At 45.0% G+C, this 72,089-nt stretch overlaps 2 protein-coding genes and 1 pseudogene across 8 annotated transcripts; 1 reads left to right on the top strand and 2 right to left on the bottom strand.

Annotated features, from left to right (window-relative positions):
- The first annotated feature begins 34,095 nt into the window (after positions 1 to 34,095).
- Positions 34,096 to 36,616, top strand: LOC136552966 (ABSCISIC ACID-INSENSITIVE 5-like protein 3). Of its 4 annotated transcripts, none has more exons than XM_066544544.1 (4): positions 34,096 to 35,279; positions 35,379 to 35,450; positions 36,030 to 36,114; positions 36,368 to 36,616. In XM_066544544.1, the coding sequence occupies exons 1-4, from the start codon at positions 34,623 to 34,625 to the stop codon at positions 36,550 to 36,552; spliced, it is 999 nt and encodes a 332-aa protein (XP_066400641.1). In that variant the 5' UTR covers positions 34,096 to 34,622; the 3' UTR covers positions 36,553 to 36,616. The 4 variants fall into 4 exon arrangements, with proteins under 4 accessions (XP_066400641.1, XP_066400643.1, XP_066400642.1 ...); XM_066544545.1 differs by having other exon boundaries at positions 34,098 to 35,219; XM_066544546.1 differs by lacking the exon at positions 36,030 to 36,114 and having other exon boundaries at positions 34,097 to 35,279.
- Positions 36,617 to 38,416: 1,800 nt separating this feature from the next.
- Positions 38,417 to 42,919, bottom strand: LOC136549257 (protection of telomeres protein 1a-like; annotated as a pseudogene).
- A 6,671-nt stretch (positions 42,920 to 49,590) lies between these two features.
- LOC136552965 (RING-H2 finger protein ATL72-like) lies at positions 49,591 to 51,583 on the bottom strand. Of its 4 annotated transcripts, none has more exons than XM_066544541.1 (3): positions 50,650 to 51,583; positions 50,454 to 50,561; positions 49,591 to 50,345 (listed from the first exon to the last, which is right to left on the bottom strand). In XM_066544541.1, exon 1 carries the CDS (start codon positions 51,534 to 51,536, stop codon positions 50,955 to 50,957), a length of 582 nt encoding a protein of 193 aa, XP_066400638.1. In that variant the 5' UTR covers positions 51,537 to 51,583; the 3' UTR covers positions 49,591 to 50,345; positions 50,454 to 50,561; positions 50,650 to 50,954. The 4 variants fall into 4 exon arrangements, with proteins under 4 accessions (XP_066400638.1, XP_066400639.1, XP_066400640.1 ...); XM_066544542.1 differs by having other exon boundaries at positions 50,454 to 50,558; XM_066544543.1 differs by having other exon boundaries at positions 50,889 to 51,583.
- Positions 51,584 to 72,089: the final 20,506 nt, after the last annotated feature.

Here is a 72,089-nt window from a genome sequence, read left to right as displayed (position 1 = left end):
ACAACAGCGATGTTCTGGCTCACCCAGGTGAAGTGTGGGAGGGCCTCATCATCCTCGATGATCCTCCAGTTCACATCACGGGCCATGACGCACATGCGCCCACCGTCCCTGTGGCGCTTGATCTCTCGCTCGAGCTCCACGCATTCCTGCTCAAGCTAGAGTCATGTTTTTTCAAGCTCTTGGTACCAGTCCTTCAGTTGCTCCACCCACAGACGAGGTGGGGCCCCTGCACCCCCTTGACCTCATTGTTGAGGTCATTTGTTGGGGTAGCCTCTCCCTCGTGGATGCTTTCGACATGTCTCTTAGGAGTACCTGCCATGAAACACTCATGAGAGGGGCGATGGCTCCCCCTCCTAGAGTTAGAGGCGGAGGGCAACTCTGTTTCTCCCTCGAGGAGGTCATGGAAAGACTCCACGATATATTCGGTCATCCCCATGAACTCGTTGTTTGTGGGGGACCAAGGAGTGCGTTGTGCCATAAGGTGGCCAACGGTTTCTGTGGTGTTGCGCAGACCGCACGGAAGCGCCGTTGGGGCACTCCGGATGAGGTATTCTGGAGAGAGCGGCTCTCCTCTGACAAGCTAGGCCATTACGTTAGCGAACGAGAAGGTGAGGTGGCGCAGTTTCTTCTGGGATGGTTGGGGTCCTAGAAAGGAGTCGAACTAGCAGCCTAACCTCCCATAGTCGAAGCCAAGGAGCTGGTCGCTCCTAGGGGCACAGGCATCCAGTGCGTGTAGCTATAGCTCCTCAAGCACCTCGATGATCATGTTAAGGCTAGAGGAGTGGAGAGGTTGGACGGTGGCTAGAGCCTGCGCCAACTCTCCCTCTATCATGACGATGAAGTCCAGGTCCCTAAGGCACACGTGTGTGCTCGGAACCCAGCTGACGTTGCGGCTAGCCATCCGAGGCCTGAAGTGGACATCGAGACGTGCAAAAGGCCCCAACCTGGCGTGCCAACTATCGGTGTTTCAAGTTACCACCAACAAGCAAATTTCTAATATTGCACGTCTGGCTCGGATAGTGTGCTAAGAGGACACGAGGTTTATACTGATTCGGGCAGAATGTCCCTACATCCAGTTTGTTGCTGCTGCTCATGTTACTAACACTGAAAGTTCATAGTAGGTGTTACAAACAAGCAAGAGAGGGATGGGTCCTAAGTCTCTGGTGGAAAGAATGAACGGGTGCCAAGAGCTTGGTCACTGCTCGGCTATGTGCTTGTGTGTTCTAATTGGTTCGAGATTTGATGGGTTCATGATGGTTCGATCGGGTCTAGCCTGAATCGATTGGATTCGAGTCTCCTTCATGGGATGCCCTATTTTTTCTTTTATAGGCCAAGGGAAATCATGGGTTACAGCCAAGAAAAAAGAAAGAACGAGAGGGAGAATAAGTCCTTCAGGATTGTTGGGTCCTTCTTCTCCTTCATGCAGGTGTGGGTCTCACTAACCCTATAGATGTCAACAGGGATAGCTCCACATCGTGGCCCTGAAAGCATCTAGGCCCCTAGTTGGGTTTCGGCGATTAATGACAATACATGATTACTATGACTAACGTGTGTTTTGCTGAGGCAATTAAGTTAAGTCATGGTAATGGAGATCGATTGGGCTATCATGGTGGTCATGCCCCTACGATGGAAATCATTTCAATTTTTAAAGGATGGACGACAAGGTTAAGGATGGACTAGTTCTAAGTGTCGTTTGGTGTTGAAGAGACACTTAGAGTAGTTTAGGACTTTGTTTTTCCTTTGGCCATACTATTAAAGGGGGTATGGATAGGTAGCTTGACCTAGGTGAGTCTAGTGGGTTAGGTGTGGTGCACACTTAACCTAGCACTAGGTAGCTCCTAAAAAGCCCTTAGATCCATTGGAGCAAACTTCATTCATGTACGTTCGAAAGTTGGAAGTGAATGGAGGGTCAAATGCTGACCGGACGCTGGCTTTGATGTGACTGGACACTGGCACAGAGTTCGATCAGTTCATTTGATCAAGGTGAAGTCATTTAGAAGTGATCAAACGCTGAGAGGTGAAGTGATCAGACGCTGAGGGCCAGCATCTGGTCGACTCCAATAAGGTTCCAGAGATGGAAAATCACGACCAGACGCGTCCGGTCAGTGCTGACCGGATGCTAGCCAGCGTTCGGTCACTCTTTAAACACTAGAGTTCGAGGTGAACTGACCAGCGCGTTCGGTCAACATGATCAGAGCATTCGGTCACCCCGCAGAGGCACATAACGGTTCATTTTTCAGCCCATGTTATAAATACTTCCTCCATTTGTGTGTGGGGGTACTTTTTCTCATTTCAATAGCTGAGAAACACCTTTGAGAGTGCTAAGAAGAGTAAGGTCCTAGTGAGGTGATTGAGATTTGAGAATCCCAAAGAGAGCCCTCATTAGTGAGATCAAGAGTAGCAAAGTGTGCATCCACCCTTCTCATTAGGCTTGTCATGGTCAAGTGAGAGTTTGTGCTTGTTACTCTTGGTGATCGCCATCACCTAGACGGCTTGGTGGTGATTGGGAATTTGGTGATCATTCGACGGAGCTTGTGGATGACCCAACTCAAGTTGTGAGCGGTTGTGGGTGATTCACCTCGATGGAGTTTTGAAGAATCAACCCGTAGAGAGCACTTGATCCTTGCGTGGATCAAGGGGGAGCTACAACCCTTGTGGAGGTGCTCCAATGAGGACTAGTGAGGAGTGGTGACTCTCCAATACCTTGGCAAAACATCGCTGCGTTCCTCCTTCTCTCTTTACTTTGAGGATTTACTTTGAGCAATTCAATACTTGTCTTTACATTCATAGAATTGCCATGCTAGAATAGGATTGGAACTTAGGTTGCAAGACTTTTTGTGCGGTGGAACATTAGAAACACTTTCTAGGCACAAGGGGTTAATTGAGCTAACAATAGGATTTAATTATTGCAAAGAAATTTAGAATTAGCCTAATTCACCCCCTCTTGGGCATCTTGATTCTTTCAATTGGTATCGGAGCCTTGTGCTCATGTATTTTGGCTTAACCGCCTAGAGAAAGATGTCTCACGGGGATGGACCTCCTATCTTTGAGGGGGATGATTTTCTATATTGGAAAATTCACATGGAGGCATACTTAGAAGCTCTAGATGTTGGAATACTTAGAGCCGCCTCACAAGGCTTCCTAAAACCTCGGGATGCTACTAACCTACAAGGCGATAAGGTGAATTATGAGAAATGGAATGCAAAGACTCGAAAGACCATCTTTAGAGGCCTTTACAAAGATGTGTTCAATCGGGTGAGGAACCACAAAGACGCCCATGCACTATGGTTGGACGTTTATGCGCTCCATGAGGGAACAAAGAGTGAGCATGAGGAACACTATCATCTTGTCATGAAAAAGCTTAACTCTTTTGAGATGCTTCCTAAAGAATGTGCTAATGAGATGTACTCATGTTTGAATGTTCTTGTAGAGGAAGTCAATGGGCTTGGACTCACTCAAATGCAACCATCTGACATTGTAAGAAAGATTTTGAGTGTCCTCCCTATTGACAAATATGGGCATATTGTGATCATGTTCATCAAGGTGATCTTTCCACCACTACACCGACACAAATGTTGGGAAAGATCAATGCTCATGAGATGTATATGCACATCACGCCACAAGATGGCCCATCCTCTACAAATAAGAAAAAAAAGATTTAGCATTCAAAGCTAGTCAAGAGAAGGGCAAAGCAAGGCTTGAGTATGAGAGCTCAAGTGATGATGAAAGCCTTGCTCTCATGGTGAAAAGAACCACCAAGATGTTAAAGAAGCTCAACAAGAGTGGCATCAAGTTCGATGGCAAGAAGAAGTTCTTCATAAGCTCTAGAAGGAAGCCAATCTCAGAGATGGATTACTACAATTGTGGAGAACTTGGTCATCTAGCACACCAATGCATAAAGCCCAAGAAAGACAAGTACAAGAACATATACAAGGGCAAGAAAGATGACTCAAGCAATGAAGAAAAAGATGAGAAGAAAAGGAACAAGTCATACAAGAAGAGAGATGGCAAGAAGAAGGACTTCCACAAGAAGAAGAAGAGTGGAAAGGCATACACCGTCGGTGATTGGCTCACGGACATCGATTCATCAAGTTGCTCATCCGATGATGATAGTGACAATGAGAAGATGGCCACCATTGTCATTAACTCTTCATCATCTTCACCGCCACCACCACCATCATCCCCTACACACCTATGCATTATGGCCAAGGGTGATCGCAAGGTATCAAATGATGATAGTAGTGGTGATGAACATGCTAGCAATGATGATAGCGATAGTGATGATGATAAATATAAGTCACCTTCCTATGATGATCTTGTTAAATTGCTAAATCAATACACTAAGATCAGTAGAAAGAGTAGAGCTAAGAATAAAAAATTAGAGGCTAAGAATGATTCACTTTTAGCAAAATGTGATATAGCCAAGAAGACTAGTGTTGAGCTTAGAGAAGAAAATGATGCTATATCATCCAAACTCAAGGAGCTCAAATCTTCTAAGAAAGAGCTTAAAGATAAACATGATAAACTTGAGGGGATACACAAAGAGCTCATCACTAGCCACAACAAGCTAAAAGAAGAATACACTACTCTTAAGATTAATCATGATAATCTTGTCATTGCTCAAGAATTTCTATCCCATGAGCCACATGATGCTACTAACAATGTTGTTAAGATTGATATAGCTACATCATGTGATGATTTGATCATTGAGAGCATTGAGCAAAGTTCTAGTAGCAAGAGCAAGCAAGTGGTTGAGGCCGATGATTATGATATATTGCTTCATTGAGCTTCAACTTGCTATTCATTGGGCAATTGTGTGATCTTGGCTTCCAATGCTTATTCATCTAGAAGGAAGTTGTTGTATCTAAGAAGGATGATGATCAAGTGATATTCAAAGGATTTAGATACAACAACCTATATCTAGTGGATTTCGCCTCCGAAGATGCAAATTTGAAGACTTGCCTATTCACCAAAACAACACTTGGGTGGCTATGGCATAGATGACTTGCTTATGTTGGGATGAGCTCAATCAAGAAGCTAATGAAGAATAATTTGGTAAAAGGGTTGAAGGATGTGAAGTTTGAGAAGGACAAGCTTTGTAGTGCATGTCAAGTCGGCAAGCAAGTTGCAAATACTCATCCAACTAAAGCTTTCATGTCAACCACAAGAGTGCTAGAACTCCTTCACATGGATTTATTTGGATCAACAACATACAAGAGTTTAGGAGGAAATCTTTATTGTCTTGTGATTGTTGATGACTATTCAAGATATACATGGGTATTCTTCTTTTATGATAAATCCAAAGTTGCATCTTGCTTCAAGAAGTTTGCCAAGAGAGCACAAAATAAATTTGAAGTGAAGCTCAAGAAGATTAGAAGTGACAATGGAAAGGAATTTGACAACACAAACATAGAAGCCTATTGTGATGAAGTTGGGATCAAGCATGAGGTCTCCGCAATATATACTCCTCAACAAAATGGTGTAGTTGAGAGAAAGAACCGGACATTGATCACTCTTGCAAGAACAATGTTAGATGAGTACAACACCCCCAAAGCTCTATGGGCAGAAGCTATCAACACCGCATGCTATGCATCCAACCGCCTATTCCTTTAAAAGTTCCTTGGCAAGACACCTTATAAGTTGCTCAATGGGAAGAAGCAAGACATCTCCTTTTTAGGGTGTTTGGTTGCAAATGCTATATCTACAAGAAGCGACAACACCTAGGGAAGTTTCAAAGATATTGTGATATTAGTTTTCTTGTTGGTTACTCATCAAAGTCCAAAGCATATAGAGTATTTAATCATACCACCGACTTGGTTGAAGAAACATATGATGTGAAATTTGATGAATCTAACGGCTCCCAAGGAGCTCATGAGAATCTTGATGATGTAGGTGATGAACCATTGAGGGAGGCTATGAAGAACATTCCAGTTGGAGACATCAAGCCTAAAGATGATGAAGATGATGTACAAGTGATTGATCCACCTTCTTTATCAAGTGTGCCACAAGATGATGATAAAGATGGAAGAGTAGAAAATGAAGATACTTATGTCTCCCATGATCAAAAGGTGGTACAAGCATAAGATGTTGATGCTCCACAACCTCCTCCTCAAGTGGTCAATAAAAGAAATACACCTCTACTACAAGATCATCCACAAGATCTCATCATAGAGAGTCCATCAAAGGGTGTAATGACTCGCTCATAAAAACTTGCTTCATTTATTGCTCATCACTCTTTTGTCTCTTGCTATAAGCCTACCAAGGTAGAAGAAGCTCTTCAAGATCTGGATTGGATAAATGCCATGCATGAAGAGTTGAACAACTTCACCCGTAATAAAGTTTGGACTCTTGAAGAGCGGCCAAAAGGTGCAAGAGTCATTGGAACAAAGTGGGTGTTCCGCAACAAGCAAGATGATTAAGGTGTAGTTGTAAGGAACAAGGCAAGACTAGTTGCGAAGGGGTTCTTCCAAGTTGAAGGATTAGATTTTGGAGAGACCTTTGCACCGGTTGCAAGACTAGAAGCCATTCATATCCTCCTTGCATATGCATCACATCATAAAATGAAATTATATCAAATGGGTGTGAAAAGTGCTTTTTTAAATGGCTTTATTAATGAACTAGTCTATGTTGATCAACCTCCTGGGTTTGAAGACCCTAGATATCCTAATCATGTTTATAGGTTGTCCAAGGCATTATATAGGCTTAAGCAAGCCCCAAGAGCTTGGTATGAGCGCCTTTGGGACTTCCTCATTGAGAAGGGCTTCACCATCGAGAAGGTCGACACCACACTATTCACCAAGAAGCTTGATAGGCACATCTTCATTTGTCAAGTGTATGTTGATGATATCATCTTTGGATCATCAAATGAAGATTCTTGTAAAGAGTTCAATGAATTGATGTTAAAGAAGTTTGAGATGTCAATGACTGGAGAGCTTACATTCTTTCTTGGTTTTCAAGTCAAGCAATTGAGAGAAGGGATTTTTATCTCTCAAGAGAAATATACAAATGATCTTCCTAAGAGATTCAAGATGGATGAATGTAAGCCAATCAAGACATCAATGCCAACTAATGGACATCTCGACCTAGATGAGGGAGGTAACACGGTTGATCAAACTATATAGCGCTCTATGATTGGTAGCTTATTATATTTAACCGCATCTAGACCCGACATCATGTTTAGTGTGTGTATGTGTGCTAGATTTTAAGCTAATCCTTAGGAAACTCATTTGATTGCCGTTAAAAGAATCCTTAGGTATCTTAAGCACACACCAAACATTGGCCTTTGGTATCCCAAAGGAGCTATATTTGAATTAGTTGGCTATTCCTATTCGGATTATGCCGGTTGCAAAGTTGATAGAAAAAGCACATCCGGAGGGTGGTATTTGCTTGGTAGATCACTTGTGTCTTGGTCCTCTAAGAAACAAAATAGTGTGGCCTTGTCTACCGCCGAAGCAGAATAGTGTGGCCTTATCCTCTAAGAAACAAAATGGTGTTTATTTAAATCTTATTCGAGTTGGAACTTGATTGGGAACAGGCAGCACGAAGGACTTTGAAGATTTGCTGGAAAAAGGGTGATCGAACACTGCACCAGACTCTGATGTCCAGCGTCCGGTCAATTCATAGGAGGTGAACTACAGCTGAGGAGTGATCGGACGTTGAAACAGTGTTCTTCCAGCGTCCGGTCAGAAGGCGACCTAGCGTCCGATCAACCGAAGACGATGAAGATAGGTTCGACCGGACTCTGGCTGTGTCCGGTTAGTTGGGATTGAACGTGTCCAATCATGATTCTAGAAGATTTGGACCCCTCTAAAATCGACCAGACACTGGGTGGCAGCGTCCAATCGCTGCCACCGGAGCATCTGGTCAGTAGAAAATGTGTGGGATTCAATCTCTTATCTTGTTTCCTTTTCTATCACGGTCGGAGGACCCCTTATAACCGTACAGCGCGCCGTGTGACCTAACTCGACCGCATCTGCACCGACATCACCACCTTTCTAAGCCACAGAGCCGTGACCTTGCCCTAGAACCACCGCCTCTCTGCTGCGCCACCACCGTCGCCGCCACCCACGCTGCGCCCTGCCCGTGCCGCCGCTCATGCCTCTGCACCACGTGGCACCGCCACTTGTGCTGCCACTCATGCCTGTGCCCCTCCTACGTATGAATCTCATGATGGGCCCGATGGTCTTTGGGCGTCGTAGGCCCCGAAAGACCCTAGAGCAAGGCCACCATAGCAACGATGTTCTGGCTCGCTCAGGTAAAGTGTGGGAGGGCCTCATCGTCCTTGATGAACCTCCAGTTCATGTCGTGGGCCATGGCGCACGTGTGCCCACCGTCCCTATGGCGCTCGATCTCTCGCTCGAGCTCCATGTGTTCCTGCTCGAGCTAGAGTTGTGCTTTTTCAAGCTCTTGGTACCGGGCCTTTAGCTACTCCACCCACAGAGGAGGTGGGGGCCCTGCACCACCCTCGACCTCATTGTTGAGGTTGTTTGTTGCCATGAAACACTCACGAGAGGGCTGATGGCTCCCCCTACTAGAGTCAGAGGTGGAGGGCAACTCCATTTCTCCCACGAGGAGGTCGTGGAAAGACTCCACGACATATTCAGTCATCCCCATGAACTCATCATTCATGGGGGACCGAGGAGTGCGTTGCGCCATAAGGTGGCCAATGGTTTCTGCGGTGTTGCGCAGACCGAGCGGAAGCACCGTTGGGGCACTCCGTATGAGGTATTCTAGAGAGAGCAGCTCTCCTCTAACAAGCTATGCCATGACGTTAGCGAACGAGAAGGTGAGGTGGCATAGTTTCTCCCGGGACGGTCGGGGTCCCAAGAAGGTGTCGAACTAGCGCCCTAACCTACCATAGTCGAAGTCGAGGAGCTGGTCGCTCCTAGGGGCATAGGCCTCCGGTGCATGTAGCTGTAGCTCCTCAAGCGCCTTGGTGATCATGTCAAGGCCAACAGAGTGGAGAGGTTGGACGGTGGCTGGAGCCTGCGCCAACTCTCCCTCTGTCATGACGATGAAGTCTAGGTCCCTGAGGCGCACATGCACACTCAGGACCTAGTTGACGTTGCGGCTAGCCATTCGAGGCCTAAAGTGGACGTCGAGACATGCAAAAGGCCCCTACCTAGCTCGCCAACTATCGGTGTTTCGAGTTACCACCAACGAGTAAATTTCTAATATTGCACGTCTAGCTCGGATGGTGTGCTAAGAGGACACGAGGTTTATACTGGTTCGGGCAGAATGTCCCTACATCTAGTTCATTGTTGCTGCTCGTGTTACCAGCACTGAAAGTTCATAGTAGGTGTTACAAATAGGCAAGAGAGGGATGGGTCCTAAGTCTCTGGTGGAAAGAATGAATGGGTGCTGAGAGCTCGGTCACTGCTCGGCTATGTGCTTATGTGTTCTGATCGGTTCGAGGTTCAATGGGTTCATGATGGTTCGATCAGGTCTAGCCTGAATCGATTGGATTCAAGTCTCCTTCATGGGACGCCCTATTTTTTCTTTTATAGGCCAAGGGAAATTACGGGTTATAGCTAAGAAAAAAGAAAGAACGAGAGGGAGAATAAGTCCTTCAGGATTGTTGGGTCCTTCTTCTCCTTCATGCGGGTGCGGGTCTCGCCGACCCTGTAGATGTCAACAGGGACAACTCCACATCACGGCCCTAAAAGCATCTAGGCCCCTAGTTGGGTTTCAATGATTAATGACAATACATGATTACTATGACTAACGTGTGTTATAGAGGCAATTAAGTTAGGTCATGGTAATGGAGATCGATTGGGCTATCATGGTGGTCATGCCCCTACGATGGAAATCATTTTGGTTTTCAAAGGATGGACGACAAGGTTAAGGATGGACTAGTTCTAAGTGTCGTTTGGTGTTGAAGAGACACTTAGAGTAGTTTAGAACTTTGTTTTTCCTTTGGCTGTACTATTAAGGGGGTATGGACGGGTAGCTTGACCTAGATGAGTCTAGTGGGTTAGGTGTGGTGCACACTTACTTAACCTAGCACTAGGTAGCTCCTAAAAAGCTCTTAGATCCATTAGAGCAAACTTCATTCACGTGCGTTCGAAAGTTGGAAGTGAATGGAGGGCCAAATACTAACTAGATGCTGGCTTCGGTGTGATCGGACGCTGGCGCAGAGTCTGGTCAGTTCATTTGATCAAGGTGAAGTCATCTGGAAGTGACCGGACACTGAGAGGTGAAGTGACCGGACGCTGAGGGCCAGCGTCCGATCGACTCTAGTAAGGTTCCAGAGAGGGAAAATCACGATCGGACGCGTCCTGTCACACTTTAAACACTGAAGTTTGGGGTGAACTGACCGGCGCGTCTGGTCAACATGACCGGAGCGTTCGGTCACCCTGCAGAGGCACATAACGGTTCGTTTTTCAGCCCATATTATAAATACTTCCTCCATTCATGTGGGGGGTACTTTTGCTCATTTTAACAGCTGAGAAACACCTTTAAGAGTGCCAAGAAGAGCAAGATCCTAGTGAGGTGATTGAGATTTGAGAATCCCAAAGAGAGCCCTCATTAGTGAGATCAAGAGTAGCAAAGTGTGCATCCACCCTTCTCATTTGGCTTGTCGTGGTCAAGTGAGAGTTCATGCTTGTTACTCTTGGTGATCACCATCACCTAGATGGCTTGGTGGTGATTGGGAGTTTGGTGATCATCCGGCAGAGCTTGTGGATGACCCAACTTAAGTTGTGAGCTATTGTGGGTGATTCACCATGACGGAGTGTCAAAGAATCAACCTGTAGAGAGCACTTGATCCTTGCGTAGATCAAGGGAGAGCTACACCCTTGCGTGGGTGCTCCAACGAGGACTAGTGGGGAGTGACGACTCTCCGAAACCTCGACAAAATATCATCGTGTTCCTTCTTCTCTCTTTACTTTGAGCATTTACTTTGAGTAATTCAATACTTGTCTTTACATTTATAGAATTGCCATGCTAGAGTAGGATTGGGACTTAGGTTGCAAGACTTTTTGTATGGTAGAATATTAGAAACACTTTCTAGGCACAAGGGGTTAATTGGGCTAACAATAGGATTTAATTATTGCAAAGAAATTTAGAATTAGCCCAATTCACCCCCCTCTTGGGCATCTTGATCCTTTCAGGCCCTATCTATCACTGGCGCCATACGCTGGCGTTGTCAGTCAGTCATGGTGCTTTACTCCGTCCTAGCGAACGTCATGGTAAACTAACGTGCTTGTCAGTATTCGTACGGGGGTTAGGCAGAACAGCTCCGGTATGCCTGATGCTGTTCCTGATGTGAATCCCTAGGTATGGCCCATCATAGCCATGGGTTATATCGGGGCATGCTGGTCTCTTCCCTGGTGTTAGAGCTTTGACCCAGGCCCATACGCTTAGACCCGAAGTGGTTGGTGGCGGTATGGGTCTCCGTCGGGTGAGATGGAACCCATGACCTTGGGGTCAGGTGAGGTGGAGCATGATCACAAGGGCCGGGTGAGGCAGAGCCCGCGGTCTTGGGGTAGGGTGAGGTAGAGCACAAACCCAAGGGTCGGGCGATGCGGAGCCGACGGCGCTGGGGTCGGGCGAGGCGGAGCCCTCCCCTAGAGGCCGAGCGACACGAAGCCCATGGCCTTGGGGTTAGGAGAGGCGGAGCCCTCCCCTAAGGGTCGGGCGAGGCGGAGCCTATGGCCTTGGAGTCGGGAGAGGCAGAGCCCTCCCCCAAGGGTCGGGCGAGGCGGAGCCCGTGGCCTTAGGGTCGGTTGAGGTGGAACGCAAACCCAAGGGTCAGGCGAGGTGGAGCGCAAACCCAAGGGTCGGGTGAGGCGGAGCCTGCAGCCTTAGGGTCGGTCGAGGCAGAGCGCAAACCCAAGGGTCGAGCGAGGCGGAGCTTGCACGCCTAGGGGTTGTTCGGAGTTATAGTCGAGCTCTTGACTGCTCGGATGAATCAATGTTGATGGTCATTAGCTCCTCCTCTTCAGGTACCCTAGTATTGGTCCCCGACAATTGTAACTAGCTGGCCCCCCTGCGCTTCGCCGCGGGTTGGTTTCTCTCTTAGGCTAAGTACAAATAACATGAGAAAATCTAAGGTTAGATTGTTGTACAGACCTTACATAAAAGATAAAGATGTATTATGTAGGGAGGTGGAAAAGTTCAAGCATTACAGATATTTTGTAGGGAGGTGGGAATAAGTAACATATGGTAACTGAATTAGACATGTTGATGTCACACTTTGGAAAATCAATAAACATGCTGTCGGTGTTGTTGCAATGTACAAAAGCAACAAAATCGTATGATCATGTAAACCTGAAAATGGGTACTTAATACAAAAGCAAAAGCAAGCAATACAAGGACAATAATACTAATGAAACATGTTTAAAAAAATACTAATAAAGCATGACTGGGTTGACATAATTTCTTATGATATTTTTGTTTGCCGAAACGCTTACACGTAGTGTTTGCAATAGTTAAGAGCAACAATACAACAATATATAATATTTTTGTTTGTGCTGGGAAAAGATAGAACCATGTACATAGTGGGCGCTGAGGAGCAAATGGGGGGGCGGGAGGGGGGAATTTCAGAGCCTTTGATCGTGCATTGCCCTTCAAAAATATTGTAGGACCAACCCAATGAAGTTGACAATCTGCACCATGCCACCATATGCTAGCATCCCTTCCAAAATAGCATAGGGCCAAGCCAAGACGAAATCGACAATGTGCATGTAGAAGGAAAAAAAATGGAGATTGCCTATACATGCAGAAGGACATGTGTATGGCCAAACCTTGTTAGCGACAACCTAAAAAGGAATGAAATAGCACTAAATCAAGTGCACATGTGAATAATCCCATATATGTGAAGTCTTGAACCGCTGGTATTGTTTTAGTTCCACTGGAATGATCTTAGTTCCAAGCACAAAGATTCATATCTCGCATATGAAATATGCAGAATACTTTTGCAAGAACAGAACATTGTGCTCTGTAAGAACCAATATGAGTTTCCTTAGGAAAAATGAGTATATTATTTTGGCAGCCTAATGAATTAGAAGCTATGTTTCATATTACCATAATACTTCATTGATGCAGCAAGGGTAGCATCTGTAGAGGTGATAATTGGCACAAAATAGGAGAACAGAGCACACTATTGTTCACTTGTTTCAGAGATAATGATGTGCTATGTAGGCAGGACTAACGTGTAGGAAAAAAATGGTAGGAGTTCTCAACAGGATATGTGTGACACCTATTAGAACAGATAGAGTGCAGCTCCATTTGAACACTCAAAATTAGCCTAGGTTTTAGTTAACCAAAATTTATGTGGTTCATTACCGTGATGATGTGGTTAACATTCCCATGCCTGAAAACTGAGAAGTGATTCAACATTCGGAAGGCATGCCGAAAAATAGTTACCCGTCCTCTTGTAGGATGATGTGGTTCTGATAGTCATGTACAACCACATAGATTATGAGCCCCTACTGAAAATATCATAGAAACAGGTAAGGTCTTCTATATGTAGTGATAATATATTATAAAACAATAGCAATCATAGGAATTAGAACTTGCAAATCAACAAAACTAATGAACATATAAATGCAAAGTGTAAGGAACAAATTTTAATGGTAACTATGGTAATAGCTGAGCAATATTATCGGCCTATATGCTGAAGTTACTTGATATCATTTTCATCACAAGCTATAGAAAAACAAAGATTTTCAGCATTTGCACCACTGTCAGCTGACAGTTCAACATCAATAGATGGTGCATCAGCAAAAATAGTTTTTGCATGCACCGAGCACTGAGGTACCATATAGCAATGTGAATTCAGAGATAGATCCATGCATCATAATAATAGCACTTAGTTGCAGCCCAAATTAGCATATCCAAATTTTCTGTCAGCTGATAGTGCAACATCAACATATGTTGCATTAGCAAAAATGGTTTGTACATACATCGGGACGCTGAGGCACCATACAACAATGTGAATTCGAAGATAGATGCATGCCTCATAATAATACCACTTGGTTGCAGCCCAAATTAGCATGTCTAATTTTTGTCAAAGACTTAGTAGTCGGGGCTCAAAAACTAAAGATCCTATATGATATAGTGTATGATAATAGGATATGCAATAAGCAGGCTACAACTGGAAGGTAAATGATATGGGACAACCAGTTTTCAACATTCACATATTGAAGCAAGCTTTTGTGCTCATGGGGTGTGCTTGTGTTCTCCACGAAAGTAAAATTGGGATAAAGGTGGACGGATCAAATAAACTTGGCACTCATTGAAACAATAAACACAGTGACTACTAAATCTATTTACCTCTTTGTGAATAGAGAGGTAAACAATAAACACAGTGACTACTAAATCTATTTACCTTTTTCTGAATAGAGAGGTATGGTTCAAATTTGTAGCCATGCCATCTGCTTTATAACTGCAAGACAATAAGTACCATAAGGATTAGGTTCATTTTTTAGATGAAGACATGGGTTCATATCTGCAAAACCCCAAATCACAGGTGCTTGATATATGAACCTGATCTTGTAATCCTATGTTCACATTAATTAGAAGACTAATGTACCAAATTCATCTGATATTTGACGACAAGCAGCCTGTGCGTTTGTTGGTTTCGGTCAGGGCTTATCAGCCAGCCAATAGTGTTTTTCTCTCACAACAAACCAGCACCAGCCGGGCTTATCAGCCCAGAAACCAACCAGCGAACAAGCCAAAGGCAAGAAGAGAGATTATTACTTCATCTAGATATGTTAGGTTCAAGGATGAAAGGAAGCCAAACAAAATAGATTTTTTTCCTCGCTAAAGTAACACTTCTGGATTCCAGCAAAAGCTACAAACGTCACGAGCTCATAGAGAAACACTTCCGTTATGACTGTAAAGGCTATGGGCCATCAGCTCCATAAGTGGCTCACCTACAAGGTACGAACAGAAACAATCATGTTTCAGTAATTGGCGCTCGCACACAAATGAAAATGTACACAATCAAACTCAGTGATACAGATTTGACAACATTTCTGCACAATTACAGGTAACACAGATTTGGCATCATTTGTACACAATTACAGGTAACCTTACCATATAGAATCCATAGAAAATTCAAGCTGTATCGAGAGGAGCCAATTAGAATATTCATCTGAAACAACACGAAATTACAAATATGGAACTTGCACATGTCTCACCTCCAGACGAATCCTTACTATGACTACACAGAAAAATGCCCCCTGAAAGAATTTTCTTTGTCCTGCAATGAGCATGAACATGGGGGAATAAATAAGGAGGCAAGAGAACCACCTTGGTTCAAAATCACTGTTGCGCACCTTGCCGTTGCGGATCATGCCAACTTCGTCCCGATAGGTCTCCAGAGACACGCTACATCATGACTGTGCTGCCACTGACGATGTCGTCCGAAAGGTATATGGCGTCCTCGGTGAGGCCTTGCTAAGGCCACCCTCACCAACGACCTCAATACTGCTTTGCACGCGAGATTGAATCGGATCAATTTCATCTAGAAAGGCAAAAAGAAAGGGTTGCCCTCACAATTGGAGGCCAACACCAAGCGATCTGCAGCATCGGAGGTCCTGCGTAATAGGACTAAGTCGAATCAAACGAAATCCATCTAGAGAGGCAAAATAGACCTTCGGGAGAAGCAGTCTTGGGCAGAGATTAAGACGGAGGGCGCACGGCGGCACCCGACGTGACAGCGTGGCTCCGTCCCGTGGGGACGACACGATCACCGAGGCTCCATCTTTTCTGCTTTTTCTGGCATATACTACCTACCAAACCAAAAGCTGAAATGACCTCTGAAATGACATTTACAAGTATAGTCAGGATAGTCAGTAAGATAGCTTTGGATTGCCATGCTAACAATTAACTAGCCTTTTAACTAGGTCTATGAGGATCTATCCTAGTTAATTTTTAGCATCTAATATTGACTACTTAGATCCAAATGGTGCCATAGTATTTAGGTGAAATTTTATAAAATTTGGTGTTAGATTTTTGTTTTGGTTTTAAGAGTGGTTTTGCAACATGGGTAGCCAAACTAAGTTCTTAGTACTCTCCGTCGCATAATAAGTGTACTTCTAGCATTCAAAACCTGTCCCGAAACAAGTAGACATCTAGCTACGAGACCACATAGTTTTAGTAGCCTTTTTTTAGTTTTCTCTATTCCTAAAGCACAACCATTATATGTTGGAGCAACTTTTGATAGGGGTATATATATATATATAATTTTTGTAGTATGATTGGTCTTGTTAACAAATCCTTGAAGTATATTTATTTTGGGATGGAGCGAGTAAATGATAAAGCCCTCTGACGTGGCTACCATTAAGAGCAAAGTTAATAAATACAACCCTCTATTGGTTCTATGTATATTTACATCCCACCTATTAGGTCACTTATATAGTAGTTGGTTTATCTATGATCCATTTTTTCTCTTATAGTTTAGTTTTTCGGTTCTTGTGCATCAGTTGGCTGTAAACTTACAACCAACTTCTCTTCTCTCTCCTCAGTATAAAGTTCACTAATAATCTTTTATTATACTTGCTCTAGCATGGTTAAACTATGACCATGCTGGTAGCTGACGTGGCAAAAATTCATGTTTGAAAACCAATGTTGAGCCTTGAAGGGACAATAAAACCAAACTGCATCGAAGGTGAAGGTTAATGAAGACACAGGTAGCTCATGGCTATAAGGCCAGTCTTATTGGGGGTTTCATGACTTAGTTTTTAAAACATTCATATTTTAGAAACAGTGCAGAAAAGTTTCATTCTCATAAAACTCTCTTTACTCTCGTAAAACTTTTGTCATCTCTCTTAATCAATACAGTCAGCATATTTAATACATATAAAACTCGTTGAAACTCCCACACGAGCGAGCATGGTAATTAACTATGTAGTGATGTTGCATCATTGTACTGTCTCTTTTTTCGTGAATGCATCATTGTACTATCTGAATAATAGAAAATGTAACTCTCGAGGGAGACCCCCTACGCTACGCGGCTGAAAGACTCGAGCTAGGTTTCACGTTGGGAGAAAAAGAATGGTAGGCTTTATTCTTGGGCGCATGCATATGGCTTTGGCATCACATGAGCATGCAGCAGGAGACACGAGCCCATGAATGCCTGCGGACCCTTGTTAAGCTTGGATGCATATGATTGGCCAGCAACTAAGCATTGTACTCCCCTCCATTAATTCAAGAATATAATTTAGCACAGTATCAAATTAAAATATCTTAAGTTTAACTAACTATTTATGATAGAAAGACACCGATATCGATGATATCGGATAAGTATTAATTATTAGATTTGTCATGATATATATTTTCATAGAATAGCCTAAATATCATAAACTTTAATATTTTACCTATATATCTTTGGTCAATCTTTAGATAATTTAACAAAGAATATACTTAGAACTGTGTTTTTTTTGGAACAGGTACTATACGAGTAAAACCAAACAAAAAAATGTATGGTCACTGCCAGCAATTCAACTCAATCCAGGCAGAAATTACACTGCTGAGTGCTGACTAGGAGTATATAAAAGGTTGATGCTTCCCATTTTTTTAGGGTTCGATCGGATTTCGCTGTCCCCCTGATTAGTGAGCGAGTGCTTAAGCAAGTTCACTCCATCAACTAGTACTAGTGTACATGAAGATGTGGTGGCAACAGACTACGGGTTGCCCTTTTTTGCCAAAGCGCCGAGCATCTGCTTGGCTGGAGTTCCCCAAAAGGGAAAACGGCCTCAAATGCTCGACGGCCAGGTGGCACTGCCACGGCTAGCCGCTGCTGAAGCTCAAGGCATCGTTGCTGCCGCCTATAGATGGCCATCGGGCCGTGCCGGCCCGACGTGGCGTCGTGCCTCACCGGGCAACCGTGCCGGCCAGTGCCATGCCTATGGCGTGCTCGTGTCTGGCCTCCGGCCCAAGGCATGGCCCGTGGGCCATTTGGCCGTGCCAGTGTCGCCCGTTGGGCACGACCATTTTCACCAGGGCCATGCCGGTCCATAGCCCGGCTATAAAAATAACTAAGTCTTTAAGGACTTGATCATTTTCAACATGATTTTACCACCAGATTCACAACTCAGAGATTCAAAACCACCAGATTCACATCAGATTCAAAACTCATATTCTTAGAATTCTAAACCACAGGATTCACATTTCACAATCACAATTCAAACTTACAAGACACAAGTCTCAAACTCACAACTCAGAACACAAGGACAACGGACAAAAGACAAGATTATATCATTTTATGAATATGAGCTGTTTTGTGCAATGCTGCCTCATTAAAAACCTTTCTAGGTAAAACTCACCCTTGTGAGAAACCCTAGAAAAGAAAAAAGAGTACAGCCAGCTCTAAAGTGTCAAAGTCTTAGTTCTTCTATCCTATTACAATAGCCAACATCAGTGGCAAAGTCATTGTGACAATGTGACTTAGTGAGTTCACAGCAGCAAAAGTTCTATCCTATTACAATAGCCAACTGCCAACATCAGTGGCAGCATTCATAGTGACTCACTGTCTCACTCTGTCACACCAAAAGTACTTGCAAAATTGTATAGAAGCAAGCAATGTTAGTGAACTTGAATGTAAAGAAGCAATATGGAAGTTTCAGTTGAGTGAGTGACTACCTCTCCTCTTCTCTTCTTCTTCTATCCACCACCAGCAGTACCGCCGCTGCCGCTGCCGGTGCCGCTGCCTTCGCCTTGTTCATCGAGGAAGAGGTTCTTGAATGCCTCCTCTAGGTCTAGGTCCTCAGGTGTATGTTGTTCCCTTCTTGCACCTTGCTCCCAGTCCTTGATGCAGGTGAGCATCTCTACATGCTCAGGCAATAAGCGCCGCCGCCGGTCTTCGAGTATCCTGGATGTACAGCTGAAACAAGACTCGGAAGAGACAGTAGATATAGGAATAGACATGATATCTCGAGCCATAATAGATAGGATTGGATAGGTTAGTTTGTGGTCATGCCACCAGAGGAGTATGTCAAAGGATTCCTCATAACATGTGACAGAGTTACTGTCTAAGTAAGCTTTGAGCTCACTAACAGCAGATGGAGTAGATGAAGATGAGGGGGAACTGATAGGGGATTCACCAGGACCTCCAAAGATCCTTCCCCATGCCTGTTTTGTCTTACCAGTATGAGCTGAAGGCACTGAAACCCTCTGAGACCTAACTGCACCAAATTTCTGTTCATACTTGGCAAACAATCTATATAATTCATCTTTCACATCATCATAGTATACACTATAAATGCATCCAAGTTGCCTTACCAAGCAATTCAAGCACATTAAAGAACCCTTTCATCTTAGCTCTAGGATCAAGAATGAATGCATATGAATAAATCAGTGGAATTTTCTCCCTAATATTTAAGGAATTTAAGCTTCACAGGAGTATCAATCATTCTAAAATTAGCATCTCTTTTAGCATTTTGCAAATGTTCAGCCATGTCAAGCATATGGTGCAAAACAAGTGGAGCTATGTGGGATAATAAACACCAGACAGGACAACTAGTGGAATTATAGAAGAGTTCTAGGAATATCATTATTTATTCAGCAACATACCTAATGCTGTGCAGTCAACAAAGTAGAACCATAATTAGAGGTAATGAACATATGAAAGACTTCCTTGTATGGCAGCAAGTGTTTGAGCATCAAATAAGTAGAATTCCATCTAACATCCATATCCAAGCCAAACTTTCTAGGTCTAAGACCCTGAGCAGTGCAGTAGTTCTTAAATAATGCAATTCTTTGAATTAGAGGAATTTAAAAAACTTATTGCAGTTCTGAAATCTTCAGTATAAGGTTTCAACCTCTTCATGCCAGATTTAACAATCAGATTAATGATATGGCATGCACAGTGCTGATGCATAAGCAAGTACTGCACCTTGTTAGGATCATCTCTTGTAGGTGCAGGATAAGAACCCAAATAACCAAAGAACATAGGTTGCAAAATCTCATAAGCCCTAGAATTAGCAGAAGCATTGTCTAGAGACACAGAAAAAACCTTGTCAATCAAACCAAACTCCTCAACCACACTAGAAATCCTATCAGCAATGTTTTCACCAGAATGTGAAACATCAATCAGCCTAAGACCAACAACTTTTTTCTGTAACTCCCAATCTGCACTAACATAATAAGCAACAACAGAAATATAATCCTCCTTAGCATTACCAGACCAAATATCAGATGTTCAAAGAAATAGAAGATACAGCAGGCAACATAGATTTCATAAGCATAGCACGTTGTTCATAAAAAAGTTTACACATATCTCTAGTGGTGGTCTACCTAGAAACCTTCTCGAATAGAGGATTATGAGCAGCGCTTAATATAATCCTCCCAAGCCTGTGTCTCACCTATCCCTAAAGGAAGGTCTAGCCTAGCATTCAAACGGCACAACTCAGTGCGAGCAAGCATAGGATCATACACCCTAATTTTTCAAACCATCAGGATTCAGATCAAGCTTAGACTAGGACCATACTAGCATGATTATGTTTTCTCATACAGGAATACATGTGCCATCTCAAATGGCCAGTGCCAGCAGATGATCTAGCAGTGTATCACGCCCGACAATGTTTACAGATGGTAGCAACTTCGAATTTTATTCTCCTTAATCTCATGGAAGTAATCCCAAACAATAGAAACTTTCTTACCAGAGGTGGTTGAGGTACCATGAGTGTTAGTGGAGACCTCAACTCCACCATCACCAGTCGTCGCCATCGAGATCGATGGGATGGTTGCCATCATCAAGGTCGATGCCGAACAGACCGGCTGCATCATCACATAGGTCATTGTCATCCTCGACTTCTAGCTCATCGTCTAGGTGCGGCGCCTGGTCCTCGCCATCGCCGAGGGGATGCTGATCCTCCCCTCACATTGCGAGGTCCGGAATCGCAACCTCCCGTGGATAAGCCGGACAGCCGTCCACGACCTCGACCTCCAACAGCTCCAGCATCATCCCTCAATGGGCGCTTTGGTGGCCTAGCCATGTCTACTCTAGAGGAGGAAGACGCAGGCATCAGGCACCAACCTGCACGCAAAGAAGAAGAAGAGTGAGAGATGACACTTGAGAGATAGAGATCAGAGAGAGATAGAGCAGAGAAGAGCAGATCTAGGGTTAGGGAAAGTGACGAACCTGCTTTCTCGGAAGCCCAGGTGCCAGAGATGAAGAAGCCAGCAAGCCAGCCAAAGGATGAGACAGACACCGATTAGAATCGACTGGCTGAGGTGGGGGAGGAGGAAGTGACATGAACACGAACTCACATGGTTCACCGATTCCGAGCGAGAGCGAGAGGAAAAGGAGGGAGGAGACGGGGTTAGCGAACTCAGTGCGAGGTGGAGGAGCACCGGCGAGGTCACCGGTGCCAGAGAGGATGGACGACGATGGTTGATGGAGAGCAGGCGACAACGGTGGATCACGAATGCGAGAGCGAGAGCGAGGCAGCGAGCGAGAGTAGACGGCGTGGCAGGGGGAGGAATGGGGATTAGGGACTTAGGGTTAGGGATGGAGAGGGAGGCAGCGGGCAGCGGCTTATATATGCGGCGGGGTGGGCTGGCTTCGTGGGCTGCCTCCTTTGCTGGGCCAAATGAAGCCGTTGGGGCACCGGGCCACCATCGGGCCGCCTCTTTGCACCAGGGCCATGCCCATGTCATGCCATGGGCTAGGGTGGCGGCCTAGGCATGGCCTGGTGCCTTGGGCCATGCCGGCCCAGGGCCCACTGGCCACCGGGCCATGCCGTGCCTGTGCTGGGCCAAAACACCAAGCCACGGGCCGAGCCGGTGAGCCACGTGGCTACATGGCCAACTTTACTACCGCCAGCTGTTTTTTAGTACGAGTAGGTGCCGGTGCGAGCAAGCGAGCCTGTGCTCTGTTCCTACGGACTGAACGGAGGAGTTGGAGCAACCTGATCGGCCTAGGATGATTTTGGCTGGCTAGAGCTGCTGCTGAACCAGCCAGCCAACATCTAGCCAGCACCCAACCAATTCAAATCATTAGAACAGCCTGCCATTAGCTCATTTAAACAAAAAAGGTGCAACAGCCACTCAAAACATGGCGCCAACCCACAAGCCAATTTTGGTCCTTTAGACCACAATTCGAATCACAACTTCAAATAACTAGCATGCTACAGGCTAATAACAGTCCATTACAAGTAGTTATCTAACAGTTCATCAACCTTAACCGGTCCCTACAAGCATACAACAAATTACAGTCCATTCAACAGTCCTCACACAAAAAGAATACAACATACCACTACACTAACTATTGGCCCATTCCTAAGGTTAAACATTTAGGCATATATGCAACATATACAAAACTCATAGCCTTCATGACGCCACTAACCAAACTGCACACAAAAATGCAATATGCAGCTGCATGTACACCATTCGCCTTCGTCCAACGCCTGCGAGCAACAGCAAGTGTCATACAAAATTGATACTAGAACCATCTATCTTCAATTGAACTACTTAGCTTGCTTCAATAAATCACCTTTCCTCAATCATGCTCCTCCTCAGAGATAGACATATATGTATTCCCTCACTGCAGTCGTACTATTTGCAGCATTGAGATGCATCCACTCCGACAGACCATACGTCGGTGAACCATCTCCACGCATACGCATCCACAAATAATTTTCCATTGCAAAGCATGATATGATCATCATCTCTTGCTTTTTCCTCTCATAGTAAGCAACCCCCTCCAGAATATGCCATCAGGCTTTGAGAGTCCCAAATTTCCATTCAATGACATCGCGTAAGCCTCAAATGAATGTAGTTAAATTTCTCCTGATGTTCTAATGTGTCGAAGTCTACGCCCCTAAAGTCGTTCATATGGTACCTTGTATTTCGGTAAGGAGTCATGTATCCTTGGGTCTCCATGTATCCAGTGTCCGCCAGATAGTAGCGTCCTACAACACAAGAACCAATTCCAAATTTACTATCAATAATGTCGTGTCCAAGTAGCTACATGGCTGCTAGCCTGCTGCATCATATCATTGTGAGTAATCACAAACCTGGGGTGGATGCGGGAAGCTTTCCTCCTCCCAACAGTCTTTTAGGACCACCATGTCATGACATGCACCCACCTTTCCAGCACCGACAAAGGTGAAGCGGCCATCCATGTCCATAATGGTGCATACATTAATTGTAGTATCTCCTTTGCTATTATAGAAGTTAGCTTTGGCATCTTGATTCACCTGAACTTTAATGTGAGTGCCATCCAATGCACCGATGCATCCATCAAACCATGGTGCATATGCAGCAAGATTCTGGTTGACTCCTAGAAAGTTCCTATCAGCTGGAACTAGTATAGTCTGTGCCCACCTAAACATAACATCTGCCACCATAGTAACCTTCCTACTAACTTTATCTAAAGATCGTTCGAATCTATCTCCACTTTCTCTATCAACAGACTTGTGAGCACAAGTCCAGATATATATACTTAAAGCTTCTATGGACCCACACTCTTATGTAGATGGCAGTTCATACTCACGTAAGATGTCATGCAACTGCATGAAGGCGTCAGGAGTCATACGCAAATTGGCTTTGCATTTTTTTGGGTTCTCCAGATTATGTTGCATCCATTGTTGGCCGGTCAGCTTGGGTATGGGGCTAGGAGGATTTACCACTGGACCCTGCTTCAACAGTAGTTCCCTCAACTTGGCAAGGATGACAGTTGTGGCTACAATGTTGTAGATGTCGTCCGTTCCATCACTAGAAGTGTCGCTGTTGTGTGAGTCCTCGTTGCTGCTCATCTACAAGTTCGAAATGGACACATACCATCAAGATGGCACAACAGCTATTACAAATTTAAAGGACTACACTTCAAACAACAAAAATAGAATAAGGAATTAAAATACCTTCGCTTGTTGAGCTTCCACCGCATTCAGTTTAGCTATAAATAGGAGATTGCAACAACGTCCAATGCACCAACTAATGATTTGGTAGCAGTCTGCACATCAACAAAATAGTAAGCAGCTAATATGTATCATTGCAGAAGTTCTTAACCATATCTCCAACAAGAGCACATGTCAGTCCACACATACTGTACATAAAGGTCGCTACACATAGAATATAAATATGTCATCAAACATACTTTATTCAAAATGCAAACAGCAAACCAAACATAGTTCTCGACACGGTCTTTATTACAACGAACAATAATAATCAAACGATGACGAGGTCTGCAAAGTACTCAATAAGCTCAGTACAGAAAACTGAAACAACATAAAGAGCCACAGGAGTAACGCTGCTTGGGATCACTTGGACTTCGAAGTACTAAAGTCCTAGGAGACCTTCACCCAGTTCAGCCGACCCTCTTTAGTTTCCAAATCTAGGAAAACCCTACGATAGAGTTTGTTCATGCAAAGATTTAAGGCTTGAACGAACACAAGATCACTCTCACTATGACCATCTTGTTTCAAAATCTGATTGACTGTCGCCATCTCCTCAGGCCTCATTGGTCATACGTGCCTTGTGCTTCCTATGATCCTTAATGATGTCACTGAGGTCATCAAGGCAGTCATCAATGGAAGCAGTCTTACTACTCTTCTTACTATGAGGGTTGTTAACTGAATGGTCACTGGTGTATCTCTTGGAGGATTGACCAACACTACGGGTCCGTACCGGCTCATCGGAAATGTCCTAAGGAGTGTGAGGGCTTCCACTACTGGGGGTACGCTCAGGTTGATGTCCACCGGCAGATAGCAACTGGCCCCTATCACGGTGGTGTGTCCCAAAAGCGTGATCAGCTAGGTCAAGGCATTGCGGACGTCTGAACCTCTCAACAATAGATTGGCTATTTTCCTACACGTGTGGCATGGTTGGACATGTTAGTAAGCAATTAGTACGAACCTACCTAGTAAAAGGGACTCGAGGAAAAGGTCGAAGTTAGTACCCCCATTGCCAGCGGCATCAAAAGAGGGGTCAGCTATCACCTCTCCGGTACGCGGGTCACGGCCTAGCCCAGTGTGGGTTTGACCCTCGCGCCAATTGTAATACTGCCTTTTGAGCTCGTTGAACTTGTTCTGGAGCCGTTTCTTGCGATACCCGAACATCGTGGCCTCATTGAAGGCACGATGCACATTTGCCCACCCGAGTGAGGTTAGGGTTTTGTCGTTCTAGTGGTATAGGTTTTTCTATTGAATCACTAGGTCAAGAAACAAGGAGGTGGTGCTGTCATCCCAGCTAGCATGATCACATTTCATCTGTTGCAATGTTTGAAATTCGAAGGTATTATGTACATGGATCGAATGTAAATGGAAAATAAGATGGTCTAAGAGGTACCAAAAACAGGGATAGGGCGAAGCAAATGGGGACTTGCCTCTGCAAAACTGCTTGGGGCAGTTTTGAACGGAGGTTGTACAGCCTGCCTTCAGGTGGAGAGCATGATGAAGTGGACAACGTTGAGCAGCAGCGGATCGCACATCCCGAAAATCGCTGTAGTGTTATGAAAGAGCATGAGATCGTGTAGCAATGAGAGCTCTAAACGGCGAACCAATGGTGAACAGGGAAGAAGATGGAATGAAACAAACCTTGGGTCCCCGGATCGAGCGAGGGGGCAGGTTCTGGCGTCGATCTGAGGGACGGAACCGGCGAAGTGAGAGGAGAGTCCGAGGAGCTAGGGAGGCATTGTCGTCGAGCTGGGAGGCGGATCCGATGAGCGGGGTCGGCGGATCCATCCAACTGGGAGGCGATTCCATCGACCTGGTCGGAGTTGGGGGGTAAACCTAGAAGACGAAAACGTTGGGGTCAGATCCGGACGGGTGGGACCTGCGACGACCTAGGATCCGGGGGTACCTTGCTGTTGGCGGACGACGTCGATGGCGGGCGGTGCTGGGTGGGAGGCCAAGCTCGCTGTCGCCGTGGAGGCTGTCGACGACGAGGGGCGGCCTCACGGCGTAGAGAGGCGGGCAGGGACCTATCCGCTGACCAAAGTCGGGGCCCGGCGACGCCCCACCGCGGGTCGCGCGCAGAGACACGGATGAGCGACGAGGGCAAACCCTAGCTGCGCTGCGCGATGGGGAAAAGATGAGGGAGGGAGCGGCACGCGGTGGCTGCCATCGATTTTAGTTCAGCCGTTCGGCGGGGCTGGGCTGCTGAATGGGTAGGCTGATCAGCCCAGCCAAATCCAGCCCAGCAGGCCATTTTAGCCCTGCCGGTCAGCATCATGGCGTGCTGCCACCTGCCTGCGACTGTGACTGTCTCGGCCACCGGGCCCCGATGCGATGCGACGCCATTGCCAAGCGCCGCAGCAGCCTCTCGTCAAGCTTGCATTGCATTGCATTGCACTGCACAGCTGCTGGGCTGGCACCTGGCAGCCTTGCAGTTGCCAACAGTTGCTGTGTGCTCTGGCTCCTAGCCTCCTGGCAGTACTACTAACGTTTATCATCATCACGCTGCATTGCTGCTTTCATCTTATCTTCATCTTTATCCAACTGTATTTCTAGTACTGTAGAAGCAGATTATTCGCACTGTTCGCTTGAGGCTGCCCTGTTCGCTTGAGGCTACGTTCGACTGTTGATTTGTATGGCTGATTTGTTGGGAGAGAAAAATACTGTACCATAGCTAATAAGCTGGCTTATAATGACAGCCGAACAGAGCCTGAGCTTATTCAGCACTAGTTTTCAGCTATAGAACAGCTGTTTTTTTTTCTCGCAATATTTAGCTTAAGGCAAATTGTCTGGAACTCTGAACGAATGAATCATCGTGGGAAACACAAGCACGGCTACAGTAGGACGTACTACTCTGGTATGGTCAGCAGCTAGCGATGGCATCATGCTGTGTTTTGTTTGCTCTTGCAGCACGGACTCGGACCTGAATGATGGCGCCTCGCTAGCTACTTGAGCAGTATACAACCCACTCCTACGTCATGCTAGCGCCGATTAGTGAGCGGTACTGGTTTTTTTTCTCTCACTCGAAAGATTTACGTATGTTGTAATTAAAAATAAGAACGTAACCATACAAATGACGCACTTTACGAGAACGTAACCATACAAACGATGCACTTTACGAGCGCCCCGTCATACTATCTAACAGCATGTTCGGTTGGCTGGTTCGTATCGTTGCTGGTTCATGAAGAAGTACTGCTGGCTGGTTTGTATGAGAGAAAAATATTATTCCGACTAAAAATTTACGATCGTTTACGACAAGCTACGGACCAAACGAACAGAATGTAACTTCATATTACGTAAAAGGGTTTACGACCGAGCTGGTCATTGGCACCGTTAAACTTGTACCTACTATGATGACCGCTCGCAATCGCCTGCAGCCCTGCAGCCCATGCTTCAAGCAAGCACGGGGCTGCTTGGTTCCTTGCTTCCACTTCCATCCGAGCCGAGTGTGGCTGGGCTGGCCAATGCCTATTTGGCTTGGCCCAACCCAAAGGCCAGAGGGACACAGGTGAGGTCAATAATAGGAGTTACTGTACTCCGGCCATCTACTGCTTCTCATCAAGCTCTTGCCTTGTGCAGCTGTAGCTGCAGGTACTACCACTGCATGCTCCAATAATCGCTACAGCCATTCCGATGGGGCCACCCAAGTTTTGCTCGCTCTTCTCTGAATTTGTCCTTGTCCTGTTGTCCTTGGAGGCTTGGAGGAGCGACAGCGAGGCTTGGAGAGTTGGAGCAAGGAGCAGCCAGCCCCAGCCAGCCAGCCAGCCTTGAGCCCTTGACAAGGACTCCGAGGCACCACACCAGCGGCCCTTCACTTGTGTGGTCTGAGTTCCTCACTCCCAAAAAGAAGAAATAGATTCGGTGGGCGCTTACTGGTCTTCTCGTACCATGTCCCACTCTGTCTCACGCTTTCTTGCTTGCTTGCAAAATATCTGCACCACCACAGTTGTGTGCACCCATCACTCCATCAGTCCACCAACACAGTTACTATTTAATCCCTGACTAATAAAAATCGACTACCGGTATTAAGTTGTATGTTTTTCCTTTTTATTCATTTTATAATAATAATATGGGTGGCATAATTATAAAATTAAGCTATATATGTTGTCACCATCCGGTTGTGGTGATCTATATGGAGTTTTATCATTCTTCAAAAAAAAAATATGTGGAGTTTTATCTATATCCATAGTTTTTCTTACGCATGACACGCTTGTGTATCTTGATTATGCATTTGATGGAAAAACATTAATTAGGTCAAACTATTGTACCTTTTGTTGCGGCCCATAACTTATGCGATCAGGAATCTAAAATTCCTATTTCAAAATTTTAGTTTTATAGATTTAATACAGATTTGTAATTATATTTGCGATGATGACTAACGTCTACAAAATTTAAAGACCATATGTCTCGGATAATTGTGAGAATTTCTAGGATTTATAATTTCTCCTTGCGAGTCTGTTGAGAACATAATTAACGTGGAGTCTCAATCGGGGCCTTAGTAATAGTAAGTTTTCCTTCCTTTTTTACTAAAGGAACTTGCATTGCTTAGCCTACGAAACTGTGCAATAATTATATTTCTTCTTCGTCGGCTACACACACACACGTAAAATTCGTCTCTTTTATTTTCATGACGCATGCCTGGGGATAACTTTGGTTGAAAGATATATGCAATGATTACCATCATTAGCAGATAAGCTTGGTCCAAAATTTTGCTTACAAGAGAGGCTTAGTCATCTTTCTTAATGCATCTGCTTAGCCTCTCATTGGGCCAGCGCAGCAGCTAGTATGATGTGCGATTCTTCACTATAAAGGTGATGCTGTTTCATACAACGGGAACCGATGAACTAATAAATTCAGAAACCACAATAGATCTATATAGCTATCTACCTATATATATATGCTGCCAGTGAAAAGGATATGGATATTCCGCGACCACCTTTCCATGGCCTTTTCTCCTGATAATTGCCCTATTCGCTTCGCTGATAAGTCATGGCTAAAAGTACTGTTGGCTGATTTGTTGTGAGAGAAAAATATTGTTCGTTGACTGAAAAAGTATGACTTATAAGCCAAGCGAACAGACGAATATCGGAGACAGCACATTAGTGAGTGTCATATATATTTCCGTTAGCATATATATAGATCTTTAGCCAGGTGGCTTATTTCAGTTATTTGCTAATGGAAAACATATAAGGAATGTTCATGTTTGTGGCGGTGGTACCATGAAAATGCTCCTCCTCCTTTACATAAATGATACTGTTTCTTTTTTGCCTTTTTTTTCTTAGGGAATCTGGGATCTTTAGCCAGGTGGCTTATTTCAGTTATTTGCTAATGGAAAACATATAAGGAATGTTCATGTTTGTGGCGGTGGTACCATGCATTGTCATGAAAATGCTCCTCCTCCTTTACATAAATGATGCTGTTTCTTTTTTGCTTTTTTTTCTTAGGGAATCCGGGATCTTTAGCCAGGTGGCTTATTTCAGTTATTTGCTAATGGAAAACATATAAGGAATGTTCATGTTTGTGGCGGTGGTACCATGCATTGTCATGAAAATGCTCCTCCTCCTTTACATAAATGATACTGTTTCTTTTTTGCCTTTTTTTTCTTAGGGAATCCGGGCTGTTTCATTTTTTTATTTGGTCACAATGATTCCATATCCAGCATTTCACAAGGAATTGCACACGAGTGACGCCAAAAGAAATTGAAAGCAATAAAAGAGAAGAAAAAGGGCGGGGTGAGAAAAAGAAGATTCGGTAAACAAGCAAATTTAATTTGTTGGTAGGAAAAAGGTAAAAAAAAAGCCGAGCTTTTCTTCCATCATGGCAGTTTTGACAGCGCCTGCCCGTTCAACAGTTGGGCTCCTGCCTGAGAGACGAGAGGTGAGACAGGCCATTCGAGAGAATGGACCCCCGAACCAATCAGTTAATTTGCTCAAAAAAGTTATTTTTACCACAGAAAAATTCACCAAGCTTTTAGGCGGATTATGTCAGATCTCTCCTTCTTATCGGCAACAGTCATTTGACTATTCTGTAGTAAAGCAGGAGTATCTGCTGCTCCTTTGGCTGCAGGACAACAGGAGTAGTAGCATGGGACGTCAGCTCCATAGCCAGCAGCAGATACTTTACCCACAGGCCACAGGAGCTCAGCGTCAGCCAGCAGTGTCCATCTGTTACTGGTGCAATGTCTGAGCGCGTGTTTAGTTCTCGAAATTTAGGAATTTGATTATTATAGTACTTTTCGTTTTTATTTGACAAATAATATTCAATCATAGTCTAATTAGACTTAAAATATTTGTTTCGTAATTTCCAACCAAATTATGTAATTAGTTTTTTTCAGTCTATATTTAATACTTTATACACATATCGTAAAATTTGATGTAATAACTACTGTAGTATTTTTTGGAATTTTAGGGTGCGAACTAAACACGCGCTCACGATCATGCGTCCTTCTGTTCATGGAACAAGAGCGGAAAATCTACTATGGTTTGCTTTTGGATTATTTTATCTGGACTGATGAACCCAACGTGCCTATCCCTCTAGTTGTGTGTGTACAGATCCCATGTGAATGTGATTGCCAAAGTCTCTGGATAGGTGCTGTAGCCCACTTGTAGCGAGCTACAACTCTGTACTTTCCTCGGATCTATAGGAAAATTATGAAAATTCACGCAAGATTCATCCATGCAAATAAGAGAATTACATAACTCCTACATACAGTGTCCAAAGTGTATGAAAATTTAACTACAAGCTATTCATGATATGACCAGTACACCATAAAAATTTTATGCCATTTGGAGCTACACCGAAAAAGATATAATTACCCCTATTTCCCACATGATTAAAAGAGATAATTAGCAACTCTATTTTTCATAACAGAACATGGTATAACTAGACATTACCAGGAATTCAACAAAATTGGAACCACATCATTTGGATCTACCAACCAAGAGATATATATTTTTGAATCTGTACCCAAATCTGTGAAAAAGAATAAAACAAAACAATTTGGAAACCCTAACCAACTACTGGGCTGGCCCGGAAAGCCATTGCGGCCCGCGACGCGCTGCGCCAGCACACGCCAGCGCGGCCCAGAAACACGGCACGGCCCATGGTCGGCTCCCGCCTGCGCGCGGCTGCTGACAAGCGGGCCCCGCTAGTCAGAGAGAAAAACAGGGGAGGGAAGAAGAGCGACGGCGGTAGCTCGCCGTCGGTGGCAGCTCCAGTGAGCCCACGGGTACCAGCGTGTTCACCTCACCCGTGCGCACCTAGGGGTACCATTAATTGCAGCAATTGCGGTGGCTAGGGAGAATGGCGACGGCCATGGCGACGCACGACCGTGAGTTGGCCAGCTCCGGCGAGCCGACGGCATCATGGCCCTAATGGTCTACCATACGAGCATCAGCATCACTAACTGGACCTCAAGCAAGGGAAAGAGGGGCCAGTAAGAGGCTCGAGCGGCACAGCCACGTGCGAGCTCGGCCGGCGGCGGACATGGCGACCCGGTGGAGCCGCCTTCACGGTGAGCCCTACCTAGGCGAGGACGAGGCTTCGGTGAGGTCGAGGACGTGGAGAGGCTCACGGTGGTGCTGTGGTTCAGGGGAATCGGACAATGGCGCTCGGTTAGGTGATTTGGCTCGGCAGCGGTCACGGTCTTCCCGGTCACCGCGCTCGCTTGGAAGAGGACGGTAGAGAGAGGAAATGGCGAGAGGAAGAGGGAGTGAGCGAGGCATTGGCTTGGCTTTCACTTGGGAGCACGGGCGCAGCGACGTGGAGGTGCTAGCTAGGCATGCACGCCACGCGGTGGCCAGCCTCTGAATCGGTCGGCCATGACGTTCACTGAACATTTTCTGAAACGACTGAATCGGGGTCCGGTGGCACGACTGACAGCGCCATTTCATCGCCTCATAGCTCGTAATCTAGCCCTGAGTTAGCGGTAGGTAGTAACAGCAAATTTGTAGAGCTACAGTAGTACTACAACATTGTTAATTGGGGCTTGGACTAATTCGGTCTGGATTGGGAGATACAAGGTCTCAAAGAGGGGCTCATGAAACTATAAGTCAGGACTCGACTGAAAAAAATTTCTAAGTCTGAAATCAGCAGTGAAACCTAACTTGTGGGCCCTTGTTTGAGCATGTTCTAGCCATTTTCATGAGATGGTCATATTGAGACTTTTGTTCCTTGATAAATTGGCTACAACTTTGGTAAAGGGTGCACATCCATGCAAGATCTCTAGGTTGGACTTTTTAATCAGTCAAACAGAGTCACTCTAGAGGTGATCCTAAAGTCAAACCTCCACCTAGAGGGCAATTTAGTCATTTTGGTCCACATGAACAATGTCCCATCAATTACCCTAAGTGTAGTTAAGGTGTATTAGACCATAATTAACCACTCTACACAAGTGCTACACCAACTTCTAAGTATCACATGTGATAAAACAACAAAACACTCAAATTACCCTAATGTTGCAAATCCATGTTTCACATGTTTCATGACTTTGTTGCAATTTTAAACTTGTCATATTACACTACCATGTTGCCATATTTCAAGGTATGAGAAACTCATGTTGCATTCACATGTTGCACTAACTACCATTCACGAGCAATCAAGTATGAAACAAACATAATTGAGAGTGTTGCATATACATGTTTCAGTACAATGGCATGATGAGATAGATGATGCACATGTTTATGAAGTGAAATGCAATTTTGTGGGAGCCAAACACCTAGGGTGTTACATGAACTATGGAATGGAGGTCCTGATAGAGTTTCTTCTACTACAGCGAACACCCCTTTCTCTGGACGGATGAATCCAACAGCATTATCCCTCCGGCAGGGGCGGACACAGCGGTGGGGCAAGGGGGGCTCAAGCCCCCTACACAATATCGTAGCAGTGGAACCCCCTGTAGGAGCCCCATTAATTTTTAGACAAAGTTCTATAGTGTAGGGGGCTGAGACTTAAGATCACCCTGAAATATTTTCTGGGTCCGCCGCTGCCCTCCAGTTGTGTCTCAAATGGCTATTTTGTGTATGGATTGCATATGATTGCTAGAGTCTTGTGGATAGGTCTTCTAGCTCACTTGTAGCGAGCCACAACTCGCCCTTCCATTATATGCAGGGCGGAGACTACCGCATTCATTTCGTTTTACAGAGATAGCCCATAGGTTCACGGTATACACTAGTTATATATAACTGTTTTTTATACTAGCCCCGTACTCTTTCATTTAACCATCTAAAAGAAACCTCATGGAACTAACCATGTATTGAGTTCTTTTTCCGACCAAATGCACACAAACATTAACTATGGCTATGGTTTTCTTAGGGCTCGTTTGACACGACTACTAGGGGCATCGTCTGCATATGCACTTGTATTGTTTGGCACTATTTAAGGTTGGTTTGTTTGAGCTATATTTTTTTTTTGGCTTTTGGCTCAAAACCTGTCTTCTCATACGGTTGTTTTTGTTGCTATTAGCTTTCATAATAATTTTATAGTTTCTCAGCACACTAAAAGCCAGAAAAGCTCATCAGAACATGTTTTTTTTTTCAGCTTTTGGTTCATTTACTCCGAACCAACTTTTTTAGCTTTTCAAAAGCTAGCTCAACAACTAGGCTGAAGCTTGTTTCAGCTTCTGGCCTGTAGAAGCTGGCAAAAAACCAAAACAAAACACGCCCTTAGCACCTAGATCACTGTAGCAAAAGTATTCCGACTTAGAATGGGGGAGCCGAAAGAGCTAGTTGTTGCGAAGGCTGAAAGAGCTAGTTGTTGCGAGGCTTCATCAGCTCATGCTACCGGGGCGGCAGGGCCTCCCGAAGCCACATCAAATGAGCCCTTAAACCATTTTTGGTCCGGTAAGATTTAAAGAGAGACTGTAAAGAATTAAAAAAAAACTCCCTGCAAATCAAAATCTTCCTCGTCCCTTTCTACCGGAAGCGGCTTGAGAAAGCGACTAATCGAACAAAACCTTTTCAGCCTAGCGGTCCCAAACAAAGAAACAGAAAAAATCTGAAGCAGAGAACCCCAAACGACTTCTATTATTTATGAATTAATGAGCTGCCTCCAGTGGGCCACCAATGCATAGCGCATAAAGTCGTACTATACCTCTCACTTCACTTGTGCTGTTCATCTCCCTCCTTTCCTCTCTCACAAAAGAAAACAAACAGAAAATAAATAAATAAAAAGTAAAAAATGCAGCAAAGCCTGGAGCATCGGCCTTGCAAAAAGGCTGTGGCTGTGGCTGTGGTTTGGCTTGGCTCTCTCTTTTCTCCCACTCCCAGTCGGCAGTGCAGTCCCAGCCTCCTCCCTCCTCTGGCTCTGGCCGGCCTCTGCTTCCTTCTCTTCCCTTCACCCCCCTTCCCTTTTTGGACCCTCCTCTCCCTCTTGCGGCTGTGGCAATCCTAAAATTAAGGCTCCCATCTGCCCCTCTTCTCTGATTGATACATCGATCTGGTCCCTCATCTTCCTCTTCCTCTCCTCCCCTTGCTTGCCTTGCTTGCTCAGGTTAAAAAAAAAAAAGGAGCAGGAGCTGCAGCACAAGCACAGCCCCCCTGCCCGGCTGCTCCTCTCCTTCTTCGCAAAGATTCTCCCTTTCTTGTCATATGCCCCCAAAGGTTTTGTTTCCACTGTCGCCGCTCCGGTCGAGCAAGCACCTGCTGTTCTTGCCATTTCCGATCTCTGCGCCTGCGCCGCCAGCCCTCCCCACTGCGCCGCCGCTGCGCATTGATTTCTTTGCAGGTGCAGCCGTGCAGGTGACTAGGTGAGGTGATCGCACGTGGGCGCGCGTGGATGGGAGTTCAGACAATGTCGTCCCACTCCCACGGCGACGATGGCCGCCGCGGCCTCCCGCGGCAGGGCTCCGTTTACGGCCTCACGCTCACCGAGGTGGAGACGCAGCTGGGCGAGCCACTGCGGACCATGAACCTGGACGACCTCCTGCGCACCGTGCTCCCCGCCGCCGCGGGCCAGCCCCCGGCGGTCAAGAAGACGGTGGGCGAGGTGTGGCGCGACATCCAGAGCGCCGGGGGCGGAGGCCGCCAGCCCTCCATGGGCGAGATGACGCTCGAGGACTTCCTCTCCCGCGCCGGCGTCGCCGTCGACGCCGCCCCCCATTGGATGCACCAGTACCCGCCGCAGCAGCAGTACGCGCTGCCGCGGCCCCTGCCGCTCGGCGCCGCCGCCCCCGGCCCGGCCGCCGCGTACTGCGACCGCCCGGTGGGGGTTTTCCTCTCGCACTCGCACTCGCACTCGCAGGTGGCCGGCCGGAAGCGCGGCGCGGCGGCGGCTGGGGACGGGGACGGCGTCGTGGAGAGGACGGTGGAGCGGCGGCAGAAGCGCATGATCAAGAACCGCGAGTCCGCGGCGAGGTCCCGGGCCAGGAAGCAGGTGGGGTTCCATTTCCACTTCCACCATTCCACATCCAATAGAATAGAGAATGTTTTAGGAGTATGTTCCTCCACAATCCAGTCCCTAGTCCCTACATAAGATTTTTAAGCTCCATCTCCATGGATTTCCTTCTCTAAAGTGCTAAAGCGACCTCTGCAGGCGTACACCAACGAGCTGGAGAACAAGATCGCCCGGCTGGAGGAGGAGAACGAGCGTCTCAGGAAGCTCAAGGTAAACATCATTCTCTCAAAGTGAAGTGGTCCCAAACTTGTCTCTGCCTCCATGTTTTTTATTCAGTTCTTTTGAGCTTCAGCAGAGTTCTTTCTTGGTGGATTCAGGCCTGCAAAAACTCTCCCTGTCTTTCTCTCTCTGAAACTGAAAGTGAGTCATTTTCTAGTCTAGACAAAAGTGGTAGGAAGATACTGCACCTTGTTTCAGTGTTTGTTTACACAAGACAAGATGTATGCTTAAACTTGCTAGGGATGCTTAGTGGAGGGGGCTAAAAATGGAGCATAGCAATAATAGATATTGCCTCACCGATTTGGCCAAACGAAGTCTCTAGTTCCTAGTCTAGAAAGATGAGCTAAACTTGTAGCACCAGCTGTGGACCATTTTGGCTTGCCTTTATATATATATTTATATAAACGGGGATTGTGGACGATCACGTAGTCCTATATTCTAGCATCTTGTTGCAAATCATTTATGCATTTGCAGTGTACGGACCTGCCTAATGCGCTCTTATAGGGCAGGCAATGGCATTTGTGGCTGTTTTTTTTTAAGTTTAAGCTGTCACAACATTCCAAATTTCAGCCTGATGAGACAAAAAAAATGGAGCCCAATGAAGAGCATGTGCATTCCTTGGATAGCTCCATCCATCCACAGTTCCATTCCAAGAGTTTGTCACCTACTTCTAATGTTGTACATTGAGTTCCATCCATCCTGGTAGTCTTATATCATGCTGATTGTCAGTGACATGGTGCATCATTGGTTGTATCATGGATGGAGGGGGGGGGGGGGGGGGGGGGGGGGGGGGTAAGATAAGAAAGAAAGAGAGGCCTCTGTAGATGCTGGCAGCTAACAATGTGCTTGGTTTGAGGCCTCTGTAGATGCTGGCAGCTAACAATGTGCTTGGTTTGGGTGTGGTGCAGATGCTGGAACCACTGGAGCCACCACCGGAGCAGGACGAGCGGCTGCCATTGCCGCAACCGGAGAGGAAGCAGCAGCTACACCACCACCACCTCCGGCGAACGAATTCTGCCAGTTTCTGATGAGGAGACCATGGGCCGGGAGGCCATATATGTTCATAGTGAAGCTCTCAAGGGCGTCTAATTAACGGGGTTCACGGTCTGTACTTGGATGCTTTGAAATGTGAATGAACAAACCATGCTCGATCTGTCTGCAGTAGTTGCCCGCCCCTCTCGCCGTTGCTGGCTGCAGACTGTGGTCTGTGGATGGGTGTTGTTGCAGTGAAAGCTATTGCTATGCATTCGTGCTGTGCTCTGTTGCTTTGCTCCATTCCATGCCTGTGATAATCGTACACTTGATCATCGTCATCTACTCATCTGGGTTGCTTTGCAGTTTGCAGCAGCAACGACCAGCGAAAACCAGCTGAAATTCTTACCAGCCGAACACCCTGCTTAACTTCAGATAAATTCATTCGGCAAGGAGGCCAGGCAAACCCTGTCTGTCAGCTATGCATGCAGAACAGAAGCTGAATCGCCAAAGCACATGGTGGCTGAAAAGTTCAAAATCGTTGTTCCTCCTGTATGGCCTGATCAAAAGCTCAACCCCCCAATGATCACTCAAAACATAACAAGCATAAGAATCAAACACTTGTGGTCTGCCATGATTGGGCCGGACAACATAAGGACTGACAGAAAGCATACCCAAGTGATTGGTGATCTATGCTATCTGGAACTTATGTAAAAAGCGCTGTAGAAGAGTCTTCGACGATAAAAGGCAAACGCCATAATAGGTAGCAAGGCTAATCCAACGAGACATCTTGCTATATGATAGTATGGCGCATGAACATGTTCTTGTAAATAACTGACGTATAGGTAGAACCACACCGTTGACTGCAGCTGGTGTGCAGTTTTTTTTTTCATTTCTGTTTTTTGGGTCTCTTCCTGGAACTCTATAGTCCAGTCCGTTTAATTTGCTGTATGTTTTCACCTTCTGCTTAATGCAAAGGCAGAGCACCTGCCGTTTTCATACTAAAGAAAAACGACCAGCGAATGTGGAATGTACAACGGCCGGCTACTGAGGGCCTGTTCGGCTGGTATATAAGCTGACTGGTTTCGACTGATTCAATAGTGTTCTGTGAGGGAGAATAAGCTGAAATAGGGTGACTCGGCTGAAAAGTAGTTCCGTAAGCACGAACCGATTCATTCAGAAAGAAAATATAGAATTTGACTGAAAATCGTCCCATTCCTAGCTAGCATCCCAAAGTCGGCAAAGCAGGGTGAGGAGTACTGACGGCCAAGAAGCATGATGGATTGTTGGTGCAGCCCACAGCCCACAGGTCGACGTCGTCAAGCCCCGCTAGGCCGATGCATTGCCATACTTCGCTGCTAACTGCGCAGTGAAACAACACATGATGCCCGTCTCCTTCGGGGTGACAAATCTGTAATGTGCTAAAAACGAATGATACAGGTCGAGGGCGCGTGACAATCGCGAGAATCGAGATACTACGACCGGAGAAGTCATCGCAAGCTTCTTCTTCTGAAACTGAAAACTGCAGCATAGCAATATCAAAGCGCAGAAAATTCACAAGAAATATATCCATATAATAATAGAAACCCAGAGAACCGTAAGGCGCCGAACAATAGAAGAAGGGGTTCTTAAGAATATAAGATAATCTAGAGTGCAGGTGCACAACTGGCCTACATACAGACTTGTACAGAATGCCACGGTGCCACCAGTGTTCTCGATAGAATAATTCACTCACTGTACAAAAGCATATGGCCACGGATCGACGGCACTACAACAACATTACATCAAGGCAGTAACACTGACAGTAGTAGGCTACGTACAACTATAGCGTGTCGCCCTGCATCCTTGCAAGATGTTGTATAGCTATAATCCCCCCCCTCTCCAAAATACTACTACATAAGCAGGCCGGCAGCACATACAAAATACTACACATCTGTTCGATTCATTTGCAAGGTTGTTCCTGCATATTCGAGCAGCATCCCTGCTCAATCCCTGATCGTTGTGTCAACGATTCGGTACCTTCTGCTGCCCCAGGGATCGTTTTTTTCCCGATAGTATGACATCAAGATACACCATATCCAAGGTGGATTCCTGGTCAAAGGGGCAACTTCCTCGCTGTCCTCGGCTTCTGGGACACCCAGTAGCTTTTTCATCTTTTCTATGATCACTTCTTGAAAACCACCGAAGAATTCGACCTGCCAAGGATTTAGATGAAGACATGATCACCTAATTCAGCAAGACTTTTAAGCATCCATAACTTTTTTTACCACCAACACTGATTTTTTTTTTACTAGTGATGAATGTGGACACCTGGGCTGGTCTGTAGGCAAGGAAATCAAACATAAGGGTTATTTAGTAACATATTACCAAATCATTCTTATGGACATACGCACGAATTCTCGCTGTAGGATCCTCAAGAGTCAACCGAATACAATGTTTATCAGTCAAAAGCAAACTGAGTTCACTAGCTCGACAAGGATTTGCTGTCACGACACGGACCAAGGTTTTCACTTTGTGCGTCACCTAGCACAAAAGAAAAAGGAGATATTGAAGCTGGTTAGCTTTAGAGTCAGAGTTCAGAACACGCACGGTTCTGTGTTACTAACTAGGGAAGCAAAATATATAGTTTTCTCATGAAAAGGGAGAGATAAATCACTGGGATACAACTCAAAGTAAACATGCTCGCATGTTCTCAGGGGTGTTGGATAATATTAGACCAAAACGAAAACAGAAATAAAACTAATAAATAACGGGAGAAAAATGGGAAAGAAGTAATACCTCATCATGAGTTAAAGACTCCATTAACGTTGAGTAACCTTCTTTCTCATATACATCTGACAGAACTGATAACAAATTGTCATGAGGCAAGCTTTTGTGGGCAACAGATGGCAGCAAAAATGCATTACAACTTTATGCAGCGCTTCATCAATACAATACATGTAAACAAGCACTTTGACAAGATCATCATGTGTTTCATTTAGATCTCCATATATACATAGCACACAAGAAAAAAAATTGAGGTTTGTTTTTATGCACAACCTTCGTATGCAAATATAACGGTGGAATGCTATAGTATACACTCATTCAGATAACGATGAAGATAAGGCCTGATGAACAAACTTAAATATTGCTATTTTAATCGATTAAATGCTGAATTAGTAGCCAAATTCATGATATGAACGATGAAACAGAATATGTTCATCAGTGATTCAGAGGAGCAATGCTCTATACCAGCAACATTAGAGGGGAAGCTTGCCATCGGCTGGCGGTGAACTTTGTTGGCGTTGCGGCTGTCATATATCCTAGAGGTGTTCATGTAATTGGTAAAGTTTACTTATATAATGTCCAAAGAACAATAAAATTCAGAAGAAAAGAAGATTACTTCAGACGATCAACAACGCTATCATCTTCATGAGATAAAAGGCGAACTCCACTAGAGTTCAAGAAAATGCCTTTCCAAATGCCAAACTTGTCTTGCTTGCAAGTAATGTTCCAGAACCTGGCCCAATAAATACTCTGTTGCATGTGTAATACTTCCTTGACAAACCTATCTGAAAAAAATCCTCAGAACAGTTCCGACACATGGCATTGTGCATAAAACCTCCCTGGGTAGAGGGGGTGATGCAACTGCCTCAGCATCCGAACTATATGTTCACCAATCAATAGTAGAGAGGCACACAGAAAAAAGGTCAATTAAGTGAAAATAATGACGTGACTGACGTCAGCAAATGTTTTTCTAAGATAAGACTTATTTTCTTTTCATTGACTATGCTTAAGTTCAGTGCACCATATAAGAACAACCAAATAAAGATTAAAATCTGCAACAGTATTGCAAAGACACTAGAGCACCATCCTATATTGCATAGATGTTTTTCTTAGTTATTGCTGAAAAATTAGAAACAATAAATAAACATAGGCAAACCTACAATCCTACATTGCCTCAAACTCGGCTGCAGGGGTATCAGTTCCATCCCAAACATAAAATATCCAATTGCCGTTATCTTCAAGGACATGCAAAACCTACAAGAAGGCAGAGAGAATTTTTGGAGCATTCCCTGTACCAAAATAAGTCTCGAGTTTCAATATGATTGAATAAAGAACTAACCTTGCATACTAGATCAAAAGTAGAATCAGACTTTAAACTCCTTAACTGCAATTCGAGATCTTTCAGACCGAAATCTTTCAGACCTGCGGTACAAAGTAGTTAGATAGAAACAGATGTTATAAAAGTTGCTAGTAAAGCATTGTTAGGGACGTACTAATTAAGTATTTCATGAATCTCTGCAAGGAGACAAAGATAGACACAGAGGGCATGTTTGGATGCTGCCTCCCAGGCAGCTCAGACGCCAGGCAGCGTCCCCAGGCGTTCGATTTCGATCGCCTGGGGCTACGATCGCTTGCCTGGTAGGCAAGCCCAGGCGAGGGCGGCATCCAAACACGCCCAGAATACATGCTATAATAAAAGGTCTATATCCTAAAGAAACAGAATAGCATATATCAACCACTTATCGGGAGAGCAGGTAGTTAAAAAGTAAAATAAGTTCACAGCAAGAAGCTGACAATCTAACAAAGCATGAACAATTCTAGACAACAAAATTCAAATTGTTGTTGTGTTTGATTGAAAGGCAGGCAGAGAACGACCTTAACTAAGGGCTAAAATGAGATAATGCAAGTTCTGTTGTACTCATAATTTATAAAATATTTAATTCCTTTGGGTAAGAAGAGTTCATAAATAGAATGGCTACAGTACACTGTTTGATCCTACATAAATTCAAGTGAATCGTGCTAATTGGTGGGACCAAGAAATCAGAAACTGAATTAGCCTTTCAGCCCCACAAGTATGATAGTTAGGCTGACTTCTCATTTGGATAAGAATATGTTCACCACCATGATATTTTAGTGACAAAATTGGAGTGGAATGAGCATGATTAAGGCACAACAGGAAATATCATGCAGATGGGTGGACCAAATAGAAGGGCGGGCCTGGTGCAAGCGATAGAGTCTTACCGTCTGTGACCGGAAGGATCCCGGGTTCGAGTCGCGGTCTCCTCACATTGCACAGGCGAGGGTAAGGCTTGCCACTAACACCCTTCCCCAGACCCCGCACAGAGCGGGAGCTCTCTTGCACTGGGTACGCCCTTTTTTTATGGGTGGACCAAATAAATTATCAAAAGCAATTATCGACTAGGAGTCACCTAGAGGAAGCCATGTTCTTATCTGGGTTAAACGTTCTTTGTCACGTTTGCTGCCATGATATTTCATAGAAGTCTGATATGAGCTGCACTCAAGCAGATACTTTGCTCTCAAACAACGCGAATGAAGAAAACCTTTTGTCAAATGTAACAAAGGACTCCTCATGATGCTTCTTTACCTGCAGATCAAAGTAGGCATGAACTAGGTGCTGCCAAATGTGTCACTAAAATTTCAAAAATGATGAGAAAAGAAAATAGGCTTAAACAACAACACATATAAAAAGGTATGTGGAAATTTATAGATCTGAGAAATACCCAGTGACAAATGGTATAATTAAATAGAGTTTTATGATGTACCACAACGTCATGGAGACTGATCACATCTCCACTTGACTTGACACAGGGCAATAGGGCAGTGTTGTCAGCAAAAAATATTGCAGATATTCCTAGCCTTGCGTGATTCATCCACAATCCTCAACGTAACAGTGAAATCTACAAAAACAATAGACATGACCAAGGGTTCTAGCATTGATTTGAGGATCAAAAGCGAGACTTAGCAATGAACACGGCAACAGAAGGTCCCTCTCAAGTCTCAATGCATAATGCTTCATGCAAAATGTTGCAAAAGAGGCGATCCAAGGACAAGCGGACAAGCTAAAGCACGTGTCTCCCCACAATAAGCAAGCAGCATTTTTTTTAAGAAAAGAGGGAGACCCCTGCTTTTATATTTCAAAAAGCAAACATTCACAGTACTGAGTTTTGGCACGCAGGCCCGAATTTAAAGACTTAAGTCTGGGAGACTGCTACTACTGGCACATCTAGCATAATTCCTACCAGTAAGCAAGCAGCATTTGAGCAGAGAACTAATCCTAATCAACACTATTCAACAAATCATTCCAAATATATACTTTTTTCATAGCACAAATCCCAACGGAACCCCACAAATTTCCTTGCCTCCGCAGCATTTGCTTACGAGAACAAACCCTAGGTCAACACTTTGTGAATCAGACTGAAGAATAACTAAAGAAGGAAGCATACAGCCTGCAACAGCTTAAACACAAACCGCCAACTCTCATCCTGCTAAAATCCGGACGGTGCGCGGAAGGAGAGGAGGGGAGGGGTTGAGAGTGAGGCTCACCCGAGCCACTGCTTGCGTCTGGCGGCGCCGATCTGAGCGACGACGGCAAAGAGGCAGACCCGGACGCCGGGAGCCTTGAGGGCATCGGCGATAGGCCGGTACGTGTACTGAGGCTCCCCGGCGGCCGCCTCGAGCAGCCTCTTCCATACCTCGCACATCCTCGCGTCGCCCTCGCTCGCATCGCCCTCGCGCGGCCTCTTCCTGCTCCCTCGCTGATGCTGCCTCCATAGCCTGGGTGTGAGTGTGACTTGTGACTTGTGATTTTTTTTATTATTTTAACGCTTTTTGAAAACTAATTTTAAATCTAACGCAGTCGTTTTTTTAAAAAACTAACACTTTTGGCCACGCCTATTGCCCTGCCGCAGGCCAAATGCCTGTACCGCGTCATGTATGGTGGCGCGGCAGAGGGCTGACGTGGCGGCGACCAGAATCGCTGACCGCTGACGGGGCAGGGCCTGTCGCGCCATCGACCTTGGCGCGGCAGTGACGCAGCCTTGATCCGTGGCGCGGCAGAGTCGAATAAAACCTCGCGGCCAGTCCCTGCCTGCCCGAGCAGCAAGCCCGTCTGGCTGCCGCGCCCGCCACCCACCCGGGCAGTACCTGGACGGTTTAATCGGAACGCGTCGCGCCGATAGTGGAAGTTATTCTAAGTATTACTTGACGTAAAATTTGTTTCTGTCTTTTATTGAATTAGTTTTATGGCCGAATAGAGAATTTGATAAGGCAATGGTTTTTTCCCGTCTTTCATAATACGGTTAACCACCATGTTAACTAATCGATTATAAAAAATTGGATCGGATTGAAACGAATATTTTTTAAGGGAACTTATTTCTTGTCGGTTTCCGAACTAGTTGCTACTTAATCTCGCATGCAGTGATGCCGCGACACATTGAAACAAATATGAAGCAAATAAATAAAGTCCGTGCGCAAGTTAACAAGCTACCACATAACATTTTCATTGGTTTGACATAAGTTCGACATAACCTAACCAACTAAGCCTGCAAGTTTCGGATGCCAATAATAGTTCGACCTAACAAACTAAGACCCAGGAGTGTAAGGATCCCTCGGACGCCTATGTCTCTTCGGATTTGTTGGCAACACATTGAGAGTGTAGCCAACGTCGGTGTGGTCGTGTCGCCGGTAAGTACGGCTCGTACCCTACAAGTATATGATATGCACGATTACTTAGAATTCTTTATGATCGTTAGTTCATGTAGCCTACGTATTTAAAGAAACTACCTTTGTTAGTATCTGTGAGGATCTTTGGGTACCAAGCGGGGCACCACCTAGCTGAGACATGTCGATCTCATCCTACGGCCAATCATCCCACTGGTCGTGCTGTCTGTGGAATCCCGGGGGGTCATCGTCGTCATCATCGTCCTCGGTTGCAGGGTCCTTCCCAGCGCTATGATGTGGTGGTGTACGCACCGCGAAAGTGGCACCTGTCACCGGCTGAGAAGAGCCGGCTGGTGTCCTCAAAGAGGCTGAAGACGTGCCACTCGACCGCACCGGGAGTGGCGGTTCCTCATAAGGAGTGTCCATGCAGCTCAGCTTTTGAGCTAGCTTCCTGTAGCTCTTCTTCACCTTCTGCATAAATAGACGTTAAAGTTAGTGCATTTCCCAAACGCATATACACTAAAGAAACAATTTTGGAACGGACTAGTTTATGTTTACCTCCACAAAATCCTCGAGAACGCCTGGCCCCTGCCCTCTAGACTCGTGAAGCCGGAATGCTACTTCGTTGGACAGCCTCGACAATTGTGTCGCCTGGGTACAAAAACGCGGTTGAACAGTTTTAGTATACATACTTAATACCAAATGGATAAAAAATTATACTATTCAAGTATCTTACCATGTATGTTTGTAGCGGGGCTCTCTGTATCTATGTGTCCTCTCTAGTGGCAATGTCGTACATATCTTCGATCGCATCTTCCTTCGAGTCCTCGTCAATCGCCTCTTCAGTGTACGGGGGCTTGATATGTGTCCCCGTAGACCTATGAAGCCAGTGTAGGTACTCGTCGAAGGTGTGCTGGTCGTGTAGAGGACCCGCATGGACTAGCTGCTGTTCCCTAGTCTCCCACAAGTGGATGTGCGTGTTGTGTGTCACGCGTCAATCCTTAGTCTTGTACCTCTTCCTGCGGTTATACCTACAATAAAACGATGTTAGTTGTACCACACACACCTCTGAATTGTAGCTTTGTTATTAATCGATAACGTACCCGTGCAATCCTTGGTTGGTGGAGTAAAGCGGTGGTGGGCAGCCTGTCATTCTTCCAAACTATCTGCAGACCCTGATGGGCAAGTGAATCTCAACCACGTGGAAGAAAATAAGAGGGACGTTGCAGCGATACTCCTCTGACTCGTCCCTAGTAACATGACTGAGATAGTACTGGAGCTCGGGAACATCCCAAGGACACCAATGCACCTAAACATTTTATAATTGAGTTAGGCTGTGATATAGTATAGATCGAACAAGACACATGTATGATAGAAAAGAGAGCGTAACCTGGTGCTGTGTCAAGACGCCGAGACCGTTCGTATACTCCCTGTACTTGCACCTCGCATTCCCTCTAACTAACTCTGATTCTGTCTAGATAAACAGAGTTGTAGCGAGTGTATCTTGCCCGTTCCATTACTGCATTGAACACGATAATGAATTAGCCATTAATAAACTCGTCATATGTAACCATATCGAAGAATATAATGAACCGAAGTACTTACCGGTAAACCAGTACTAAGGGGCTTCCCAACGGGCCATCGTTCCCAACACCAAACCTAGAGTAGGTACGAGCAACCTCCAAGGTTCGCATACCCTGAGGTGCGACGGCAGGCAACGCATAACTGTCGATACGTCCATACCAGGACTGCGTTGTCCCAGCTATACGCCGCTATGTTCTCCCACGGCTAGCGTAGTATGTCAAGGAAGATCCAGCTGATGGTGTTGCCTGAGGCGTCTAGGAAGAGGAAAGCACCAAGAAAGTGCTAGAACCATACTTGAGCAAACCTGTCGATCTGAGCCTCTTCAGCCTGTGGGTTCAAGTAATCAAAGCGCTCCATGATCCAAGACGACGAAACACCAAAAGTTTTTCTAAAATTTACCTAAAAAAATGAGACCCGATGGCTGCAGGAAAGCAGTGCGAGTATTAAATAGGCTTCAATTTCTTACTTATTTTTCTTAGAAGCCTCGTCATTCGGTGGAAGAAAGGCAGTAAACTGAGCCACCAGCTCTCTCTAGTGATCGTTGTCAACTATACCTGTCACTGGAAGTCCCTCCAACCGAAGGCCTAAAATAGCCTTCATGTCCTGTATGGTCAAGGTCATCTCGCCACAACGTAGGTGGAATGTGTGGGACTCAGGCCTCCACCTGTTATAAGAATAGAACGACTGTTAGTTGCCTCAAATTTGTTACAAAAAAGTTTACGTACAAAGAATGCACTCGCACCTGTCACAGCTGCAGTAAGTAGTGCTAGGTCAAGGGGCGGAAGACCGTGGTTGACAACATGGACAAGCTCGAGGAAGCCAGCACGCTGTATGTACGACGCATAACGCTCGTCTCACTGGTGCACCCTAGTGTGTGTGCGGGGCCTCAAAGTAGGCAAGGCCACATCTGCGTCGTTGTCACTCAAGATGTGTGCTCGGTGCTGGTCGTCGTACTCCACCTTAAGAATAGGGTACAACGGGTGCTGCGTGGGAAGGGCCATCCTGTTATAAATTGATAAACAAAGCGTTAGAGTATTCAAATTAATATTATGTAGCATTGCAAAATTTGAACTACTTGTTATGCACTATGAAAACACATGTACATATTCAAAGTAAAATTAACAGGCATATCACGCACTAGTAACATAAATAACTTCACTAGGAATATAAGCATGTGACGAAACTTCATGAAGTCATCAAAATCGACGTATCACGCACTAGTAAGTACCGACATTTATAAACTAGTATCTATACCCAAAATCCCTAACTAAATAACTAACTATAAACTAAATAATAAATACCTAATCAATCACTAAACCCAAAATCCTAACCTCAAACCTAAAAACTACCTACATAAATCACAAACAAATTCACTAACCTAACTATCCTAAATCACTAACTATCTTAAATCACTAACTATCATAAATCAATAACAATCATAAAACCCTAACTATCCTATATTACTAATTATCCTAAAACAATAATAATCAAAATAACATGAAATCGAGAGATTACCTTAGGAGCGGGTGGCCTAACGCGTCGATGTTCGTGGCGCAGTCGGCGCGGGCGCTGCGCGGCAGCGGGGCGCGTGCGGCTGGCGGCGGGCGATGTGTGGCGATGGGCGGGCGGGCAGGGATGCGTGCGGGCGGGGGAGGGGGGGGGGCTCGCTCGCGATATTTATTTGGCCCAACCGCGCCATGCTCCGTGGCGCGGCAGAGCCCTGCCACGTTAGCGATCAGCGATTCCGGTCGTCGCCATGTCAGCCCTCTGCCGCGCCACCATGCATGGCGCAGCACAGGTATTTGGCCGCGCCAGGGAAATAGGCGCGACCAAAAGTGTTAGTTTTTTTTTAAAAAAAAAACCCGACCGTGTTACATTTAAAATTAGTTTTCAAAAAGTGTTAAAATAAAAAAAAATCTGACTTGTAACTGTAGCATGCTGCAAGCTGCAAGCTGCAAGCAATCCTGGCCCTAGGCAGTTCAAATAGTAAAAATTAACCGGCGGTCATCGAGACTGTCTCGTCTCAGTGGTGTCATCGTCCCAAATTTTCAAAATACATTTTTGGCTTCCTGAAATTATAATAGGTTTATCTAGATTCTAGTAATATGCATCTATCCGACTCATTATCCTACGTGATGATCTGACAGATGAGACCCACGTGTCAGCGATAAGAGCATCTCTAAGAGTCTTTTCAAAATTCACACTCTAAATCATCATTTAGAGAGTCATTTGCATAAAAATCGTTTTCTATATCTTCTCACTATCCAAACAACTTTTTTATATCTTCTGCGTACTCTAGAGAGTCATTCTCCCTATCTATCTTTGGATAGCGAGAAATCCGAAATAGAGGATGATTATATTTGGATAATCAATTAAAGAAGTTGTTGGGGGATGTTTTTCCACTAAAATCTCTATTTCTAACAATTAGAAAGGGTATATAGAGCCTCGTAGAGTTGCTCTAAGGCTTCACCTTAAAAGATCATGCGACATCGGATGAAGATTATTTTTTATATGAAAATTACAGCTCTTGATGAGATATACAACTTTCTAGTTTTGAGTTTTCTCATTTAAGATCGTTGAGATGCTAAAAATAACATAAAATTTCAGCAGCATATTAATCGTGTACCAAGGCTTGTTGCCTTAGAAAAAATATATATCTTTCTTGTATGGTGTTGGATAAAGTTCTTTTGTATATGAAAATTATAACTCTCAATTTTAGAGGTCTGAAGTTAATATTGTTGCATGGACTGAAAATTACCTAGGAATGCCCGAAGGCCGCCTGAATAGGATGGACGATCATTTAGGTTCCAAGGACGAGCGAGGATAGGATAGTGAGCCCCCCTCTTCCGCCTAGTGCTTGGTTATGGAGGGAGTGGAATGAGTGGGATATATATTCGACAAAGTTTCGAGGCGAGCATGTCCCTCCAAAATGAGAGAACAGACTCGTCGCGATTGACGTCATGTTTTTTTTTTTTTTGGTCTTTGGGTAGACACGGGGAAGCCTCATTGGCGAACTCGAGGATGGTGGAGGTAGTGCTATAGCTCGAAGCGATGATAGGAACTCGAGTCACTAGATCCTTGTGGGGGTGGTAGAGTCTCTGGCAGGATGGCGTCAGTTGTGTGGTGCGGGCAGTCTTGGGACGAGGAGTGAAAGCGGACGATAGGGTGGTCATATGAGCAGGCGACACATGATTGGTGGAAGGCCAAAGGCTGGGAATACGGGGGCTTGAGCCCCTCCTCATCCGTAAACTTACCACTAATCATAAGAAAACCCCTGAGAGAGACGTAAAGGACCAGAGCAAGAAGATGCCTTTAATGGTGTCGAAGAAGTAGAACTGACTAGGAGTAACGTAGGTTTGCCGGCCGATGAGTTCATTAGAGGATAGGTCGATCGAACTTGTAAGAACATCGGTCAATCCATAAGCTCATTAGTAATAGCTGAACTTAGGTCTGTCAGCCCATGAGCTCATTACTGGTGATAAAAGCTAGAACTTAACAACCATATTCCCTTCGGGGAACGAGAACTTGGAACGGGAACACCTTGAGGCGATATTTTATATAATATAAAAACGTAAATATTGCCGAAACGGAAACATGGAGGTTCCCAGCATAAGAAACGTGACCATATATTCCATTGCTGCTAAGAGCCGGACCTGTCTCCTAAAAAAAAAGAAAGTCAGGAATTAAGGAGAGGCAGCCCCAGCCCATAGAAGGCCTACTAGTCCATGTGTGGTTGGGGTTTGGGGGATTGAGGCCCAAACGAGGGTCCCCCTGTGGAACAGCCTTTCGGGTCCCCTGTGGAACAGCTCAGGCCGATCCATTGACTGCCAATGCCAAGTGCCATTGCCATCGACAGTCGCAGCGGGAGGGAAGCAACCGGCCGGCGTTCAATTCAATCACGGGGACGGGGAGTTGACATGCAATGCAATTTTTTTTTTGAGATGGAAAACATAGTTCCATTAGCGTGGGCCGGACACCAAATAAGCTACAAAGTCTGGTATATGCGCTCTGTTCGTTTGGGCTTGTTTGACTAATAAGTCATGACTGAAAGTACCGTTGACTAATTTGGTGTAAGAGAAAAATACTGTTCGTTAACTGAAAAGTACAGCTTATAAGCCAAACAGACCCAAACGAACATGGCGATGCTCTTGCCACAGCAGAGGACCATCAGTACAATTCAAGCCTATAGCCGCTAGAATATCTGCTACAGCATTACACCCTCTTGATACATGAGAAATGGTACATTCAAAGAAGAGAACTCTAAATACATAAAAGTTTTGATCTCATGCATTCATCAGATTTGCAAGCACAGATCTTTCGAAGCAATTATCATTTAAGGCCTTAACAATAGCAGCCGCATCAGTCCCTAAAATAACTCGCCTCATTCCCAATAGAGCTGCATGCTCCAGGCCTTTTAAACAAGCAGTTGCTTCAGTATGTTGAGCTGACGTTTGAAATTTTGCTGATCCTGCTCCTGCTGCTACAACCATGCCAGCATGATTTCTAATAATAAAACCCCACCCAGCTTTATTTGATCCAGGGATAAAAGCCCCATCGCAGTTATTTTTGTAGACATCTTCAGGTGGAACTCCATCACCGGCGTGCGGCTGCGGCGTTGCCAACTCTTGTCCTGTTCTCTGTTCCACCACGCTAATGGTTTCGTTCGCTTGAAGGAATTCTGGAGAAATTTGAAGGAATCTGGAGGAATTTGTGAGAGGAAAACACTATTCCGAATGAAAAAAGAATCGGATCAAGCCGGATTTAAAGACACGCGAACAGAGCCAATAACTGTGGAGGACTGGACCCGTACTCCTGCATGTACGGCCCCCTTTGACAGGGCTCTTGGAGGCTCCGCCTCCTCCTCGAAACCCACAATGTTTGACGCTGTAGCAAAGAATCATTTTGATTCCCAAGGCAAGAAAATGAACTAGCAAGAGCAAGAGGAGGAGCCATAGCAGCCAGGCATCGGGCTGGCATGGCCGCATGGCCTACCTCGGCACACGTCGGAGCAGACGACCCCAACGTGCACGCGCCGCAGACGTACGTGTCGTCGTCTCGCCGTCGCTGCAGCCCAAGCGCCTCTCCTTCTTCGCCATGCTGCTGCATGATGCAGATGTACATCAGTCATCAGATCGATGAGTCCATACCAACATACAAAGTGCATGCGTGATCGATGCTCCATGCATGCCTCATGAGTCGTGGCGCGCCCTGCAGCAAAACACAGCGTATGTACGTGCTTCCTCTCTCCCGTACCACTACTGCTGCCAACACTGTACATACATACATACACAACTACACATCGATCGGCCAAAGGAAAAAGAAAAGAAAGAAACACAAGCACGATCGTCGATCGGAGGAGAAGCAAGTTCCATTCTCTAGCACGCACCACCAACAACTTGCGTAACTATACGTTCCTACACTACATACGTGCAGTCCATGACGAGCCGACGTCCGATCCGCCCATCATATCGAGCTAGGCACGGTCACGAGTCATCACGACGGCCACAGCCAGCTGCTGCTGCTGTGCACGCACGCCATGAACAGCATCATGTCCGAGTCCTCCTCCACCGCCTCCTCATCGCCCTCCTCCTCGTCATCGTAGTAGTACCCCGCCACTTCCCACGGCGGCGACGCCAGCAGCCGCCCGCGGCACAGCGGGCACGTCGCCGCCACCGGCCGCGCCCGGACCCAGCGGTCCAGGCAGGCGCGGTGGAAGAGGTGCCGGCACCGGAGCTCCCTCACCTCCGACCCTTCCTCGATGCCGCTCAGGCAGAACACGCACTCCTCCTCCTCGCTTTCCTCGCCGACGCAGCTGCCACCGGGGCCGCGCCGGCGCGTCGTCCTCCGGGAATAAAGCCCCACCGGCAGCTGGCCGCCGCCGCCCTTGATGTCCTCCACGGACGGCGAGGAGACCAGGTACCGGAACGACGGCCCGCCGGACGGGAGGCACGCGAACTGGGAGCGCGCCAGCGCGCTCAGCTTGCGCGCCATCACGCGGCACAGACACCGCGCCGCCATGGCCACCACGACGGAGAGCGGCGGGAGGAGCAGCAGGGCTGCTCGCAGGCTCGCCATCTCGTCTGCTACCTGGTCCACGATATGGAAGCACTCGACGATATGGAAGCAAGGGCACCTTGTACAATTTAAGGGCATGACCGCTTGAACTTAATCTACGATATTTTTTTTATAATAAAATAGCTTCAGTCGGCTTATCAGCTAGATTTAATATTAGCTGAACAGTCCTAATTTTTTTATACTTGATTAATTATGAATATATTTTTTGTAAAAATCTTTTGAGATAACTATGATACTGTCAAACATAAAAATTCTGTCTTCTCAACGAAGCAAGACTTTTTAATAATTCCTATTATTTTTTATTATTTCATATGCTCCCAAATAGAGGGTGTAATTTTCAAAGTGACCTTTCTTTCTCAAGAGATCTTTGAATTCGTTACGTTTTCCTGTTCTCGGTCAGAGGCAAAGAATTAAAGCTGAAAGCAAAGTCGATCGCTTAGCTAAAATGGCCTAATAAATAAATAATAAAAAGCCTCTGCAGGACATGCATGCTTGCGGTAGTTTGCAAATTCAAGTGCCTTTTTTTGTCTGTTGTGCGTAAACAGGCCGCAACACGGAAAACAAATAAAGCTGAAATAAATATAACAAATAATTTCGCGACAGCAAAATAAATAATTCTCATCCGATCCAATCATCCAACGACTCAACTTTGAAAAAAAAAGAGAACATACTAATAAAATTTATAAGAGCCACCAATTAAAACACGTACTACGCCCTTAATTAAATTCCAGCGTTGTGCTGTGCACACACTGCCGACAATTTTCTCACGGTATACTCCAACCGATATCTTAGTTTAATTCGTACGGTCACAAGCTCGACCTGTGCCGCGTCATCCATGCGGTGTAATCGCATGTCAGTTAATGGAATAAAAGCATTCTCTGCAAAATCAACGGATGACTCGATGCTGTCACACCCTTGGCCGCCGGCGAATTAGTGACGAGGACGTTGGCAGGGTAAACCCCTCTGCCTTGACAGTGTTTGATTTCTGACGAATGTCTGAGTCGCTACAGTAACGGTGCGACACTTATGTGCTCTTACAGAGACTGGCCATCAGGGCCCACAAGACAGTGTATCACTGGAAAACGTAAATAGACTTATACGCTAATTGTTTGCATGACACAGCTTCCTTCCATGGCCATCTGCTCACTGTATGTCGTCCGGCACGACATCTTCCCCCCCCCCCCCCCTTGAGCTGCCGCTTGTCCTCAAGCTGGTGCATCTGGGAATCTCTTCTTGAGCACATTGTAATCTTCCCAAGTCGTAGCTGATGGTGGAAGGCCGGTCCATGTGACCTTGACGTGAGGAATCGTCATGTTGCCTTTCTTGACCAACCGACGCTCTAGGATTGCTTCAGGCTTGGCCGCTGCAGCTTCCAAGTCAGTAGTGACTGGAAGGGTATCATATACAGGAGTATAGTCTGCAATGAAAGGCTTTGGCTGAGAAATGTGAAAAACAGGATGAATTAAAAGATCCTTCTGGCAATTCAAGCCGATAGGCCACATTGCCGATGCGCTCCTATACTGTATATGGTCCAAAGTACTTGTAAGCTAGCTTTGGAAAGGGTCTGTTAGCCACTGAGGATTGTGTGTATGGCTGGAGTTTCAGCAATACTTGATTGCCAACAGAGAAATGATAATCCTGCCTCTTCTGATCTGCCAGCAATTTCATACGATTATGTGCTTTGGCTAGATTTGTCTTTAGGGCTTCTAAGTGCAATTCCCTGTTTTCAATTATCTCAGCGACGGTGGTTGATGTTGAAGCTAGGACATTAGGAACTGTCTCCACATTAGGTTCGTATCCATACAGAGCCTTAAAAGGTGAGCATCCCAATGCAGTATGATAGGATGAATTGTACCACAGTTCCGCTAATGACAACCATTGAGTCCAAGCTTTTGGAGAGTCTTGCACAGAGCACCGGAGATACATTTCCAAACATTGGTTGACTCTTTCGGTCTATCCATCTGTTTGGGGATGGTAGGCAGTGCTGAGTTGGAGATTGAATTATACAACTTAAACAACTCTTTCCAAAAGTGACTGAGAAATATAGTGTCCCTGTCAGTGACTATTGTACTTGGTAAGCCATGTAGTTTGACTACATTGTCCATGAAAAGCTATGCAATATGTCCATGAAAAGCTATGCAATAGTTGCTGCAGTGTATGTGTGTTTGACTGGCAGAAAATGGGTAAGTTTAGTGAGCCTGTTGACCACCACCAAGATTACACTAAAGCCTTGGGATTTGGGTAAGCCTTCTATAAAGTCCATGGACAAATCCCTCCATACACCTTCTAGAATTGGCAGGGGTTGGAGTAAGCCCAATGGATGATTGTTGGAGTGTTTAGACTGTTGACAGATAGAGCACTGTTTGATAAATGATTCCACATCCCATTTCATACCTTTTCAAGCAAAGTGTCTTTTAAGTCTATGGTAGGTAGCAGCAATACCTAAGTGTCCTCCAAGAGCACTGGAATGACAGGCAACAATGATTTTTGTTTGAAGTGCTGCATTTTGATAAATCTAGACTTTGCCATGGTGCCTTATCAACCCTCTGTCCAAACTATAACCCTAGGCATCTAGACTAGAGATGGCTAACCTAGTTAGGAGTTGCTGGGCTTGAGGATCTTTGGTATAAGAATTAAGAACTTCCTGTATCCAAGCAGGTTGCACTTAAGACACAGCTTGTAATGACATGGGATGGGTTACTCTAGAGAGGGCATCTACTGCCACATTTTCTTTGCCTTATCTGTAGACAATCTTGAAATGCAGTCCCATTAGCCTTGTCATTGCTTTCCTCTGCATCTCAGAGTGTAGATTTTGTTCATTGAGATATGCTAGGGATTTGTGATTTGTCACTATAATAAACTCTTGCCTTTGTAAAATAAGCTCTCCACCTTTTCCACTGCCATGATTAGAGCCAAGAACTCCTTTTCATATATGGATAATGCTTTATGTTTCTCTCCTAAGGCTTTGCTAAGATAAGCAATGGGTTGACCTTGCTGCATCAACATAGCTCCAATGCCATCATGGCAAGCATCTGTTTCAATTGTAAAGGGTTCTTGGAAGTTGGGCAAAGCCAGGACAGGAGTTCTTGTCATTGCCACTTTAACATTGTCAAATGTTGACTGGGCTTCAGGAGACCAAGTGAACTGTTTTAGTCTAAGCAAGTTGGTCAGTGGTTTGGTTAGGACTCCATAACCGTTTACAAACCGTCTGTAGTAGCCTGTAAGACCCAGGAATGCTCTCAACTCTATGAATGAAGTAGGAGCTGGCTAGTGGAGCATAGCGGAGATCTTGTTTGGATCTGTGGACACCCCTTCTGCTAATATAATGTGTCCTAAATATTCCAAACGTGATTGTGCAAAAGAACATTTGCTCTCTTTGAGGAAAAGTCTGTGTTTTCTCAATTCAGCTAAGACCTGCTGCAAATGATGTTTGTGGTCTTCCATAGTGGCACTAAAAATTAGGATGTCATCTAAGAAGACCAATACAAATTTCCTAAGAAATGGCTGGACGATTTGATTCATGATGCACTAAAAAGTAGCAGGTGCATTTGTGAGTCCAAATGGCATCACCTTGAACTGATAGTGGCCGTGATGAGTTTTAAATGCAGTTTTGTACTCATCCTCTGGATGGATTCTCACTTGATGATATCCTGACTCATATCAAGCTTGGTGAAGAACTTAGCTCCATGCAATTCATCTAAGATTTCTTCAATGACTGGCATGGGAAATCTGTTTTTGATTGTGATGTCATTCAATTTTCTATAGTCTACACAAAATCTCTAGGTGCCATCCTTCTTTTTGACCAAATGGACTAGTGAAGCAAAGGGACTATGGCTATGAGCTATCAAGCCAACTTGCAAAAGCTCCTGGACTTGTCTCTCTATCTTAGTTTTGTGTAATGATGAATAGTGGTAAGGTTTAGAATTGATAGGAATAGATCCAGGCAAAAGTGGGATGGTATGGTCATAGGCTCTTTGGGGTGGTAAGGCTTTGGGATCAGTGAACACATCACTATAGGTTGAAAGAATGTCAAGAATTTTAGATTGTTGGGAAGTGTCACTAGGTGTGGATATGTTGGTTGCTGGTACATAGTCCAGAAGAACAAAAGCCCATATGTCATTGCCCTTGGTGGAGTTAAATACCTTAGTGGCCAAGATAGATTGAAGTTGTAGTGGGGGTTCTATGATTCCTTTCAGCTTGACAGGTTTTCCCTTGACACAAAATTCTAGAGTTTTGTGTTGCCAGTCACATTGCATTGAACTATTGGATTGAAGCCAATCAAAACCAAGGATGGCATCATATAGATGCATATCCAAGACCACCATATCAGTAGATAGTGTATGGCATTGGCAATACTAGGACAACCCTTGTACCTTTCGGTTGGTGATCATCCATTCCCCATTTGCTAGCTTCACTTTTTTAGCTTGGGTGGACACTGTAGGTAACTTGGCCAGAGCAACAAACTGAGAGCTAATGAAGCTATGTGAGCTACCACTATCAACAAGGATGAGCATCACTTTATCCTGAACTCTAGCTTTCAGCTTGATGTAGTTTGTGTTGTCCACACTAGAAATAGCATGCAATGACAGCTGCCAAAATTCCTCATGAAGTGTGTCTTCAGCTGCCAGTTGATTGAGGACATCATCAGATAGTTCTCTGTTAAGGTCATTAATGACCAATGCATTGGCTTGAGGCTTGTTTCTTTTAGGACACACTTCTAGGTGGCCAGGTACAAATTTGTCACCACAATTGAAACAAATGCCATTAGCCTTCCTATAGTCCCTTAATTGCCTATCCTTCCATAGAGAAGAGGTTTGAGGTGCTGGCTTGTTTTCAATTCTTGGTGGCATGTATGGTTTTGGTTGACTGACATTTCTTTGATATCTAGCCTTGCTTCTATCATGCACTCCCTGCTGAACCTTAGCAATAATTGAAGCCTTATGCACCGTTGTTGACATTTGACTCTCTATTGTCCCTCTGATCTCTTCCTTGAGTCCTCTGATGTAATGAGGTGTGAAAAAATGTCATCATAATGAGGATTGTGCATGTTCACAACAAATTGCAAGGCTTGGAACTAGGTGGTGTATTCTACCACTGTGCCAGTCTTCTTGAGGTCCAATAAGTCATTCATTATTGTTCTAAAGTCATCGGCTCCAAACTCTTCTTCTACCATAGCACAAAAATGATCCTAATCCCTGAATGTATGGTTTTGTTTGTAAGCTTGGTACCACTTAGCAGCATTACCCTCAAAATGCAAATGTGCAGCTGTAATCCACATGCCCTCTGGTAGCCAGTAAAGCTCAAAGTAACTCTGACAATTGTCCTTCCATATCTTGGGGTCTATACCATCCAATTTGGGGAACTGCATTTTGGGCATAGCTTGGCTAGGCAATGTGTCTCGTTTCCCCATTCTTGGTGGTGGTCTCCTGATCTTAGAAGTTTCTACCTTAATAACTCCTTTATCCTTGGCAAAGACATTGTGAAATGATGCCTTCTCCTCAAACAACATGGATACCCCATCATCATCATTATATGTAGCCTCATTGTCAAATTGTCTCATGGTCAACTGTGCCACTGCTGCCCTATTAGCTTTGACTTGTTGAGCTATCATGTGTTGTTCAGCAGAGTAGTTATCCATGGCTGCTCCCTTGATATCCATCTGGGCTTTCACCTACTGTTGAAGTTCCCCAATATCATTGACTCTGGTGAACAACAGATCGAATTACTCCATGACCTGGCCCATGAATTGCTTCTCATCGTTAGCACTTCTGGCCATGGTGTCCAACAGAATCTAGGTTTGTTTTGATGGTTTAAGTGGAGCCATGGTGATGGATGGGTAGAATCCAAACCAACTCAGTTTAATCAGAGGAAGGGTTAGGGTTTGGTGGAAGTGATTGGGGATGCTGGGGTGGTGGAGATGGTGAGGTCTAGGTAGCCAACACCAAAGCCATCACTGACGCAACTCAACCCAATGGAGGGACCTCTGGGACCTCTCATCGAACACCACATGGGTGTGATGGAGATCAACCTACCCACCGAAATTACTAGCTGTAGATCGAAGTGACGGGATCGAGATGGTACCGGAGAGTGAATGATAGACTACGATCACAAATGATAGATTGCGGTGATGGTGGAGGTGGGGTGGTGGTAGGGCATCGGACCCCTGGATCCACCGCTGGAGTCGTCGGAGTTGCGGGTAGGGAGCAATGAGGAAGAGCATCACGCTCATCACCCACGCTGAGGATAGATCGTCTCTGATACCACTTGTCACACCCTTGGCTACCGACGATCGCCGTCGACGTGAGCACGCAAGAAGAATCAGTGACGAGGATGTCGGTAGGGTAAACCCTCTGCCTTGGCAGTGTTTGATTTCTGATGAATGTCTGAGTCGCTACAGTAACGGTGCGACACTTATGTGCTCTTATAGAGACTAGCCATCAGGGCCCACAAGAAAGTGTATCACTGGAAAACATAAATAGACTTATACGCTAACTTTTTACATGGCACGTCTTCCTTCCATGGCCATCTACTCACTGTACGTCGTTCGGCACAATAGATGCGTATGCTGCATGGGTCCATTCGTGGAACCAATGGTAGATCCAGAAACGGGCTCCGCCTCGGGCTAACTAATATAAGGCTTAAAATCTTACTAGCTATATACTATTAGATATAACATATTTTTCAAAGAACACAAATAATTATATAATTCCCTGGATTCCTAGTGTTCAACCAATAGGCTCAAACAATACGTAGAACATTGAAGGTAGAAAAGTACCAAATTAAGAGTCTTCATGTTTTAACACCACTTCCACTTGTTACATAAATTTTTTCAACATCTCAGCCCTTTATAAAGCAAGATAACATTATGTATTGAAAAAGACTAATACAAGTAAACGACACGCACCTTGAGTCCTTGTTTGGCAAATTCATTGTACAGTTTCTTAAGCCTTGAAAGTGCTTTAGAATTTTTTCATCTTCAATCGACGCAAACAAATCCCGCTCAATATAGCACATCATGCTACTATTTACCCAATTACCATTCATTTTATTTCTTCGTTCGGTCTTGATAATATTCATAGCAGAGAAGGCTCTTTCAACTATTGCCAAGATAAGTACAAGTGTCAAAATTATCATCATTTTTGACTTCATCAATGAATATACGAAGGTCGCCCGCAAGCTTTATGCAGTCATAATCACAGAAGTCATCTTTATAAATCTTAGGAAGCTCAACTAACTTCTGTACCTCAAAGTTGGCAAAAGAATCCCTCGGATCAAGACAAGCAACACATCTCAAGAGTTGAGTTAATCTTTTTGGAAATCGATTGTTTAACTCACAATAAACTTGATCAATCACACCATTGAAAATTCCATGATGAAAATGGTGGTAGTAACTCACTAATTTAGCACCACAACATCTCGAACGACCTCTAACGGGTATCATATCTTCCATATTAGCAATGTCTATGTTGTTGAGGAGGCAAAACTCCTTTACCTCTTCAAAAAGAGCATCCCAATTAATCCTATTGCATGAACAATGTTTTGATTTTTTTGCAAACATTGTGATAGGTCTTGAGTCATCCCCAATACTCTGATCATAAGATGTAATATGAACACAAATTCAAATGACTCCATTCTTTGAATCAATTCAGAGGCTATAGTTTTCTTTTCCCCATCAGTTCCATCTTCACTAATATTCTCTAACACATCTAGTACAGAGGACCACATGATCATAAGACATGCCAATGTTTTGTGATGTGTACCCCACCGTGTATCACCAGGCCTAGCAAGACTAGTTTCTTGGTTTTTCCCTCTCCCAGAAAAAATAGCACCACTATCTAACTGCTCAGCAAGCTTATCATGGTGACTTTGAAGGAGTTGATCTTTCCTCTTGCAAGAAGCACTAACAACATTAACGATTGAAGTGACATAATTGAAGAAGTCAAAAGTTGAGCCACAACACTTGGCTATAGAAACTACCACAAGCTGCAATTGATAAGCAAAACAGTCGATGTAAAAGGCATATGGGTTTTCATTCAATACCAGTCTTTGTAACCCATGAAATTGTCCTCTCATATTTGAAGCTCCATCATATCCTTGCCCTCTAATCTTGGAAATAGATAGACTATATGTTCTAAGCATAGTATCCAATGCTTCTTTTAGTGAAGGTGATGTGGCATCAGAAACATGTTCAATGCCAAGAAACCTCTCATTTACACTTCCTTTATCATTGACAAACCAACAAGAGAAAAGAGAAAATAATGTTACTTGAAAGCAACAAAACAAAACCAACGAAATAACCTAATGGAGAGGAGGTATATACCTCACAACCACATCCATTTGTTCCTTAATAGATGCATCACGAGCCTCATCAACAAGCACCATAAGCCAATGATCCCCTATTTCACTTTTAATTAACTCACTTGTCGCCTCTACACAAGCCCTAGCCAAATCTTTCTGAACCATTGGACTACTCATTTGATTATTCCCTAGAGCATTTTCACTAGTCACAAGTGCAGCCTTAGGATTCTTCTTTCTGTACCATTCAAGCATCACCATAAAGTTCCCTTTATTTCTTGATGTTTTTAGACCCATCATGTCCATGAAAGGCTAGAGCTTGCAAAAGGAGAAATCTAGCAATGCCTAACATGATAGTTAAACAAGCTTTATATGCCTCCTCTTCTGCTGCACTTGTAATAGTCTACACATGTTCAACACTTTGCCTCTGATTTTTGAAACCAAGTGCACATTTTCTTGCATTACTATGAAAGCCATCAATTTATTGAGCATGATCCTTGAAAGAATCCTTTGCATTCTTTCAATTTCTAAACCCAACTTTGGTGAATGTATCATTACTATGAAACCCAACTTGTTGTGGCTTAAAGAGATAGCAATAAAAGCAATAAGCTGCATCCTTGGCTACACTGTACTCTAACCAATCAAATTGATCAAACCATGATCCAACAAATCCTCTTGATAGGCCTTTACCATCTTTTTTCATTGTTGAAAACTTATGACCAGCTGGCCTATATGAACCTATTTGTAGATATGCTCTCCTTGCCTCATCCCTAATGTCATGATGAAAATCATCAATTGGCTTCCTGTCTCCTGGATCAGCAACTATATCTCTCATATCAAGTTCAATCCATGGTCTTTTTTGCTCAACTCGGCTCTCTATAGTTTCGGCACTACTCTTTTTAGCATAGTATTTCTCCATTCTAAGGTATGAAATGTGGCGATTGCAAACTAAGACTCAAATACTCAATGATAGTCCTGCTCAATGAAATGAAATATTCATTACTTTGCAATGTAAAAGGTAGCAATCATGGAGCAATTTCAAAAAGAAATGGCATCTGTCATCTGACCTACTGTAGTGGCGGAGCAATTTCTATAGGGGGCTAGCGTGGGGGTGTAGGCACGCTGTGCGCGGCCGACATGGCGGTGAGGGGTGAGCCGATGAGGGCTAACCAGCAAGGCGAGTAGGTGGTGACCTAGCACGCGACAGCGTGGGGGTGGCTGGGGTGCAGGGCCACGGGTGGTGGCACGCGGCCAGCGGGGAGCCAGGGACTTGGGGGCTTGGGGCAGTCGGTAGTCGAGGCAGGAGGGTGAGGCTGAAGGCAGATGGGAAGGGAGGCGGCCAGGGTGGAGGCAGATTGGAGTCAACCGAGTGCGATTGTGTGAACGGGAGCCGAGCTAGGGCTGCGGCCAGTTGCTGGGCTAACTTCTCCTCGGGATGGGCTAATGGGCTAGGCAGCCTTTTATGCCATTTTTATGAAGGAACTTCCCACTGCCCTTGGGCCTCACCCTCAGCTATAGCCCGAGGCCCAAATCCGCCCCTGTGTGGAACCAAACACGCTAGCTGTCCCCTGAAAAAATTGTAGGAAAGGGAAATGCTATGCTTGGGGTTTCTATCTGTGTTTCAAGTTGCCACCAACTAGTAAATTTTTAATATTGCACGTATGGCTCGAATGGTGTGCTAAGAAGACACAAGGTTTACACTGGTTCAGGCAGAATGTTCCTACGTCCAGTTCATTGCTGTTGCTCATATTACTATCTCTAAAAGTTTGTAGTAGGGGTTACAAATGGTCGAGAGAGGGACATGTCCCAAGTTTCTGGTGAGAGGAGCGAACGGGTGCTGAGAGCTTGGTCGTTTCCCGACTGTATGCTTGTGTGTTCTGATCGGTTCAGGGTTTGATGGGTTTGAGTCCCATTCATGGGATGCCCTACTTTCCCTTTTATAGGCTACGGGAAAGTATGGGTTATAGTGGAGGGAAAAGAGGAGCATGAGAAGGAGAAGTCCTCCAGGATCGCTGGGTCCTTCTTTTCCTTCATGTGGGTCCCGCTGACCCTATAGATGTCAATAGGGATAGCTCCACGTCGTGGCCCTATCCATCACTGGCGCCATTGTGTAGGCATCATCTCCTGGTCATGGCGCTCCACTCCGTCCTAGCAAACATCATGGTGAACCAACGCGCCTGTCAGTGCTCATATAAGGATTGGGCAGAACAGCACCGGTACGCCCGATGTTGTTCCTAATGTGAATCCCTAAGTATGGCCCGTCATGGCCATGGGTTATATTGGGGCATGCCGGTCACCTCCCTGATCCATTCGCTTTGACCTAGGCCCATTCAGTTGGACTTCAAGTGGTTGGCAGCGGTATGGATCTCCATCGGGTGAGGTGGAGCCCGCCCTCAGAGGTCGAGTAAGGCAGAGTGCAAACCTAAGGGTCAGGAGAGGTGGAGCCCACCCCTAGAGGCTGGGCGAGGTGGAGCCAACCCTCAGGGTTTGGGCAAGGCAGAGCCCACCCTCAGAGGTTGGGCTAGGTGGAACACAAACCTAAGGGTCGAGCAAGGTAGGGCCCATCCTCAGAGGCCGAGCGAGGCGAAGCCAGCCCTCAGAGTTCGGGCGAGGCAAAGCCCAAACCCAAGGGTTGGATGAGGTGGAGCCCGCCCCCAGAGGTTGGACGAAGCAGAGCTAGCCCTCAAAGGTCGAGCAAGGCGGAGTCCACAGCCTCAGTGTCAGGTGAGGCAGAGCTCGCCCCCAGAGGTCAGGCGAGGCAAAGCTAGCCCTTAGAGGTCGGGCGAGGTGGAGCTCATGGCCTCGGTGTCGGGCGAGGCATAGCCCACCCTTAGAGGTCAGGCGAGGCATAGCCTGACCTCAGAGGCTGAGCGAGGCAGAGCTAGCCCTTAAAGGATGGGTGAGGTAGAGCTCGTGGCCTCAGTGTTGGGCGAGGTTGAGCCCACCCCCAGAGGCCATGAAAGGTAGAGCTTGCGCGCACCTGGGGGTCGGTTGGAGCTGTAGTCGCGCTCTTGACTGCTCGGATGAATCAATGTTGATGGTTATTAGCTTCTCTTCGGGTAACCTAGTATTAGTCCCCGACAGTGGCTCCTGAGCCTATGGAGGAGTAGAATACTCCTTCGGAGGCTTTTCTGAACAGGAGGACTCTGAAGGCCTTGGCCTTCTTTTGTTGCCCACGGTGTTACCTGGAGGCGGTGATTCCCTTTCCTTGAGCTCCCTCCCATAGTAGGGGCTTGGTTGAGGATCGATTCATCTTTGCGATTGTCTTCCCTAAAGCGTTTTTTCTGATAAAAACGGAGGAGCTAAGCCGTGCCACAATTTTCCTCTAAGGACGAATCATGGCATCCGGTGGGTTGTTAATGGGCTAGTCTAAGTGGGGGCCCTGGCATCCCGTTCACTGGGATCCAGCTTGGGTCAGCTTGGTCACTGATCCTAGATTCTCAACAATCAATCCATATAGTTCTCGGGTTCGTTCGACCAGTCTCGAGGGCTAAGTACCTTTCTTAAAAAAACCATGGATCATAACCAGTCGAGACTGGAAGATGGGCCAGGATGCCCACGATGCTCGTACGCCTGGGTACTGGCCGCTAGCGAGCCCATCCCTTTCCACCTCTCACCCTAAAGGTGCCTGGAGCGGATGTCGAACCCATCAATGGGCTGACCTATGAACTCCTACGCCTAGTCGGGCCATAGAGGCGCTTTTATATCCGTATTCCTCTTACTCGTGACAAGTCATGGTCCGTCTAGAGAGGCGAAATGTCCAGTGAGTTTTCCAAGGAAACGAACAGAGATTTTGTGTGCACGTCCTGCGGCAAGACGTTGCGGCAGATCATGGTAGATGTAACACCCAAAAATTTGCCTCTTTTGAAATAGAGTTAAAACAATTTAAGTTGGAATTTTTGTGCACATGAAACATAGGAAATAAAATTTTTCATTAAATTAAAATACCTCATAAGGTAGCAACATGTTTGAGCATACATGCCATTGCATTTGATTTTATTGGTTGAGTGGTTGAAAAGTCAAAATAGTTAAAATGCTTTTGAAATGAAATTAAAAATGGCTTTAAAATAAAAGAAAAGAAGGAAAAGAAAATTAGAAAAATAAAGGTATTATTAAAGTTGTAAAGTTTATCTTGGGAAGCCTAACAAAATTATTCAATTTTATTTGAATAGGGAATTATATTTGAAACTATATTTGAATTAGATTTGAATTGGGCTTAGGATTTGAAAACTAAAAATAGAAAAGGATTTTTATTTGAAAATCTTCTTCCCTTACTTTTTTAGCCCAGCCCCGGAATCGGCCCACTCTTTTCCTCCTCCCCTTGGCCTGCTGGCCAGCCAAGTAGCCTTCTCCCCTTCCTCCCCCTCCCTTCTCCTTTTCTCCCGCGCCAGCTAGCTCCGCACGGCACGCTGCTCGGTGGCCCAGTCCCGCGTCCTTCCTCTTCCGCGCGCCGCTGCCGCTTTGCACTGGCCCAGCTGGCGGCCCGCTCTGCTTCGGCCCTTCACCGCAGCACCATGGCCTGCTTGGTTTTCACCGCATGCGCCCGCTCCTTCTCCCTCACTGCCCTAGGGGTCCTGCCCGTCAGCCGGCCCCTCTCCCTTCTTCTTCCCCTTCCTTCTTTCCCCTGTCTCCTTTCCTTTCTTGCTCCCGTCAATGGCGCTGCCATGCTCAGCAAGCCACCGCATCGTTGCTCCTACATGGAAAGCGACCAGAATCACCACGCCCCACTCGCCTTCCATCTACTGCAGCCCCGCCCACCTATAAGACTCGAGCTGAGCCCTCCCCTCTACACCTTCTCCATTCACCGCTCGAGCTCACCACTGCGACCCCATAGCCCACTACTCTAGTGCCCAGTCGACATCGCCAACGCACTGGTGATCTCTGCCGTGTTCCTTCGTGCCCGTAGGTACCGCCATCTCTCAGTTTTGGTCATGGTTTGCTCGGATTCCACTCACCCACACCCTCCCTCTCTCTGTAGCTGCCGCCATCCTCGACCCGCTAGGTAGAAGCCTCCCGGACGCCGCAACCACCCCGATCTAACTTTGTGGTGAGCTTCTTGTTCCTCCCATGCTCTCCGTTCCTCAAATTGCGCCCTAGAACACCGTAGCAGTGAACACCCGATGCCGCCGGCCATGGCGCTGCCATGGGCCGTCATCTCGGCACGATCCCCGCCCCCGGTTTGCACCTCAACATGTTCGCGCGCGCCTGTAGATCATCCTAGTAGGTTCGGTTTGCTATGGGGAGGTCCAAAATGCCCCCCCCCCGATGTCTGCCGCCGAGCTTGGCTCGCCGTCGGTCATGGCGCCCTCGCTAGAGGCGCTGTGCAGCGACGGGTAATCACCCGATCCCACCGGTGCCGTCAGATCTGTGTTGAACGGCCACGATTTGATCATAACGGTTGGATGTGTAACCGGTCCACCGCGGCTGTGGACTCGGTCCACGGTGCCGCGTCAGCATGCGCCCACGCACACGTGGTGCACTGTGCCAATCATGTGCGGCCACGTGGCTGTCCGGTCAGCAGCCACAGTCAACCACAGTCAGCCGCCGGATGTTTTGTGAATTAGTCCCTAGCTTTCCAGAGAATCAAGCCGCAATCCAAATCAGTTCAAAGTAATTTCTTTTAGGTCCAGTTTTCTTCTATTTTAGCCCCTGTATTTTTTAGAAATAGTACGCGTAGTCTAGCAGCCGTGTAATTTTAGATTTTAATTGTTTTAATTCAAAAATGAGTTTGAGTTATTTACAGAAATGCCACTGAACCTTATTTCATGCGTAACTTTTGCGTTTTAAGTCCGATTTGACCCGTTCGAATTACGTTAGGATCGTATTTACATTATCTACATGTTTATACAACTGTTAGGCATGTTTTTAATATCTAAAATTCATAGGTAGATTTAATCTATTACTTAACTATAGTAAAACTTGTTTAAATCATAACTTATTCATTTTAACTTCAAAATAGTCCATTCAAGTTGTGTTTGTTTCATAACGACGAGATCTACACATTAGTAATTATGTTTACTATATTACTATTTCATAAAAATCATAGTTTAAATTATATCTTGATTAAAGATTATGCAACTGGGTTTTATAAATAAAATATGATTTGATTTACTTTTGTTTTATAATTCAAATCTAAAATTGACTTATTTTAATCTATATTATTTATAAAATATCTTTTATATATGAATTCATATGGTTAACATATACGAAGCATATAGTTTTCTTTCCCACGTATAAGGCAAATCTCTCGGTAGTTGTAACTTTTCAACTGTAGCTCCGACTAGCGTGCCTCTCGCGACTGTTTGTTCGTAGCGATGCGGAGAATCATATTTCAATCTCTTTTACTTATTTTTCTATGATTGGTGTACTGTTCTAATATAGATGCAGTTGTATGCTATGCATGTATGTGTATGGATGTTTGTGTGGTGTTCTACGATTATGTCCAGTCGGTGAGATACATGTGGTGATCCAGAAGAAGAAGAAGAAGGACGTAAAGATTAAAGATTACCAAAGTATTGGTGTGTAAGGCAAGTATAGCATGGGACCATCCTTGTTACCTATTCACATTTAATCACTTAATTCATATTGCATGTGTCTACCTTGATACCATTAAGGATATCCTAGATATTTGATATCTTGTACCTTGAAACCTTTGGGACATTGCATTGGATAGTTTTTGCTAGTGCTTAATCAAAACCATGATCTTGTAACTTGACTAATGATATATGTAATAAACATTAAAACATGACTTTTTAGCAACATGGAAATAGGGGGCTGGAGTGTTTAGCTACTTTCTAAATGCTTCAGATTCCTCTCCCTAAGAACTTATCTATAAGCGATCATCCAGGACTTACAATACAGTTGTGAGGGCTATATGGCTCTGGCTTTAGCTCAGTATGATGACCTTTTCTAGCTTGTTAGTGGTTACCTTTATGGCGCACGGGGTTATGTTTCCTTTTCTACTAGGTTGTGTGTATCATGATGTGATGCCCATGTGTGCCACTCCTAGAGAGGGGCCACATACGCCTAGCGGCCCTAGCTTATTAGATGAACCTTTGAAAGGCTTCATAGTGAACCCTACCGACCTTCCTTGGTAGTGGGTCAAGAGGTTGATCACCTCAGGCGAAAGGGTAAATCACGACTCATAATGAAAGTGTACAAACTCTGCAGAGTATAAAACTGTTATAATAGCCATGCTCACGATCACGAGCGACCTTGGACCCTTATGGAATAGAGATGATCTCTAATGGATAATGGTACTAATGATTAATTGCTTATGCTATACATTATTTATGTATACCTGATCATGTGTTTATGGGAATGATAAATTCTTTGCCACTCCATTGCTTAAAAAGATGACCTATTAAAGCCAATCACAGTTAAACCAGTGTTAGCATTTTAAGCCTCATGAACCCCATGATATAATTGTTAAGTATGACATGTACTTACGCTTGTTTTACTTTTCTATACTTTGGATAAAAATCTCGGATGGGTACCATATTGCTGGTTTGGAGGAGTTAGGCTTATGGTCAACCAGTCAGTCGTCCCTATAGATTTGGAGTCTTCGCTTGAAGATCAGAGTAAATTTTCCGCTGGTCTTTACTCTGAGGTTATTTTCCTTGTACTAATATGTTATGTACTAAGTATTGTCTCTTGATATTACTCTTATTTGTGTCTATATGTGAGATTTGACTTCCTGGGCTCACATGTAGTGTGTATCTAGTTTTGTCTTTAAAACTGGGTGCTACAAAGTGGTATCAGAGCAATGCTGACTGTAGGATGTAAGCCTAGTTAGAATTGGACATTTTAGCATGCTTTCATCCTTGCTTAGTTCTTGCTTACTCTCTAACCTTATTATTTGTTAAAAGTTATGCTCACTTCAGCCTCTGTCTATTATGAAAACTTTGTCTCTATTCTCAATCCTCTTTCTTCATTTATATAGATGGGTCATAATGAGGAGACCACTAGCATTAGAGATCAAGAGGACCAAGCTACATTGTCCTTGACTGCATTCAATAAGGAAAAGCTTGTAGCTATGCAACAACAAGCACCAGAAGGAATGACTCAACCTAGGAGTTTTCAACAGTGCTTGCCACAAGGTCAAACCAACATACCAAAGGGACTAGTAAAGAGACAAGTAGCAGAAGCTTGGAAGAATATGAAGTCCAACGAAGATGTTGGAAGGACAGCACATGAATGCCAGGATCAACCACAACCGAAGCAAGAACAGAAGGTCTAGAAGAAACAGGAGCAAGGAAGTAAAGCAAAGAGAAACTACATCCAAGGAAGATTGAATAATGTGGATATAATGACCACTCATAGAGCTAAGGAGGTTGTGTATGGTATCATTCCAGTAAACTCAGCTTCTGCCATAGTGCTGTTTGATCCCAGTGCGTCACATTCATTTATCTCTAGTGCATACATGAAAGAACATAAGATAACTATGCTACCAATGAGGAAACCAGTGATAGTTAAGTCCCTAGGAGGAGAAATTAAGGTAAACCGCAAAAGCCCAAGAGTTAGTCTTGACATAAATGGGGTAAAATTGGAAGCAAACCTTATTGTATTAGAGTTAGTGGACATTGATGTCATTCTTGGAATGGGATGGATGTCAGCATGTAAAGGAGTGATCAAGTATGCCCAGTGTTTGGTGCTTCTAACCACACCGTTAGGAGAAAGAATTGAGTGTGAAGGTATTTAGCCTGTACCTATGGACGATGTGGATAAGAAGAGAAAAAAGGTCTCACCAGAGTTAGAATCAGGAAGCAATCAACATTCGAGTTCTATTACACATCACATCCAGCTCTAATCCCTGGTCAGATAAACTCAGACTCTAAAGAATTAGAAGTTTCTCAAGCTAAGGTTACTCCACTCTTTCCACATGAGGTGTGCATAGAAGGGTGGTCAATCACCTACAAGGAGTTTCAACCCCAAAAGATCAAGTGAGCTAAAAAGCGGTCCAGTCAAACAAAGATGAACTTACAGAGTCAGCAAGCTGACAATACTCTAAGCAATAATTCTATGGAGTATGACATCACTAAAGATTTAGCTAAGAGAAAGTGTTATCATTGCCAGCAGAAAGGACATTATGTTAAATCTTGCCCATAGAAGAATCAATAAGTACACCATGAAAGTAGCCAGAATCAGATTACTACTGGACTCTTACTAGAAAGTGTCAGTGATAACCAACCTGAAAGAAGCAATTGGTGAGAGTGGTGAATGAAGAAGTTATGCTAGACTATCCAAGATCCTTAGATAAGGATAGGAGTTGTGCCCCTCATGTAATAAAAACGATAGTATCGTAAGTTGAGTCGATGATTGAGTTGTGCATCTTTACTGTCTTATTGAATTGTCATTATACTTATGATTGTTTGCATCTTTATAATGATTGCAATGATCTTATTAGGTGTTCTCACAATTTCATTTAGTTCATAGGTTTAAGGTATACGGATTAATGAAATAAATAGTTGGGTTACGGTTTTCTTCTGTTTTTCCTATCCCGTCTTCGGAGCAGCCTGTCTTTATCTGTTCATATCGCTGATTTTGGATGATCAAAAGTAATGAGGAATTTCTAGACAACAGTAGACTTCAATCACAAGACGATGCAAGCTATACTTTGGTGTCCCCCTACTTTACCTTATCTTAAGGGGGGTAGTCAAGTTGAAGAATTTGCAAAATGAAGTGTCCTACGTTCTAGTTTGCGCAGCGGAAGCGTGGTGGTACCCAAAGATTCAAGAGGAAGCTCTGTTGGATGGTGAACATATGATGAAAAGAGAATTATGGCCTAGTGATTAGGGTTACCTGAGAGTTGTTCAAGGTACCTATCAAAGTTTTGGAATTAGTTAGGCAAGTTACTTGGAGTAAGGGCGACAAGTATGCAAAGTAAAGTGGATAATTATCAAGACGGTGGAACTGCATGAGGAAGTAAAGAAGAATCTAGGGACAGAGTAATTCTATCTCTTAGTTGACGCCTTCCGAATCTCGAGGACGAGATTCATCTTAAGGGGGATAGAATTGTAACACCCAAAAATTTGCCTCTTTTGAAATAGAGTTAAAATGATTTAAGTTGGAATTTTTGTGCACATGAAATATAGGAAATAAAAATTTTCATTAAATTAAAATACCTCATAAGGTAGCAACATGTTTGAGCATACACGCCATTGCATTTGATTTTATTGGTCGAGTGGTTAAAAAGTCAAAATAGTTAAAATGCTTTTGAAATGAAATTAAAAATGGCTTTGAAATAAAAGAAAAGAAGGAAAAGAAAATTAGAAAAATAAAAGTATTATTAAAGTTGTAAAGTTTATCTTGGGAAGCCTAACAAAATTGTTCAATTTTATTTGAATAGGGAAGTATATTTGAAACTATACTTGAATTCAATTTGAATTGGGCTTAGGATTTGAAAACTAAAAATAGAAAAGGATTTTTATTTGAAAATCTTCTTCCCTTCCTTTTCAGCCTAGCCCTGGAACCGGCCCACTCTTTTCCTCCTCGCCTCGGCCTACTGGCCAGCCCAGCAGCCTTCTCCCCTTCCTCCCCCTCCCTTCTCCTTTTCTCCCATGCCAGCCGGCTCCGCATGGCCCGCTGCTCGGTGTCCTAGTCCTGCGTCCCTCCTCTTCCATGCGCACCTACCACACCGCACCGACCCCGCTGGCGGCCCGCTCCGCTTTGGCCCTTCACCGTAGCACTATGGCCTGCTCAGTTTTCACCGCATGCGCTCACTCCTTCTCCCTCATTGCCCTGTGGGTCCCGCCTATTAGCCAGCCCCGCTCCCTTCTTCTTCCCCTTCCTTCTTTCCCCTGTCTCCTTTCCTTTCTTGTTCCTATCGATGGCGCTGCCATGCTCAACAAGCCGTCACGCCATTGCTCCTACATGGAAAGCGACCAGAATCACCGCGCCCCACTTGCCTTCCATCTACCGTAGCCTCGCCCACCTATAAGACCTAAGCCGAGCCCTCCCCTCTGCCCCTTCTCCGTTCGCCGCTCGAGCTCACCACCGCTGCCCCGTAGCTCGTTGCTTTGGTGCCTAATCCACATTGCTGACACGTTGGTGATCTCCGCCATGTTCCTCCACGCCCGTAGGTACCGCCATCTCTCTATTTTGGTCACGGTTTGCTTGGATTCCACTCACCCGTGCCCTCTCTCTCTCTCCAGCCGCCGCTGTCGCTGACCCACCCCGTAGAAGCCTCCCAGATGTCGCAACCACCTCGATCCGACTTCGTGGTGAGCTTCTCATTCCTCCCATGCTCTCCGTTCCTCAAATTGTGCCCTAGAACACTATAGCAGCGAACACCTGATGCCTCTGGCCATGGCGCTGCCACGAGCCATCATCTCGGCACGATCCCCGCCCTCGGTTTGCACCTCAATGTGTTCGCGCGCGCATGTAGATCATCCCAGTAGGTTCGGTTTGCTCCGGGGAGGTCTAAAACGCCCTCCCTCCCCGATGTCCGCCACCGAGCTTGGCTCGCTGCCTGTCATGGTGCCCTTGCCAGAGGCGCTGTGCAGCGATGGGTAATCACCCGATCCCATCGGCGCCGTTAGATCTATGTTGAACGGCCACGATTTGATCATGCCGGTTGGATGTGTAACCGGTCCACCATGGCTGTGGACTCGGTCCACGGCGCCGTGTCAGCACGTGCCCATGCACACGTGGTGCATTATGCCAATCACGTGCGGCCACATGGCTGCCCGGTCAGCAGTCGCAGTCAACAACTGTCAGCCGTCGGACGTTTTGTGAATTAGTCCCTAGCTTTCCAGAGAATCAAGCTGCAATCCAAATCAGTTCAAAGTAATTTCTTTTAGGTCCTATTTTCTTCTACTTTAGCCCCTGTATTTTTTAGAAATAGTATGCATAGTCCAGCAGTCGTGTAATTTTAGATTTTAATTGTTTTAATTCAAAAATGAGTTCAAGTTATTTACAGAAATACCACTTAACCTTATTTCATGCGTAACTTTTACGTTTTAAGTCCGATTTGACCCGTTCAAATTGCGTTAGGATCGTATTTATGTTATCTACATGTTTATACAATTGTTAGGTATGTTTTTAATATTTAAAATTCATGGATAGATTTAATCTATTACTTAACTATAGTAAAACTTGTTTAAATCATAACTTATTCATTTTAACTCTAAAATAGTCCGTTCAAGTTGTGTTTGTTTCATAACGACGAGATCTACGCATTAGTAATTATGTTTACTATATTACTATTTTATAAAAATCATAGTTTAAATCATATCTTGATTAAAGATTATGCAACTG

The sequence above is a fragment of the Miscanthus floridulus genome, chromosome 4 (assembly GCF_019320115.1).
Source record: "Miscanthus floridulus cultivar M001 chromosome 4, ASM1932011v1, whole genome shotgun sequence".
Lineage (NCBI taxonomy): Eukaryota > Viridiplantae > Streptophyta > Magnoliopsida > Poales > Poaceae > Miscanthus > Miscanthus floridulus.
Note: the sequence above shows the minus strand (reverse complement) of the source record. Positions and strands in the feature narration are given on the sequence as shown.

What these genes read in the sequence shown, in the direction of transcription:
- LOC136552966 (XM_066544544.1), top strand. Translation starts at nt 34,623, where the DNA reads ATGGGAGTTCAGACAATGTCGTCCCACTCCCACGGCGACGATGGCCGC. An exon ending in GAATAGAGAATGTTTTAGGA is followed by an intron (nt 35,280 to 35,378) that starts GTATGTTCCTCC and finishes CGACCTCTGCAG; the next exon opens with GCGTACACCAACGAGCTGGA. An exon ending in AGCGTCTCAGGAAGCTCAAG is followed by an intron (nt 35,451 to 36,029) that starts GTAAACATCATT and finishes TCCAAATTTCAG; the next exon opens with CCTGATGAGACAAAAAAAAT.
- LOC136552965 (XM_066544540.1), bottom strand. Translation starts at nt 51,536, where the DNA reads ATGGCGAGCCTGCGAGCAGCCCTGCTGCTCCTCCCGCCGCTCTCCGTC.